Source organism: Vigna umbellata, chromosome 5 (assembly GCF_029865625.1).
Source record: "Vigna umbellata cultivar VRB3 chromosome 5, Vumbellata_1.0, whole genome shotgun sequence".
Taxonomy (NCBI): Eukaryota; Viridiplantae; Streptophyta; class Magnoliopsida; order Fabales; family Fabaceae; genus Vigna; species Vigna umbellata.
The window spans coordinates 24,903,652-24,958,485 of NC_142169.1; the positions used below are offsets into that span (position 1 = coordinate 24,903,652).

Here is a 54,834-nt window from a genome sequence, read left to right on the forward strand (position 1 = left end):
ACCATCGGCAAATTTCCTTCATGAAAATTATTAAGTTAAATAATACTGTATGTTGGACAGAATTGCTTACACACACAAACATAATTGCTTGAAAAAGTTATGTATGAAAAAAGTATATTAAATGGAGCCGATAATGGATTTTAATATAGCTCGTATATGATTTTTTAAAGTAATAAAACTTAAGCTTAATTCAATCCCACTAAATTAATTCATAAGATAAAGATTATGTTAATTTATACTATAAATCAATAGTTTATGTTGATGTGAAATTTCTAAAAACAATAATAACATATTTGAAATACTAATAACGCTATTAAATAAAAGTAAATATCATATAATACTTGATACACATAATTTTTTTTATATTCATTTATTACTATTCTTTCTTACTTTTTATTTTTTTCTTTTTTGAAAAATTATAAAAATTAAGAACATTTTACTCTTGTTTAGTATATTAAATAAACGTTAACATGTGTTATGTTACTCTTGTTGAACTTTATATGACATTATAAGGATTGAGAAAACGAAAGAAAAGAAGTTGTTTAAAGTGAAAGTGTTAATAATGTGGTGAAAAAATGTTAGCAATTAGGGTAGCTAGAAGACAAGAAGAGTTGAGACATAGTGATGAAGGAATAAGGTAAAGGAGTTAGGTAGAGTGTCACCACCCTACGTTGATGTTAATTATAATGCAGCCAAATATGGGGAGAAGGGGTCCCAAAAGCAACGTCAAAATGTACTCACTCTGCAAATCACCATAGTCAAAACCCTATACTCTTTCATCTTCCTTCTTATCACACCATGGATCTTATCACGTTCATGTCATTCTTCTATTTTCTCTGTTAAAACATCTATGCATGGTTTTCATCACGAAATTTACGTGACTCGGTTTTTTTGGATAAGGATGAAGTTTTTGCCAAACCTACGATAATTACTTCAATCTTTTGTGTGCGGCTATGTTTTAGATAAATGTCAAAGAAACACAGGACCACGTTGCCTGAACCATATAGCATTAGACACATTAGGGATGAGGATGATGTTATCCGGAACAACACAACACGTATTATTATTATTAATAATTTCATTTTCTATTTTTTTTTATTTAAATGTCATGTTGTCATGTTTACTAACATCATATGATCTAATTCGTTATTGAGATCGAGATTCTCTCGTTCTTTAACTAGCTTCGTATTAATACTCTTAAAATGCGTAATCTTTGAGATTTCGTATTTCATGTTGTCTACCGAAAACGATTTTATTAATTATTCATTAAAAGAGTTATAGTGAATATTTAGGTAAAAACATATTTTCTTCACTGTATAGATATACGTCTACATTATACATATGTATACGGCATTATATTTGGTAAAACTAGGAATCGTGTCCGTACACGCATCGTGAAATGTCATGCTTTTCTCTGCTTCGATTTCCATTGTTTCTCTCTTTCTCTTCCTGGAAAAGGTCAGAAAGCCACGTCAGTATCTACCAAACAATTTTTCAATGAAGTTGTTTCCCATTAACAAAATCATTATATCTCAGACTAGTTAATAATACAAGAAATGCATGGTGCACTTAATCCATGGCCTTTGGTGGTGGGTAATGATTGAGACTTAATCAATAAAACATTTTTTTAATTTATTTTTAACCCAATTATAACTTTAGTCTCTTAATTTTCTTCTATAATTTTGAGTTTTTATTTATTTTGGTCTTTAAGTTTTAAACATTCTATAATTCTAACATATTTCTAACATGCTGATGTGGGCGATTTTATTTAAAATTTTTATATAACGTTGCTTGTGTGTAGCGTAGTTTTTTATTTTATTATTTTGGTGAAACTATTAGTTTGTCTGATATTGATTGTAATAACAGCGCCAACTTGGTATGATGATGAGTTAAGAGGATGAAATGAGTGAAGTTGCTTTGTTGAGGCAATGGTTATTGAACTCATCAATTCAATCATTTCGGTTGTTATTAATATTTTCACCTCAATCGATGCTGACGTGTTGATGTATCATTGATATGATGAGATGGGCCCAAGACGCGTCATCCATGGAATGAACTCATTGACTACAGGAATAAACTCATTTTACCCCAAAAATAACAAAATAAAGATATTAATGGGAATGAAAATGTGATCATCACAATTTAAAAACTGTGGCGAAACTGTGATAAGGACAAGACACTATTCTGGACAAGTTTAAAAAGAAAACCTGTGTTGTTCAAGGACTTCTATAATTGGTTTTCTAAGTTATCTTCAGCATGTCTCTTGAGAATGTTAGGTCACTATACACTCAATACAAAAGAACAATGTATATACACAAAAATCTAATCTCTCTCCAATCCAAAAATAACTTTAAATTAGAACTGGGAAATTAAAATCAATTACCCAATTTCATTTCAATTAATAGTTAAAACATGTCATGTGTCTTCATTAGTTTTTCTTAAATTTAAAAATTATTAGGACTTTCAATATATATATATATATATATATATATATATATATATATATATATATATATATATATATATATATATATTGATGATCCATTACAAAAAAATATAATAATCCGTTACAGGTTTCGGAGTTGGTTTAGAGCTTTAACATGCATATTTCCTTACACGGTATAAATTACTCATATCTGTAATTAGTTTAAGATATATGACAAAGCAACATGGTTAAAATAAATATCAATGAAAATCGTGGATCATGGACTCTTAATGTTTATATTAGTCAAGTGTTATGAAATTGTGATCTTGGGGTCACAAGGGTGAGATATCTCTGTTAGTTTGTTTGAGGAATTCTACACCGTTCCACCATTCTAAGCAAAAGTAGTGAGATCTTTGTCTTAGGTTTGACGCAACAAATGCACATTCTCTTTGTATTTGCAAGGATTGAAGCAAATGATGAAAAACCTAAGAAATAATATAAATATTAAAGGCTATAAGCAGTTGAGAATCACTTAAGATTAATTATTATACATTATTTATCCATCTTGTAATCGAAAACCCATTTCGAGATTATAACAATTTTTTTCATCAAATGAATCCTCAACAAAGACAAATTTATAATTCAGTTATTCAAATTTCAATTGGCCACCCTTCATGCATTAATGATTATTTGTCTAGCAACTAATAAAAGGGAAGAAAACATTTAAAAAATAAGTTTTTTCTTTTATCAAAGTATGTTTTGTTAACGTTGTTGGATTATTTTACTAACTCGTTTTCTATAATAATAAAGGAATATATCCAAACCAAATTATAAATAATTTATTAATGTATTTTTAAATTTTAATTAAATCCATCAATTTAGATTAATTTCAAAAAATATATTTAAATGTGTCCTGTTTTTTCAACTCATCCACTAGTTGAGAGTCAAAGCGATCTATTGAATATGAAATTGCACGCAATTACCAGCGCATCAGCTCACGCTCTCTCACACGTGATTGCGAGGAACGAAACTTGCCTCGTGTTATCGTTATTTAGAAGAGCTGATAAATCATGGACTCCTGCTATAGATAATGTAACAGAGATGAACAAAAAGATACGATACGTTGAGAACAATGTTAGAATAACTTACAACAAAATTTATGGCAATCTGGTTTTAATATATCAGATGCACAGTTTATCAGAATAAATAGAATGGATCGTCAAGAATCTTCTATGGAAAATGGTGATCAAGGAGACCGTGCTAAACTGCTTCATATATAAATAAAAACAAAATGAAAAACAAAAATGCTAACCCTTCAGTTTTCTATCATTTCTGCATTTCTTCCTAGATTCTCTATTCTCTGAAGGGTATTGTTTTTTTATCAACAGCTGACCCATTGCTGTTTTGACAGCTTCAGCTGCTGCTAAAAAAGCATTGTCATCAACGGATGCAGTTCCTTGCAACGTTTCTAGCAGCTTTTCTCCCCCAGGTATGACATCATCTCCCATAACAACTGGTTCTTGTTCATCGTCTATACCAGAAATTACTTTTACACGAGCCAGCGCGGGATAATTGCAACCAGGTAAAGTAGAGACACCAGTAACCATCCACAATTTCCCTGCAGAGGGGCTGGCCAAGCATGTAGGGACAAAGGCCTCTCCAGCAATTGAAACTACCTGGAGTGTTCCCATCATTATAAATGCCCGTCATTAGAAACAGATATTTCCCTTCTTATGTATCAGCATTTAGGTTTGTTTTCTTAACAATAGTTAACACATGAGAACAAATCTAACTTCACATGTTAAAAATAGAAACAAACCCTAACTAAATATAACCAGAATGACACAAGTTAATAATGGTCACTTCAAGCATGTGTAAGAGCGATACCTTGGCAACAGAAAGAGTTTTTGCAGAAACATTGCAACTCAACAATATTATTCCTTGCAAACTACAGAGTTATTAAATAAAACTTGTCAGAAAACCAAAACAAAATTCTCCCAGTGAGAAATGAGAGAATGCTATAGTGATAAACTTGCCTCTGAATGGCCACCGCAACAAGCAAACCATCAAGGACAGTGCATAAATCAGTAACAGCATGGTCATGCTCCTCTGCTTTGTCATCAGACTCTAAAAGACCTGCCTTTGGAAACAGAGGATGCAGAATACGAAAGTAAAAACCAAGTTCAACAGCAAAAAAGAGGTCAAATCCACAACCTATATAAATAAATTTTATTTCATTTATGTGAAGAATTGGCAAGTCCAGTAATAATTTTCGGAATGCTTTCATAATGAAGAGAAAAAAAAAATTATACAACTTTGAGCCACCAAGAATTGAAGAAATACCTTTGCTGCAACCTCACACGTATCTAGAAGTGCTCCAGAGTCGATATTCCACAACCGAACCTGAAAAAATCAATTCACAGTTTCATATTGCTTTCATCTAAAAGAAAAATAGAAAGTATGCCTGAATCCTGAAGGGTTTAATGAATTACTAACTGTGGCATCACCACTGCCAGAGAGAAGAAGGCCTTGAGGGCATTCCTGAGCCTGAACGAAAGCAAGGCAGGAAACAAACCTGCAAAAAACAAGCAGCTTCATTCATTTGTGTAGTAGGAAAGTAAGCGTACGAGAAACAATCATTCTGAAAATATCTCTTATAAGATGACCTCAATAACTTAGGTGATCTCGGATGCTTGCAGGTTTCTAATACACTTTTTGTGAATTCAACTCATTAGTACCACGTATAACTAAAAAACTTTCCGTGATTTTCTCCTGTGCTAAAATTTAATTTGAGTTCCTAACCTATTTTAATGGATTCCAATTATGCATTATATTTTTAAATTTAATGCTTTCTCCCTCCATGTTGTTTTTCTGTTAATAACAGGTTCTTCTAGCCAACTCATCTTTCTTTAATATAATAATAGAAATAAGAATTGAGCATTTGAAATGCCCTTAATATTGTTTAACACTAGAATAAATTACGCAACCATACGCAGTATCCACAGTCATAAAAATTTGATAATGGCAGTCATTGAACGTCATCAAATTCAAGAATAATAGAAGCAATTCTTACTCTGTATGACCGAGACAGAAACTTTGTATCTGGTGAGCTCCATTTAAGGGATTCTTGGGAAAACATGTAACCTGCGATATGGATATAATTATTAGTGAAAAGAAAGCAATAGCAGAGACGAACTTTGAAATAATATAGCTCACACGAATTTTGAAATCACGATCAGCACTTAAAATGAAGCGACCATGAGGGGAAAATTCCTGCATAAGACAATGGCATAGGAACAATTAGAAGAAAGTTAAGTAAATTAAGGAAGAAAAAACACGTGACGTGACAGACCAAGCTAGTGATGATACTGCAATAGTGAGAAAGAAGAGGTGCCGGTTTCTTATCGCGTAACGGAGGATCGAGATCCACAATCCAAACAAGGCCAAATTTGTCGGCGAAGCAAACGTAGGTTCCGTCGTCGCTAATTGCAACTGCGGACACTCTCTTCTCGGAGGACCTAATATCATCAGCAAAAAAGGAAAAGACTCAATGATTGAATTGTACGAGTGCAGGTGAACCAACACAAAACGAGAGCGAGAGAGAGGTTGAAATTACACGCTGGTGAGGCAACGCCATGACTGTGTTGACCAGACCTTGACAGTTTTATCGTCACCCGCGGAGACGAATAGTTTTCCTTTGGCGCCGAAGCGAATGGCTCTGATGTTATCGGTGTGGGAGGGGGAGGCATCGGAGTCATCGGTTAAGGAAACTGCGGAACCGGCACTGCGGGTTTATCAGTATAACAAGTGAGTTGAAGTGAAATGAGAGAAATGAAGTTTTGCTTACAGGAGGTCGAATACGCGAAGGTGATGACCGACGGCGACGGCGACAGAGCATTGGTCAGGGTGAACGGCGATGAGTGCCGGAGCGACTTCTATGTCCTTCTTGGGTTCCGAATCCATGCTGCCAATGAGAAACCAACCTCCGTCTTAGGGTTTGGCGCTTCTCCGTTCCAAATATTGGGCTTTCTAATGTTTCTACAACCCACTAACAAAAACAAAACCTCCACGTTTAAATATGTTTTTTATTTTTTAAATTTAAAATAAACCATTTCCCCTTAATTTTATTTTTATAATTTGAAAAAAATATTCATTCTCTTCGATATATTAACAAATTTGTTTGCATGTCTCGTTAGTTACACTTAGTTTATTTGACTTTACGGTCAAAGATTTCATTTTTTTTTAAATAAGTTTATGTTATACATAGTTATTATATAAAAAATTTATTAAAAAATATGAGACTACATTAAATCTATGATAAAATTATAGCATATTTATAGACAAAAAAATACTTGTTATAAAAAATATCTATAATTTTCTTTATAAAAATTATTTGATATTTTGAATTTTATATATAATGTTCTCTTACTTATTTTTCTTTTAATATTTTTTTCTCCTCGAATATATTAGTCTATTTAAAAATTATTTTATAATTTATTTACTTTGTATGATGAATGATGAATTGGTATTGAACATAAAAATTAAAATTAATTTTAAATCATAAAATAAAAATTATTTTTTAAATTTGAAAAAAAACACAAATTAATTACAGTTTTTAAAAAATAATAATATTTCTAAATTGATATAATTTATAATACTTTGAAACTTGAAGTTTAATGGTAAACTATGAAAGCACATATGTTTTAACCATTAATCCAAAACTAAGATTATTAGTACTGTTTTTAGAGTATTTATTATAAAAGCAAATAAAATTATTATTTATGATTAGAGGATAATATGAGGTATATGTTCTTCAAATTATTACATGTGAAAACGACGAGGAAAACGATTACAAATCTACTCTTAAGACATACTACTTCTCAACGGTAGGAGGGAGTCATCGACACCCCTTTATGAATGACACCATTATACCTCCTTCCTATGCAGAGGAAGACTCTTACCTTGGATCAGTATAATGGTAGCATCGACTCAGATGAGCATATCGACGTTTATATCACTTAAGTTAGTTTGTACTTGATTGACGATGTTATCATGTGCAAAGCTTTTGCTACCATTCTAAAGGAGAAGCTCTAGAGTGGTTCACTCATCTTTCCCCATATTCCATTTATTGTTTCAACACGTTGGCGTTGTCCTTTACAACGCAATTCGCCACGAGGCACCATCACCACCTTACCTCCCTCGCATTCCTCTACGTTAGGCAAAAAAAAAAGAGAATCTTTGCAAACCTTTATTGAAAGATTCAATAAAGTGACCCTGAAGATAAAAAACATAAACCTCAAATTGGTTCTCTACTATATGGTCACGACATAGAGGTTATGTACCTTTGTGGATGACTTATGTATGACACCTCCTACAAGCATGGATAAACTAAGGTAGTGAGCCACTAAGTTCATGCAGACAGAGGAAGTAAGAGAGTATTAGAACAAGATAAGAGTTGAGACTATGCTAGTCGAAAGAAAAGGTGTTGAACAAGACTCTCATAAGAAGGGTAGATCCGTCAGAGAAAGCCCAAACTTGTTTGGTTCATATGTTACCACCTTTAAATGCTCCTAGGTCTCGTGTGTTGGAGGAAACATTGCAAGCAGATCTCATACCACCATCCAAGAAATCTCAAAACCTGCAAACACTAACAATGTCGAACGAGCGAGAGTAGCTGACATAATGATAGAAAGAGACAACCTCGACCCCAAAATATGCAATGATGCAAGGATAAAGCTTATGGAGGAAACCAAAATGTTTGCCTTACACGAAGACTAAGGTCTAAAGATAGAAGTAATAATTGGTGAAGAAGGAGAAAAAGTGATAGATAAAATCCTATTTGACAATGTTGATATATTGGCATGGACAACAACTGACCTCTTAAGGGTCAATCCAAGGGTATCCTCTCAGAGGTTATCCATATTCAGTGAGGCCAAACCAATTTTGTAGAAGAAAAGGAAGCTAAAAGAAGATAGAAGGTTGGCATTTAAGGCCGAGGTGAAGTTGTTATAGGTTGGGTTCATCAAGCAAGTGTGGTACACAACATGGATGACCAATGTTTTTTTAGTGAAGAAGGTCAATAAGAAATGATAAATGTGTGTGGCCACACAGTTCTTAACAAGGCATGCCCAAAAGATACCTACCCGCTACCCAATATTGATCGACTTGTGAGTGGGCGGTCGACCATAACATTTTAAGTTTTCTTAATGCCTACTCTAATTACAATCAGATTCCTATGGTTGAAGTTAACAAACTGAAGGTCGTGTTCATTATAAAGGGAGTGATAATGCTAATTCTTACCATTATCTAAGCATCATTTTAGTAGCAAACTCAGCTCCTTTCTAACTTGTAACTTGCTTAATCCTCTTCTTTTGTGTTGTTTTCTAAATAAATGTGTTTTAGGCTACATTGATGTAACTTCATCAATAATCCCATTTTTTTGTAGCTAAAACTATGCTTGGAAGAATCTCCAACAATGTAGAGAACTGAACCAGCCACAAAAGCAAGCAAATCTGCAGAAAAACTAGAAAAAAGAAGCAGTGTTGCTGAACCTAGCTAGGGCCCCCTGGCTCAAGGGCACTGGAGCGCCACTGCATCATGATTGTCGCGTGCTGGGGCGCCCCTCACACAGGGGGGCTGGAGCGCCATTTTTTGCCGACATGGGTGATTTGTCTATTTAACTCAGAAATGCGAAGGACTTTTGGTCTTTGGTTCTTTGGAGGCGCGATTTCACTGATGGAGCTCATGGAGGCTGTGAGGAGCTTGTGGAAACATCTCTTTCTCTTCCATTGGGTTTCCTTCTTCTTCCATCTTCCATTTTGTAAGCTTTAGGGTTCTCCATGGAAGTGGAGAACCAGATTCATCTTGTTAGGGATTGTTGTAGCCTATAAATTCTTGTGTAATGGATGATTGATTTGATTATATATATGCCTTTTCTATCAATTGCTAGTATTCTTATTTCCAATCTTAAAGCTTGCATGTAATAGGAATGTTCATGACTTGAATTTGGGGTTTCATGGATTATGGGAACGTAAGATGGAACCTTGAACTAAAACAAGAGTTCTTGTGGTCATTGATTCTAGGGATGGAAGATGATTCACATGTTGTCTTAAGATCCTAGCTATTTAATGCGGGTTTGCTTGTTAGATTTTCCAAGGAATTGGAGTTTAATAGGGAAAACCTAGGCTCTTCCACCTAAGAGATTAGGACTAGAGTGTTCTTGTGGATTGACTTTAGTAAATTGATGGATAGGAGATGAAATTGGGTAGGCACAAGAGTGAAATAGGTGAAAACTAACCTTAGCAATGTCATTTCATACCATTTCTAGTTTTGTCCATATCTAAGTGTCTTTAATGACCAAAGTCCAACCATTGTATATTTGTGAATTTATCTCTTTGCACATGCTTGTAAATGAATGTTGTTATATTGAGTCTAGATGAGTTGTTAATCACACAATTCTATAGTATTACGAGTCTCTTGGAAAAACGATACATGGTCTTACCATGGTTTATTACTTAAAGCGATTCGGTGCACTTACCGAAATCACCCAATAGGGAGTTTATTACTAAATGAGGTCATGTCTTTTGGCCTAAAAAATGTTAAAGCTACATACCAAATACATATGGACAAGATGTTTAAACACCTACTTAGTAAAGACTTATGGACATGGTGTTCAAATACTTACTTGGCAAGAAGTCCACCAAGTTGTCTAGAATGATCAATTCCAAGAAAAGTTCGAGTAGCTTAAGTAGGTTTTGACATCCCCACTCATCTTGTGTAAATCGGATACTACCAACCCATATTAGTCTACATAACGACTATTGGAGATGTCGTAAGTGTTATCCTTGTTCAAGAAATTGACAATGAACAAAGACCCATATATTTTATAAGTAAAACCTTTCAGGATGCTGAGACTAGGTATTAATTGATGAAAAAAGTGACTCTCTCTTTTCACTATAGCGAGAAGATTGTAACCTTATTTCCAAAGTCACCTTGTTGTGGTTAAAACCAATCCAAAAAATTTTTCAAAAGCCAGATCTTACAAGAAGAATGTCATTATGGAATGTGAAGTTATTAGAATTTTTATCAAGGGAACTTATAAAGACTCTGTGCTTAGCATATTTTACTAGTATTTACTAGTAAGTTACAAGATGATCGTGTACTTGACAATGAATGGTTAACGTTGTATGTAGATGACTCTTCCAATCCAAAAGAAGTCGGAGTCGACATAATCCTCAAAGGACCAAATGATGTGGAGATGATGCTGGGTTCCAATTTTAATACATCAAACAACCATATTGAGTATAACCATCATATTATACTATATATATTGCCAAAAGAGGCACTTTTGCATTTCGCACAAGAAAAAGAAAAGGAATATTATTATATTAGGTGCTCTATATGTACCAGGGAATAGGGCATCTCTAACTTTTGAGAAAATAAAAAAAAAATAGTTGTTAGATAAAAAAAATAATAAAATGTTTATATTCTTGAAACAAGTTACTAATTTACACTGTGTTTTGGTGTTAATATGACTATTATCATTTTTAATATATATATATATATATATATATATATATATATATATATATATATTATAGTGTTAGAATGATTATAGGATGTTTTTCATTTTTTTTGTGATTTTAAGTTTTTTTTTGTGATTTTTATTATATCGTAGTATTTTGAAAACCTTTTATATTTTATATTCTAAAACACCAGTTTTTTTAAAATGTTTTAAAAATAATATTTTATTTTATTTGATAAATTATATTTTAAAAAAATGGGAACATATTTTTCTTTTTTTGTAACTTATAACTTTATTTAAAATTTAGGATCTTAAATTTTATGTTATGTCAATATATTTTATTTTAAAAAATTATAAAATTGAAATTTTAAACCTATAATCTTATATGTCTATCCATAATTTTGTAATAGATATAATATAATATAGCATAGTAAAGGGAATTAAATGGATTGAGCATATATAAATGAGTGCATATATGCATCTGGAAACTCGGACGATGAAATTAACACAAAAAAGGGTGAGGAATTAACGAAATGGACTGTTTAAGGCATTTGTTGGAAAACTTCTAATTATTAAAATTATCCGATTCTAAATCATATGAATTTGACTCAGATATAGAATATATGATTAAACTAAATAGTGTATCAAGAATAAAATAATTCATATGAATTTAAAATATGTACTTGATTAAGACATAGTCAAGGTTGATGCAAATTATTTATTTTTAAAGTAGTCTCTCCGATTCCAAAGGATAATTTTCATTATTCCTGTGTTTGATCACGTTCTCCATATTTTATAAATTTTAATGAGCCGTTGGAATATGTTTCTCATATACAACTAACATTACATTTCCCAATTCAAGATATAATTAAAACACAAAAACGTACTTTGATATGCAATTGGAAATCCTAATGAAAATTATGAGATGATCAACATTTATCTGATCTTCAAATATAAAGTATCTTAGATTTTTTTTTTCTTTGCTTTCTTTTCAAATAGAATGAAAAAGAAAGAAATGAAAGGAATATGTATTTCCTCTACAAATTGTTTTTCCATAACTTTTGTCAATTAAATTTAAAATTGTAATATTTTTAATTTGTTCTCTCATTAAATTAAAAATATTATTTATGGTATCTACATAATTACTCTTTCCTAATGTCTTTAGCCATAACTTTTACATTAATTAGATCATTTTAATTTTGCAACCATAGCGAATAAAGTCTTTAGAGTTTGCTTGACACTACATCAAGAAACCACACCATCAACTAGAATGAAAATTTAACCTGAAGCAGATTTCAAACTATTTTGACATCTTGCAAAATTTGAGTCTAAATACCCAATGATCTCCAACTAGCCTTACCTCTTGTATGTGAGCATATATACTTCTTTGTAAATTCCTCATCACTATTTTTGCTGCTTTGTAATGGTCATTCCTAGATTGCTTAAATATTTGCTTAATACCCCCAACTATGTATGTTATATTTAGATGCATACATATTTAGACATTCGTCAAACTCCATTCCACTAATGCATAGGGAATCTTTTATGTTATGAATTTCTAAATTTTCTTTTGGACATTGATTGAGACTAAACTTGTCTCCATGAGCAACTATAGTATCCCCAAATTTACATTCCTGCATAAATTATTAGTGACAAGCAGTATGTCATTAACATACAATGACTTCCAACCGGTCTGACCTTCTGTATGCGAGTATAAAATCCTTTGTTCTCCATAAATATCTCATTGTTATTTTTGCTACTTTCCAATTATCCGTTCACGAATTGCTTAAAGATCTGTAATATATCAAACTCCCTACATCTAATGCATAAGGGATCTTCTACATTTCATGAATTTCCAATTTTTTTTTAGCATTGATTAAGACTGAACTTGTCTCCGTTAGCAACTACAAAATTCCCTATTTACATTCTTGCATGCCAAACTTTTTAAGCACCTTTTCAATATAGATTCTTTGTGACAATCCTAGAATACCGCGAGATTAATTTCGATGTATTTGAATTCCTAATACAAATGAGATGTCATCAATGTCTTTCATTTCAAAGTTTCTTGATAAAAATCTCTTGGTTTTGTGCAACATGCATAAATTATTAGTGGCAAGCAATATATCATCAACATATAAGACCAGGAAAATCTACTTGCTCCCACTGAAATTGTGACACAATCATTAATAACATTCATCTTGAAACCAAATGAGAGAATCACTTGATAAAATTTGTAGTACCACTGACGAGGTGTCTGTTTTAGCCTGTAAATGATTTTTTTCAATTTGCAAACTATATTTTTTAGGTCTCCTAACATAGTTTTATAGTTTCACATACAAATCATCTTATCAATGTTTCCATTTCGAAACACCATCTTAATATCCATTTGATGAATTTCTAAATCATAAGCACAACAAGAGTCATAATTGTCCTAGAGTCTTTCGATGAGACTAAAGAGAAAGTCTTTTTAAAGTGAATCCCTTCCTTTTGAGTATAGGCCTTCGCCATAAAACAAGTCTTATACCTTTCCATATTTCCTCTTGGTCTTAAATATTCACTTGCAACTAATAGGTTTCACACCTGATGGGGCAAGTTCCCAAACCTTATTGTATAGACTTATACTTCTCATTCATTACTTCAATTCATTTTTCTGAATTAGGATCTTACATAGCTTGATGAAATTTGACTGGGTCATCTTCAATCATATCATTGTTTTCCTCATTTTCTTAAAGAAATACCACATAATCATTTAGAATAACATTTCTCCTTTCTCTCATGGATCTTCATAAAGATCCTGACTCATGAAGTATAGGTTCTTGAGGGTTTTGAGTTTGTTCTTGTATAGGTTATGAATTTGCTTCATAAAAAACAATTGTATGAATCAAATATGGAATTTTCATTGATTCTTCCTCTAAGACAAAGTCTCTAAGCTTATTCTTCTCCCTAAACTCAATATCCTCATAGAATGTGTCAGTTCTCATCTCAAAAATTGTCTTTAATTTGAAATCATAGAATTTATAGCCATTGAATATTTCAAAATAGCTAATAAAGTAGTTTCTAATTGTTTCCAATTTCTTTTCATTAGGCTTATAAGGCCATGCTTTAGCTAAACATCCTCGTACACAAAGTGTTTTAGAATAAGCTTTCGCCTAACCCAAAGTTGATGAGGTGTTTTATGGCAGCTACCTGTTGTAAAAAGCTGACAGAACCAGACACAAAATTTTCTGAGGCGTGTAAAGTCACTGTCCTTAAGGACTTATCCGCGGTATGTTGCGCAAGTTCCCCAAGATACAACAAGAACTTCTTAGAAATATTTCTGAGAATCTCAGAACTAGCAAGAAAATCTGAATAGAGTATAAGAATAACCCAGAATAATTTTAGAAGAGGAAAAAAGGATGAAACTAAAAGAAAAGGAGAATGAGAAAAACTAGTTTTTGGTGTCTTGGAATGGAGGAAAAACTCTCTATTTATAGAGTTAAGGAAGAATCAATTAAATAAATGAAATTAAAAATCATAAAAGTCTTGACGTTGCAACAATTAAAATTTGAACGTTGCTACTTAAAATATTAACTTTGCAATCAATAAAATACTTTTGTTACCGTTGTCAACGTTAATGTTCTAAACGTTGAAATACATCAGTTTCATATTTTGCAATATAATAATAATATATTATAACACTACCTTGGTTGTCACTTTATTTAAAATATAAGTTGTAGTCTTTAGTGCCTCTGATAAGGTGGAATGACAAAGCATGCTCCTTACCATATCTTGAAGAGCCTGGTTTCTTCTTTCAACCACACAATTCATGTTAGGTGAACCCAACATAATGTATTGTGAGACGATTCCACATTTCTCTAGGTACTTAACAAAAGGCCTTGGATGTTGTTCACATGAACTGTCATATCTGTCATAATATTCACCACCACGATCAGACTTGACATTCTTAATCCTTTTGTTAAGTTGATTTTCAACTTTAGGCTTAAATGATTTGAATATGTCCAAAGATTGAGATTTTTCATGTATAAAATATAAGAATGCATATATGAAGTAGTCATCTATAAATGGTATAAAATATTGTTGACCATTCCATGAAGGTGTAGAGAATGACCCATAAATGTCCATATGTATCAATTCTAAGACGTTTGTAGTTCTATATGCACATAATCTCGTTGTTTTAGTTTATTTACCTTTAACACATTCAACACAAACATCAAGATTTGTGAAATCAATGGAATCCAAGATCTCATCTAACACAAGTCATTTAACTCTATTTTTATATATTTGACCCAGATGCCTATGTCATAATGCTCTTGAACTAGTATTGTCAATTTTATTCCTTTACCAACTGATTCTATATTTAAGAATTCATTGTAGAATCCTACAATGTCAAACATATATAGATTATCTTGAGTCAAAAGTGAACCAATTCCAACATTTTAATTAAAGACAAACTGAACACATTGTTTCCAAACAAACACAAATAACCCAATTTGTCCAAATAAGAAACGAAAACCAAATTTTATCTAAATGATGGCACAACAAAAGTGTCTTCCAAATCCAAATTAAAGCTGGTGCATAATAATGTAAAATGCCCTCTAGCTTCCACCTCCATTGATATGTCATCTCCAGCATACATCCATCTTTCATAATCAATTGACTTTGAGTAGCTTAGACAACCCTTTATGGAAACATTGATATTTGTAGTGACACCGGAATGTAACCACAAAGTGTTTCTAGGTATTAAAACTAAATTGAGCTAAGAATATACCAAAGTAAGACTGCGCTTAAGACTCATGCAATTTGAACAATCTCACTTCTCATAATTTTTCCTTTCTTCAAAAGTACTAGAGTCTGTAAGAGAAATGAATTTCTCAATCCATAATACAAGGTCAATATTCATGCAACCAAGGACAATTTTCATGTTCTTTTTCTAATCCTTAAAATTTGTTTCATTAAGAACTTAAACTGAATTCATATTAGTAGATAGTAAAACAATAAAAGGTGAGTTTAGAACCATACAAATAATATAATTAAGCTCACATAGTAAAACTAATAATAAAAAAATAATTATCAATATATTTAAATAATGGCATAATCTATCTCAAAACACCTAATGCACTATTAATATCAAGTCTTTGGATAACAATATTAATTATTAGAGATATCTTGTTGTAATGCTTAAACATTGATAATAAAACATGTCTAACAACATGCTTATATTTGGATTGATTTATCATTGAAAAACAAAACTTGATTATTATCCCACATTTACTATCATAAATACGGATCCAATACTATCAAATATTAATCATTGAATCAATCAATATTCATACGAATAAACATAAACGATAAAACACTTCTCATTCAACTTTGAAATAAAAGCAATTAATTTTAATTAACTTACTAGGATTGGTTTCCAATCCAAAACTTTCACGTAAAAGTGAAAATCTCTTTGCAATCTAAATATAAAAGAAACATGCGTAGAACAAAACAATCCGCAGCAAGGAAAGATTTTCCAAATTGTACCAAACAATAAAGTTTTTCAATTTGCAAATGAACAACGCAAAAACACTGTTCACTAAAACCAATCTCATGCATGAAAGCCATTGCACGAGTCCATTAAATTTCAATTCAATTCTAATTATTCACGTTCACATCAAAATGGGTTTCGATTTTTTCAATCAAACCACTTAATTCATTCATGTAACAGAGGATCGATTAATTCATTCATTCAATTGCAGTTTGATATAAACCATAAAGCAAAGCACCATGCTGCGTGAGGGAGTGCGATGCATTCATACAATGATGCAACAATTGTTCACCAATTCAATCATGCATTATCAAGGCATACACATTCTCATTACAGGAAAGCATCACACTAAATTCCAATTGCAATTCCACCCACATGCTCAAATAATATGATAAACCCAAAGCACAGGTTCCGTAGCATCACCCAATACAATTTCTTGAGCAATGGAAAACTGAATTTATTATAAGGTTCGGTAAAAGTAAAAACCCTAAAATTAATAATTAGGATCTTTCGAAAATTAGAAAAACAAAACATAATAATATAAAATAATCATAAATCTAACATGATATCAATTGTTGGAATATATTTTCCACATACAACCAATATTACATTTCCCAATTCAAGATAAACTTAGAATACAAAAGCACAATTGGATATGTCATTTAGAATAATAATAAAGGTTGTGAGATGAACAACATGTATGTTATCTTTCAAATATACAACACCTTATATATTTTTTTTACTTTCTCTTTGAAAATGAAAAGAAAACAATGTGTGAAAAGAACCTACTCTTGTTATTTATTAATCCTAAACATATCCTAGTATGAACATAGTTATTGGACCCACACTAATAAGAACTGAGTCTCCAAAATATGTTTGGCTATCATCAAGTGAATCATAATAGTTACTCATTTTTGACATAAACAAAATATTACAATTACTATAGTCCAAAGAAGTTATAGAAAAATTCTAACCATCTCAATTAATTTATGTTGCTTTTGAATTGTTTGGAGGATCTATCTAGTTCTTAGATTTTAAATTCAAATTTGAAACAAAACTTATTTGGATAGAATCTAACAAAAAATTAAAATTATTTTAACTCACTTGTGAATATAAAAGTCATGTTTAAATTTGAGCTTTTACAATATATTACAATTTTTGTTTTTACCTTTTTCATGTTTTTTTTTTGGAGATGATAAAATGAGTGAGATAACCCACTCGTTTTTGTTATGAAAAATCGTTTATGACAAAAAAGTTAAGTAAAAATGTTTAATGAAAATAGAATTAAAGTAAATATAATATATATTTTTTAATTTTTATCTCACAAGTAAACTCTTTATTTTCGCTCAAATATTTCTTGATTTAATGTAATTTTTATTTATTTTCATTTTTAAATTCTTTTTCTATCCAAACAAAGCAAATATTTCAATCTTTATTTCCTTTTTCTCTCAAAACTAACTTGAATCCATTGAATGAAATATAAGGCTTGAACTTCTTAAATTTTCCGCAAGAAGTATTAAGACATTTTTATCCTTTCCGATCATAATTAGGACCTAAGAGAATTGAATGTTTTCCCTTCTTTTATTTTAAGCCTCTTCTAACTCAGTATCAGAGACCCAAGATGGTAAGTTTCAATCCATGCATGAAACCCTACCTCCTGAAATGGTTACCCTTTTTCCTTCCTTGCTAGCATTTACTTTCAACCGGTTAACAGATTGTAAATCAGTGTTGTTTCCTCTTTTGTTTTGATATTGATAAACTAATATCATGTGAAAGAGTTCTCCTTCAATAGTATTCTCGAGTTTCATATAAAGTCAATTCTGAATTATCTTTACCTTCTTCAAATTATCTTCAGTCCAAAATTTTGTTAGTCAGAAATGGTTCACTTTTCTTAAAAGGAAGAAACAAAATCAAAACAATCAAACAAAAGAAAAAAGGTGAATAGCTAAATGAAGTTTATTTCTCCTAGTGAAGTGATGAATTTCAAGGTAGGAATATCAATAGAACCGATTTGTTGCCTTGTTAATGATGATCATTAACTGTTTTACTACAAACAGAACAGATACAGAAACACAACTCGTTACTGCATGTGATCAACATAAAAACAAGGACAAATATTATGGCTTACATACAAAACAGGGAAACCATTGAACGACTGATTCTTTGTCTACGAAGGTATCCAAATCCTGCGAGAACAAATAACACTACAACCTAGAATGCGAAAGCCTAAATTCTCAGCAGCGTACAACCAAGAATAGTACCATGACACCAAGTCATTGGAGCTGCTTGGCGCCAAGTTGGTCTCTCATTTCCAAGTGTGAGAACATCAACTTCGGATAATGGCCTAATGTCCCAATTCCATCTATCAGGACCAATGACGCCTCCAATCACGTATAACTCATCACCTAGTCCAGCCATTGCAAATCCAATTCTCTTTCGAAACTCAGATGCGAAACCCACAACTTTTCTCACTTCTTTGTCCTGTTTGAGGATTAATCCATGGCTCATCACATAGAGCGCATCACGGACGACTGCCATCGGACCCTGAAGCCATGCACATTCCTCAACAATCCACCCGGGCCCTGCATTGTCTAAAACTTGCACTGTTGACATATCCTTGTGCAGTACATGCACTTTTCCACCGATCACTACTCCTGAACAGGCCGAATTATGAGTGCGATGAAGATCGGGCATTGGAATCCAGACATCCTTCTCAGGATCATACATTTCTGCTTGAGATATTGATTTTCTGCAGCTAGTGAAGCCCCCGGCTACAACAATTTTCCCCTCCAAAACACAGCACGCAAACATAGAACGTGGGACAAGCATTGGTGCACGAGGGGCCCACTGTCGGACTACAGGGTCATATGACCAGACTTCATCGGTTGCGAAACAACCATCTTGGTCCCCAGTCAACGGATCAACAGCATCACTTCCACCACCAATCACAAACAACTTTCCAGCAGTGGAAACTGCACCAAAGTGGGAAAGGTGCCTGATCTTTGATGGAAGAACAGGAAGTCTGATCCAGAGATCTCGCAAAGGGTCATACAGCTGCCATAAGTTCTCTGGATCATAAGCACAGACACATAACAGATCCTCAGTTGAACCAACCTCCTGCCGAGCTCTAAATAGTTCAGAGCTTCGAACAGCTGCTTGCCAAGATCGAGAGACAAGCTCTAACACCGGGTGAAGGTAGAAAGGAACCCGTGCAAGGCACCTAATTGCAACAGCATCAGGAAGTCCTTCAATCAGTCCAGACATTATAAATTTATAACTGCTGTTTCATCTATTTCTGATAACCTTCCACTTCTGACTCTGTTACTATAAAAGGTGCACCTGCAATCACAGTATTTATTCATTAATGTATACCAATATAGTGATACTTTGGAAATTCAAATTGAGTGCTAATGTGAAGGCAAGAAGGATTTTAATGAAATACAAATTCAATTTAGAAGTTTGAATGAAAATTGTCAAGCCATGGTAGACTTTCTTGGATATCAGAACAAATTAAAAACAATAAACTTTCCTTTCTGTGAATAAAATATCAGCAGGAATAACAACGAAAACAGGTGCAGTAGCATATAATTTATGATAATTGTTAGAGATTTCACATTGATTATAGATATGACTAAGAATTAATACATAAATGGATGCAAACCTCATCTTACCAAATTGGTTTAATGAAGTTGAGTTAGGTTTAAAACTTATTTTCCTAAAATGGTATAAGAGTCATCTAGAGCTTATCTTTGTCAATTTTTTCAGGCCTATCGTGCTATCCGTTATCAAATCTCCAAGTCTCACACTAGAGATCTCTAGTTCTAGGTGTGAAGGTGTCAACTAGAGAGATATGGCTATGGAATAATATATAGGTGGGTGCAGATCTCTTTTAACTAAGCTAGTTGTGTAAAGTTGAATTAAACTTAAATTCCACTTTCTAAGAATAATTTTGGATCCCTTTATAAATGATTTTTTAAAAAATTGAATTACCTATATTTTAGGACTGGAGAAAAGATACAAATGATCAAGTGAGTCGCACACATAAACACACACTGACCCATAGGATTTCAGACCAGTGGTCTCTCCCTCTACCTAATGGTAAAAGTCCTGTTGACAATGTGGAGACCCACACATAAAAGTGAATTTCCTAAGAGTCAAACAAAGACAAGCTGCGGTTTAAGATTAAGCCAAAATAGCCTTCTAAGATGTCTCACAATTTCAGCCCCTTAGCCGCAGCAACTATCCCATGTTCTCTCAAGGTCTTTAAACTAATATGAATGCACATTTAACCAACCTCTTCAATCCTCTTGCAGAACAATTACATATATAAATACTGTTTCAAAGTCTACCCCCTCTGAAGAATTAAAAAGACTTCAAATTATTGCTTGATTATTCTCCTAGAAATATATGAGCCAGGCTGGCTATTAGAGTTTAACTCAAATTGACAGGCGTACAACTAGGGACGTTGGATCATCTCATTTTAGATAATTGGAGGATAAAATCTGATTTACAAAGGAGACAGGAAGGCACAAAAATGCAACCCAGCATCATCTAGTGTTGATTGCCAATATAAAAGGCACAAGAAGATAGACTGACCACTCAAATAAATAGGCACATCCCTTCATTCAATACAATCTCAAGGATTCTAATTTTCAACACAATTATGGAAATAGAAGGGTACAACAGATGCTATAATGATTAATTAACCAGCAGGAACTAATTCTCAAATCATTCCCAAATCCCGACGTTTACATTATGCATTCTATCCTTGGACCTATTATTGAAAGTCACAAAGACCACCTCTAAGCTGCATTAGCTTGCCACATCTAAGTTTCATGATACCTAAATACAGTAACATATATTCTGAAGGGTCAAGGAAGAGTAATTTAGTATTAAACTTCCACTAACAAAGGTCCAACCCCAACAATGGAAAAAAAAAAAAAACAAGTCAGTTATATACCCTCCTTATCCGTCTCGAAATAGAGCAAAATGTTTCTGTCATTTAAGAAAACCATGAACGACCCGATAAAATAAACCTTGGGATGCAGATGCTCCCAAGAAAAAAACGAAGGTAAAAATAATATCTACATGTAAAAGGACAAATCAATTTCACTGAATCACTGGACATTATACGCTATATAGCAAATATGTGAAGAAAAACTCACAAATTTCTTGTGAGCAAATTACCTCTCACTTGTATATATTATTTTGGTCATATTACTAGTCAATATAGAATCTACAACAAAAACCGCCCAATGCAGGGAGAGCCAAAAAGGGAAAGATGATCTAATATGACTACAATGCAATGCGTTCCTATCAGTATCAGAAAGTACATACATTCAAAAATGAAATTGACCGAAAAAAAAACTCTAATTCAGTTTCAGTTCATAACCCAAAACAAAAGAAACTGAAAGTTTCGAAAAATGTCTTCAATTGGAAGCAGCAACAAAGAGACCGAACTCAGTTCTACAAAGAATACAGCAATGAACAAAGTCAAATGGGAAAAACCAACAACGAAACTTGGCCCGGTAACGGATTGACGAACCACTTAGCGTACGCAAAACACACAATTCAAATAGGGATTCCAGCCCTAACATTTCTCACCACTCGGAAAAAAAAACAGTGCAATAACAAAAACAGGAACAAGCAAGTACGGTAATTGCGCCAAGTGGTAAAGCAAAATAGAGACGAAATTCGAAACTAACAGAGCAATGGGTATTGGATCAACTCCAAACACAGCCAAAATCAACGCAAATTAAGTATCATCCCTCACTCAATTAATTAAAAATTAAAAAAGAAAAAAGAAAAGACAAGAAAAGGGATAGAGGAAGGTGATTTACCTGGCAGCGAAGAGAAGCGAAGAAGAAAGGTAATTGGAGAGATTGCGAGGAGAGAGAGAGAGAGAGAGAGAGAGAGAGAGAGAGAGAGAGAGAGAGAGAGAGAGAGAAAGAGAGCGCGATGGAGATAAAGGAAGCTTAGGAAACGGCACGCTGAATTAAGAGTTAACAATGTGAATATGAATGTGAATGCTGTGCATTTCTGTTTGCGTTACTTCCCCTTCCCTAGGTTTTGTTTTTCAAATATGCATACTAGATAATACTCACAATATATCTTTTTATTTCTCACTACTATTAGGTTATCCTTGTGATTTTACATTTTATCAATCAAATTAATTATTAATTAATCATTATTAATATATTATACAATAATTTAATTTTAATTAATTTAGGTTTCCCTTTGCGTGCTCCAATTCACCACTCTCATTCGTTATGGTGCTGCTGCAGCAAACCAACGAATAACTCTCCGCATATTCTAAATTCCTTTTCATTTTTCTTCCCCACAACTTCTGGAATCTCTACTTATTTATTTATTATTTATTAATGTTTTTTTTTTCATTATCTTTTTGTTTTTATTTCCGTGCTTCAAACTATGATGAGAATTGTTCTATATTCCTATTCACGTTTGGTTGAAATGTGAATCGCGCGTGGACAACAAAAAATATAAAGACTAAATTCAACAACAACGATGTGTTCTTCTTTTTATTTTAGATTATAATGGATATTGACTCTTGATTTCGTATGGACCAGGTAATCCACCGCTTATTCTCTTTTTTGTTTTCAAATATCGGTTTACTTAACTTATAAAATAACAGTCAATAAAATATCACCATTTCTTTTTTATTTTTTAAATTATGATGTGATATTAAAAAATATTTCTATGTTGCGTGTATAGTGAGCACCCATTGTTTCTAGGCTTCCTGCTATCTAATTCGTAGTTGTCTCTGATGTTGATTAGACATTATAAAGTATACAAAAATTACAGAGTATTGATTCAATTAGGTAATACGTATTTTTTCCATATCTACCGATGTAATTTTCATTATCATATATGGTTTGATAGTTTAAGGTATTCGTCAAACTATCTAATAATTAGTTATTACATAAAATTGTATTATGTATTTAAGTATACTGGTGAGAGAAATAAAACAAAAAAAAAAAATCTTTAAAAATAGAGGATATTTGGGGTAATTATATTAAAAATAGGAGTATTATAATTCAAACTTAAAAACAAAGAAATATTAAACGTTGGTAAGATGAACCCTAGACTATTGCTTTACAGCGAACACAACAAAATAAAATTGCAATGAATAAGTGAATGGATTCATCGTCATTCTTAAAGTTAAAAGATAAGAGCACCCCTGTATTTTTAATGTAGCGATACGTATCATCCCCCGCATTTGAAAAATAATTTAATGAATAAAGCTTTATTACGCTGATAAATTACAGTAATAAAATAGGTTATTTGAAACTAGAGTTAACAAATATATATTTAGTAAATAAAAAAATTATTAAGAAAGGTAATTTGTTTAAAAATGTTACGTTATGTTAATTGAATAAATTTAGGTATTATTTAGACATTAAAAATATGTTTTTCTCTTAATTGATTATGTGATTATAAATGGATTGGAGGAAAATATGTTTATTAACACCCTACATGATTTAAACTCTGATATTTATACAAAAAATGGAATATATCTCTAGCTTTATATTTAGTGATTGTAGTGATTGTAATGATTGCAGAGTATAAGAAGAATACAACATAAAATAAGATCAAAAGTACTTTTGAAATGATTTTTGACGAGTAGCATGTGTAACTTTTGGATGTATTATCTGAGTTTAATAAATATGCGTTATCGGAAATGTTTAAATATGTCTCGTTAAAATCTTGTGACAAAAAGTTCAACTTAAAAATAAAAAATCTGAACTAAGAAAAATAATATACATCTCTTTCATGATAATTAACTATGAAATGCTTGTAAGAGTATTGGCATCCAAATATAATTGAATTAGTTTTTTTTTCTCAATTATGCATTGTGCAATAATACTAATAGTTGAGCATGTTACATGATTTTAGAAATAAGACAAAAAAACATGTGAATGATGAGACAAGATCAAAATGTTTTGAAGAATTTTGCTAAAAGACAAAGTTTAAAGAACAAAATGTCTTTATTTCCAAAAATAGTGAGACGAAAACAAATGAATAAAGTAAAATGTATTAAGAACGAAAAAATTTGTTCATGAAAATATCAAAAAAATATGAGAGAATTATCTTGACAAACTTTTCTTTGACCTAAGTTGTAATATATAACTAATAATTTCATAGTCAAAATCAAATATAATTTAAATATATTTTTTTATATGTCTTTCAAAATTAAAACTGTGATAAATAAAACTTTAAAATAGATAATACGTATAATGATTCACTTTAATAATATCATGGAATCGAATCATTAACTCTAACTATGATATCGATAAGAAAACATTTATTATATTTGATATCAACTCCTAAACTATATAAAATTATTAGATATAATAAGAACAATTATAAATTCAGAAAAAACAAATAAAATTGGGCTTAGGAGAAATAAAAGATGAATATGAAAGAATGAATAAATGTAAAGTTGATGGTACTTATTGTATTTCTATTGAAGTTTGAAAATGTAAAGGAAAACAGAGCATTATTTGATTCACTAACTTCCTTGTAAAATTTTGACATATTAGAAAAATGACAAATACAATGAAAAGATGAGCACTTTGATTATTATATTGAAAGTAAGAGAGATACTCTGAATTGTCTAAACTTCATAGAAATTACAAATTTTAGGATTGCGAATACTCAGTTTTATTAATAAACTATATTTATCTAGAATAATATTTCTGAATGTATTATATATAATTGGTTTAATGTCTCAATAGGTCCTTATTTTTGTTCAGAATTTGAAATAGGTCCCTTTATTTTTTGGCGTCTCAATTGGGTCCTTATTTTTGTTAATTTGATGCAAATAAATCATTTCCGTCAATTTCATCAAACGACGTTAATGAATGTGTGACGTGGCCTTACACGTGTCAATACTGTCCTCAGGCCACGTCACACATTCATTAACGCCGTTTGATAAAATTGACGGAAAGAATTTATTTGCATCAAATTAACAAAAATAAGGACCCAATTGAGACGCCAAAAAATAAAGGGACCTATTTCAAATTCTGAACAAAAATAGGGACCTACTGAGACATTAAACCTATATAATTCTAACATTTTGAATTTTAAAGCTGTAATTCTGTTAAAACTACAATAAGGGAGATTTGTGAATGTGTAGAGTTATATAATTCATATTCTTATTTCATCTTTTATTATATTTTTATTTTTTAGCATTTTAAGTTTTAGAACTATAATTCTTTTACATATGTAACAATAAGTGTATTACAAAAAAAATAATGGAAAACTTTTGCGAATATCATTCTTCGTTTCTGTTTTGTCTTTGATTATATTTTAAAAATTGTAATATTTTTGAATTTTAAAATCAAAAGTTTTGTTTTTTTTCTCTTTCATATAAAATTGTAATTTATAATGCCTTTTTCATATTACTTTTTATTAAAATTGTAGATTACATATCAAATATAAAAAATAACATATATTATTTATATAAATATCTAAAATTAAAATTAATAAAAGTAAATTGTTTACATGTTAAAATAATTTTTTTTTTAAAAGAAACAGATTCTACATTGAGCTCTTTAATGAATCGAAGAAATTAAGAAGAAAATTGTTATAATAGACTTTTACAAAAGAAAGTTGTTATTTTCATTTTACCAGTTATGTAATAACATATAATGAGACAACTACACCGATGTAAGATTACCAAATAAATTATACTAAAGCCTATTTTATAAGAATATGGTCAATTATGTGAAGATTTTGCAAATGGTATAGTTTCGAGATTCACTTTGAGAAAAGTATATACATTGCAATTTTACGAATAAATGAAAGAAAACCAACTTGAAGTAGAAGACAGAGTTAGAAGGAAAATAGAAATAATTAAAAGTAGAGAGGGGAAGCTAATCCTAACTTTGATAAGGCACAATGGACATTGTAATACAATATAAGTGGGGAAGCAGGAAGCTGTAAAGGATATATAATAAGAAGATTTAGAAGATGTTGAGCGATGTGGTACTCGTGAAGGTGAAAGTCAAAGTGGTTGCAAGGACAAACATCAGAAACCAAGAACATGATAATTTATAAGTGGAACTTGAATTTCCGTGAGATGAACCACCGACAATCGTACTGCTTCCGGTCGCTGATGAAACAGTGTTGGATCCAATCCCTGTGCCAAAAAGGTACTCTGTCAAATCAACTGTAGAAGTCATAAAGAAGAAAAAACGAAACTGAGAGAAAAAGAAACAAAGACTGTATTCTGTATTGCATTCATATCTGGTGTTGAAAAATCAAGTCTGTAGTAATTTGATTGAAGAAAATAACAAGATAAGCATGGGAATCTGTGTGTATGGAACCTGAAGGGGAGTTGGGAAAGTTTGAAACGGAAAAAGCTGGTGAGGAAGAGGCTGAGCCTGAAATGATGAGATAATAAGAAGGTGAGGTTTTGACATATATGTAATATACGTAATGAAAAAGGTGATGAAGTGGTACCAGTGCAGGTGGTAAGAGGAGGTGTCTGAATGTTGCAAGAAGTGGGGAGAGCCAAAGCCCGAGTCTGATTGATGTTGAAACTTGCAGCAATTGTTGAAGCAGCACCGCTAACAACCTCACACAGGCACAGTGGTTGAGAACTCACCACATAGGCAAGTTGAGAGCAGCAAGAAGAAGAAGGGTTTGAGGCATTTCCTGTTACATAGTCAAGGCAGGGAGCAAGACTTATGAAGACATTGGTGCAACTTGATTGAGATTGAGCCAATGTGCCACCCCAAAGAACCACCACAAGGCACAACCTTAGCAGCATCTTAATCCTTCTGGATGCCATTGGATGATGATATGATGAAATGGGTTTCTGAGGGGGGAAAGTAGGAAGGAAGAGAATGACTTATTGTGAGAAAAAGTGAGTTAAAGAGTGGCAGCTGGATAGCTTGTGCAGCAGGGAAATAACTTTTTTACTTTGCATAGGCAGCAGATTCTTTGTTAGTTTTCTGATTGGAACTTTACCATTTTTGATTTAATAAAGTTTCCCTATGTGTCGTTCAATGCTTCTTATCTTTCCTTTGTTGCCATGTCCCTTATTGATGATGGTTTTCTTTTGAGAATGATTTGTAGTGGAATTAGTGTGTGTGCTTTTGGTGCAATAATTGCTACTTAAAATCTTAAAGGGACATTGAATAACAACAAAAACCAATGCTTAGAAGAGAAGGCATGTTGTGGGCATGGGCGTCAAACATGGACTCTTTTGTCCAACAACTTTTCCATCTTTCTACTTCCAATCTATGATGCAAAGATGGTCACGCCAAGAATAGCTACAAAATAATTCAAACAAAAGAGAAGGCTTCATTGCGGGAGGAAAACAAATTACATTAGCCCAATGTAAGTGGAATCTAGATGATTTTTAATCCTTCTCTTTTGGGGAAGTAATCCCATCAAACAAAATGACCAACTTCTCCCTATATATTATTTTTTATACTTTTTTAACAGACAATCTATAATTTTATTTTTATTTTTTTAAAACAAATCATATCATAAAAACCCTATTTCTACGTGTAGAAAAATATTTGTGATTAGGAAAAATTAATATAAGTTTTTTGATGGCGGAATTGTATGGATTAATGAGCCGTTGAAGTAATTCATTGAAGAAATGATGATTGAACTATATGATTTAACTCGCCATGTTGTGGTTCATCTTATTATCCTTGCAAAACCAAGAGGACCACACTAACGAGAGGAAAAATAGTAGCATATCTTCTTTTTCCAAAAATTTAGAAAGTATATGCACTAAATTTTAAATTCAAAGTTATGAATTAGTTAGTTTTTTTAAGATTTTAATGTTTTTTAAAATAGTAATAATAAGTATATTTGTTATTATTGCAAGTGTAAACTTAATTTTTTTAATAATATTGAAAACTCTTTAGACTACACTATAATATATTTTAATTTTTTAATTAAATTTACCTATTTAAATTAATTTTATATAATAAATAGATTAATTTTTTAGTTTTTGACTAATTAGTGTATTTGCCTACCAACTCACTTTTACGTAAAGCAGAGCAAAATGTTCAATTTGCTTCATTTGATGAAACAACTTGACCGACTTTTTATTTTCAAATTAGAGACAGATTGGACTGATTATACAGTTTTATTATCCCTAATTTCTTGAAGAGTCTTGTCACTAATTGATTTTCTAACTAAAACTTTAGCATTTACATCTATCATTTTCTAAGAAAATAAACCTTCAATGCATACTAATATTTTACTTTTGCTTAAGCATTGAAGTTTTCTAATCACGATTGTTCCTAACTTGATTGATGACAAATTGTTTCGAAATTATTAGTTTTTATCTTTTTAGTTCCTATGGCCAATTTCAATTTAACTGTGTCCAACACTCAATCTTCATAAAAAAAAACTATGTACCTCCATTCTGTTCAACAGGACTCACATGACGTTCTAAAATGGAGATTTTTAGCATTTATATTCACCATTATAATTAATGATTTTTTAGTACCACATATGTAAGAACTTATTTTATAAGCTTACAAGAAAAAAAATTAAATTAAATAGAGAACAAATAATTCCTAATTTTGAAATTTCAAATATTTCATCTTTTTAAAATATTTAAGTTTCTTTTTAATATTTTTGAGATAGTTTCTTATCTTTTCTTTAATAGATGTTTAGAAGAGGATATAAAATATGATAATTATCGAATCCGATTATTTTTTTTAGTGTGTTTTTATTTTCTCTTAAATTTTTTTTTTGTCTTCTTTTTGTTTGTGCATGTACAAAGTTATAGTGATAACACGTGACATTGAGCAAAATTTATGTTAATAATATATGATACATTATATACAAATCTCGAATTTTATGTGAGGTTATTTTTCGTGATAAATACATTATTTGCGATTATGAAAGCAATAAGAAAAAAAGTATTAATAAATAATTATTGACAGTTTTGATCAGCTGTCATTATTTGTAGGATTTTTCAAAACCATCGTTATTTGTGAAGGTTTTACAAAATTATTACTATTTGTGAGATTTTTCAAAATTATTACTATTTGTGAGGTTTTTCAAAATTTTCGCTACTTGTTAGGATTTGTTAGAGTCGTTGTTAAAGTTCTCTAAAACAGTCATTCTGGAGTTTCCGAAACCCATGTTATTTATTAGGGTTTTTTTAAATCGTTGGAATTAAAAATCATTTTATTTTTTTATATTTTTAAAATTATTTGATTATCATAAAAATGATTTAATAATAAAATACTCAATCAAATAGTATGTGTGCATAATGCACACATGAACATTATCTAACTACTTATATTATATTTTAAATACGAGTTGAGACAAAAAAAATCATTTTAATTTTTTATTATTATTGAAATTATTTTATTATCATAAAAAGGTTTTAATAATAAAATACACAATCAAATATTTTGAAACTAAAACTAAATATTGTTATATAAAATAAAGTAAAATTAAATATAGTGATTTCCATCTTTACAATCCATCTTGAATCCAGACAAAATATCTTTTGTGACTAACTCATAAATCTACCCATCTTGTTCAAGATCAAACATGGATCCTGGCCCTTTTCTAACATAGTCTTTTCCAATTATTTTTTTTGTTTGTTTTTGTTCTTGGAGAATACATTGAAGATACCTTTTTCCTGATTCTTTTTTTGACTTGGACTTTCTTGAACCACCATAACAAAAACAATCATGATGACCTACATTCACAATGCATCTTTGGTCTTTTCTTAAGACACTAATGGATCATAATCGTACAATGTCTCCCTATTGAACACAGTTTCAATACCAACATATATTAGACCTTAAATCCTGTCAAGCACTTTCGCAATTATCTATAATGAAAGCAATATTGAATAGAAATCGTTCAAAATGAGCCAATAAGATGAAATTTGCACATATTTGTGAAATTAGTTTTTAGAAAAATGGTCTTACATCAAAGAACACAAAGTTGCGATTAGCATATCTATCATGGTGACCATCAAATCTTTGTAGAAATTGAACATAGCACAACTTCTTCCCAAGGTTGAGGTCCATTAAAAAGCACATAGTTTCTCTTATTACCTTGTTCACAATCCAAATTCAACATGAATGGTGCATTCATAAGCACAACAAAAATTCAAACCTTTAAAGGATACACAACAGAAGAAGAGTTCAAAAATAGTTTCTAATATTTCGATCTATTAGAACTAAACAATACAATATCAAATTTTTGTTCTTACCAAAGCATTCATGGTGTGGATATCCAGATTGTTTTTCACGTGAAATATACATAAGTTGTGGCAATTCCTTACCTTCAACATCTAGTGCACCAACACTTTCTAATCAGGAATATTGGGATACACTTGAAAGACTTATGAGATACCTAAGAGGTTCAATAGATTATGTCATTAAATATAGTGGATTTCTTGCAGTACTAAAAAGATATAGTGATGCTAACTAAATATCTGATTTTGATGAGACAAATTTCATTAATGGTTATGTATTCATACTTGGCGTGGTGCGAATACATGAAGATTCGACAGAAAAACATTATTGTAAGATCAACAGTAAAACATGTGTTTGTTGCTCTGGAAATGGTTGGTAGTGAAGCTGAGTGGTTGAAAAACTTCTTAGCAAACATTTTACTAGAAATGAAACCAACCCCATTTATGTCAATATATTATGATTGTTAATTGAAAATAGCTATAGCTAAAAAAAAGAATTACAGTGAAAATAATAGACATATACAATTGAAACATAGTGAAACAACTACTAAAGAGTGAAATTATTTCCATTAACTATGTGAAGTTATAACGAAATCTAGTAGCTTCTCTAACTAAATCCCTAAAAAGAAACATGATATATTAGAAACATTGAGGAGAATGAGACTTAAGTCACTTGAAACACGAACAAGTGATGATAACTCAACCTTTGTGTGTTAGGTTTCTCAATCTAGGACTGATTCATATAATTTAGTATACCATATCTGATGCATTACATTCTATATAAGGTCCATAATTTTCTTCTTTCATTCTTTCGTTTGATTTTATGATGTGTGGGGTTGTTATAAAAATAATAGGCTTAATTACCTCCTAATATAGGGACTAAGTAGGTAATTAAGCCAAAAAAAATATATCACAAAATAAAATATTACTACTCTACAATCTTCGGTTTTGTTACGGATTCAAATGGTCGTGTGATATTTTGTAGGACGTTAGATGCAAATTCTATACCCTCCTTCACAAGTTTCAATATGTTACATGCAAGAGTTTTCAATTGTTGGTTGATGGGTTTTGAACCCACCTCCTCTTTATTATAAATAGAACCTCATTCTCTTTCGAAAGAGAACACATACATCTAGTTCATTCTCTCTTTTTGTCTCATATTTGTTTTCTTCTTCTCTAATATCATAGGTTATTTATTATTATAGTTTCTAGCTAGTTTTATGATCTTCAAAATATTCGAGAAGTTTTTATTATATCCTATAAGATTTCCACAACACCTCAAATAAATATTTAATAGTAGGATCTCGTACGTTTCAAAAATCAATTGTGTTTTTGTGAGTTTTTACAACATCCATATTATCTTATTTTTTTACGTGTTAAAGAATCCTATCAAATTACTTAAATTGATTGACTTTGATACCCCTAATTTAAATATGTATTTGTTGTACAACTTATAATACATAAACAATATTATCATAAAAACATGTAAACGAAACATATGGAAGAATTGTGGAAACATTTAAATTTGATTTATTTTGTAAATAAAAATTCATGCAATATATTAAAAAAAAACATTGTGAGCAGTGTGTGAATGATGTTCTAATCCAAAATTCCTAAAATAAAATTTCCATGAAGCTTTGCAAATTCTTCTAGCCAACCACACCAAATTGCAAGCCTGTAACAAGTTGCGCAAATGACAGGAATATTCTTGAGAGAGTAAATGTTAGTCAAGTTAGTTGAACTCCTTTATCATTCTCACATCTACCTATGCTCCATTGTCGTGTGTGTGTGTATATATATATATATATATATATATATATATATATATATATATATATATATATATATATATATATATATATATACATACTGGTTTAATCAAACACAATCTCCTTCATCTAAGATATATTGATGCTCTCATCCCTCATGGCTTTTCAAATAGGAGTGATTCTGACAGCTCTCATAGTGGGTTCAGTAAATTCGGTTACCGGACAAGTTAGCAGTTCTTGCACAACCTCTATGATGAACAGTATCACACCATGCGCCAACATCATCACAGGAAGCACTAATAATAATGGTTTAAAGCCACCAAGTACGTGTTGTGATTCACTGAGGTCTTTGATGAACACCAACACCAACTGTGCTTGCTTTCTGCTCTCTGCCAATGCTCCATTTTTCCAACTACCCCTCACCCTTGCCCTCTCATTTTCACAAGCATGCAACATCAATGGACTTCCTTTGCAGTGCAAAGGTTTGCATCTGTTACACTCACAAGCTTTAGCTTTCCCATTTTCATTTCTCATTATCAAATTACATTCTAATACTCTTCTTTTCGCAGCTTCTGCTTCTCCTTTGCCAGCTCCAGGTATTTTGCATTTTCCCAGATTATCAAAATTTATACCTTCCTCGGTTTCTAAATATATATTATTTTTTGTTAGGTCCTGCAGTTCTTGGGTCGAACGCTCCAACCCTATCACCCTTAAGCCCACAAGGTTCGTGAAAATTGGCCTTAACAAAAGACATGAATATAATGCTACTGCTTTTTAAATTTGGAAAGTAACGAAAATTGGTTTGTACACTAATTTATAAGAGAAGTTTATAGCAGATTCAAAAATGGTTGAAGAAGAGAAATATCAGAAAGTTCAATTGTCGGCGGCGTCAGTTCCGGCGGAAGCAGAAGCACCCAGTAGAAGTAGAATTCCACAGATCAGACCAGTGTTGACTCCACTTCCTTCGCCATCTCGTTCATCTTTTCTCTCATCACCACCTTATGATTTTCTCGTAGGAATCGTGCTTTTGTGCCTCTATTCCTAATTTTTATTGTACAATGAATAACACCAAAACCCTAATCCAATCACTCTGCACAACCTGCTTTCTCTATGTTTCTGCTTATTCATACAAATAATAATGTTCTAGTAAATAGTAATGAAAGATTGAAACTTCACGGTCTCATTTCATGCATGGTTTCAATTTTGGATACTTTAAGCGACACAATGTCCGATTTCTTGATCGTTTCATCGTCTGCATGTTTATGTGACTCATCAATCTTAGCCAAATTACCACTGCTGCAACAAGTTTCAGAAATCGGATATGAACAAGGTATCGGATATGAACAAGGTATAGAGATGATTCAGGTGGTGTTTCGGACAGAATCTTAAGATTTTATAAAAAAATGAAATATTTAAATTTGAATTATTTTATTTAATGTTTTTATTTTTTTAAATATTTTGGTTGAGTTAATTAATTGATTTTTTATTTTAAATTTTAAATTTGGATTAGATAATTTGATTTGAAACAAATAAGTGTATATACATATAAAAAATAAAACTTGTTGTTTTAGGAAATTCTATTTAATGAAGGAATTTGTTAAGTAAGTACTCTTTATAAGACCAAACAAAATTTTCAATTAATATAAAATTTTAAATCATTAATGTTGAACAAAAAATGAGAGTCAAAAACCCATACGATTTCTCGTATAGTATAACAAAGACAAGAGCTTCAAAGGTGTTGAATGTTTTAATTTTTGGAAACTAAGCAAACAAAAGACATGTGCGTTTACAATTCTATATATGAATTTTCAGATTTTTTTTTACAAATATTTGATTAAAATTTATGATGGCCAAAAGAGATGCACAAAATGAAACATATAAGACAATTCTTATTTCAACTATAGAACGAAAGTTAATTAATATTGCTAACAGTGAAGGATTTGTTTAAATGATTTTTTTTATTTTAATTGTAAGTTTACAATTTTGTATAGGTTTAAACATTTTAGACAAAAATGATCTTATATATAAATTTAAACACTTTTGGGGGGATTTTTTCCTGCACCCCAAGTTTTTTTCTGCACCACCATAACTATAGTGAGATGACTTAAGTACCCTTCACTAAAAAATTATTTAAAACCCAAATATTTCACCTAATAGCTTTTGGGATTTTTCTCATTTTCTGCATTGATGAACCAAAAGGTTTACGGGGATGCCACAGAGTGAGGAGGAGAAAGAAAAGTTCGCTTTCCTCGGTGGATAGCTCTTGCTCACAATTTCGAAGCTTTAATTCAATAATTTTTCCGCGTTTCGAACCCCAAAACAGAGTAAGTAAGGATTGGTTTGCTCGCATTGGGTTATCATGTGTGTTTTGACTCTTGAGCACCAACTATTTGATAAAAGAATCCAACCATTTCTTTGAATTTAATGTTACTCTGTTTATATTCTCCGCAATGATTCTGACACTCTTCTCCTTCGTTACTCTCTGCTAAAGAGGGAAAGTCTCTTCATTGAAGATAGATAGATGTATTTCCACTGACAACGTTGTCAAGTAACGAAAATGCTGCTTCTTCAAACTGTTGTCTCGACGCTTTTCACCTGCTTCTTTAAAGTGAAATGGACCGAGTTACATTGACCCATAAAACTAAAACCCAAAGCAAGGGCGTTGATTGATTGATTCAGGGCTTAGCCTCCCTCCACGGTGGCAGATCGAAGCCGGGTACGGTGGTTTCATGGTTGGCTTTTGTGTGTTGATGGGCAGAGCAGAGCTGAGCAGTGAACAACAAACCAAGTGGTTGCTGGTCGCTGTTTTCTGTTTATCAAATGAAATGAAATCATGGGCATCAACAACTTACTCATATCCTGGTGAGACATTAATTCTTACATTTTCCCCACTTACTAGCGACCCACTTAGTTTATGAGATTATATTCACTTCTTTTATGATTTATAGTGATGACAGTACCAACTTTCAAACTTTTATCGGGTTTCTGCCGTTGTTCATGTCTGTCGACTCTTTTCTTTCTTTGTAATAACTTTGTAGTTTGTGAAAAGTGCTTAAGGAATGATGCCAAAGAAAGTTTTAATGTTTGTGTCACAAGTTTTAGACTTCCATTTTAACCTGTATAATTATATCGGTTTTCTGAAGATGTTTTATCTACTTACAATTGTAATAATTCTGAATTTTCAATTTTATTTTTGGCTGTTACAATGATGCACTTCTAAACCTGCTTTTGTTTTTGTTTTACTAGACTCCTCTTGTTGAAACTAAGTTTCAACAATACTCATTCCACCTTTTGAGCATAACTCTGATTTGTTTGTATTATTTAGTGTAACATTTATTATCCATTTTGTTTACCAACGGATACTGTGATTGTGCAGGTTTTTATTGATTTCGTTCTTAAATTCATCTTCCCAAAATTGCTTATAGTTGAAGATGCTTGGAGTGAGAAAGCTCAAAACAGGGCCTGATATCCCTTTGGTTTTAAGTGTCATGGTTGCTAATTGCAATTATAGAACAGCCCAAGTTTCCAGTGGCAAAAGTGTCAGGTATATTGTTAAGTCGGCTGTCTCTTGTTTAGTTAAATCAAGTTCATCAGCATTTCTACTGGGATCAGGGAATAAATTTTCTCTTCAAGGACTATATTTCTCTAGTGTGGCTGAAAGAATCCTGGTTCATGCTCAAGACCCTGCCAAAGTTAGTTTGGAGATACAAAATGCTATCGATTTGAATCAATTAGATTATTCGTGGAAATTATTGGAGCAGCATATGCACATGGAGGGGTTTCCCAGAAAATCAGTCATCAGTAAGCTTGTAACAAGCTATGTGGACAGCCTTGATACGAAATTGCTAGGAAAGGCTTATGAGTTGGTAGAACGTGCTATTGAGAAAGGTAGACAAGATTTGTTGGAAAAGGATGTACTTATCTACCTCAGCTTTGGCCTTGCAAAAGCCAGACTACCAGTTCCAGCATCAACCATTTTAAGAAAGATGATAGATATGGAGCATTTTCCCTCAGTCACTGCTTGGTCTGCAGTTTTAGCGCACATGTCACAAACAGCAGAAGGAAGTTACCTTGCTGCGGAGTTGATTCTTGAAATAGGTTATTTATTCCAGAACAATAGAATAGATCCGCGTAAAAAGAGCAATGCACCTTTGATAGCCATGAAGCCAAACAGTGCTGCTTTTAGCATTGCTTTGGCAGGGTGCCTCCTATTTGAGTCATCTAGGAAGGCAGAACAGCTTCTGGATATGATGCCTCGAATTGGTGTCAAAGCAGATGCACACTTACTGATAATAATGGCACGTGTATACGAGAGAAATGGGCGAAGGGAAGAGCTCAAGAAGCTGCAAAGGCACATAGAGGAAGCCCCAAATCTAACTGATTTACAGTTTCGACATTTCTATAATTGTTTATTGACATGCCATTTGAGATTTGGGGATCTAGATTCTGCATCAAACATGGTTTTGGAAATGCTTAGGAAAGCAAAGGAAGCAAGAAATTCTCTTGCAGCTGCCAAATTTATGATGAATGCCGATGGAATTGACCATAACCGTTCTCCGGAATTGGCTTCTGTCCATAGTTTGAACAAGATTAAAGATTTAGATAGTTTACAAAATAACAGGTCAAATTCAAGTGCTGTATTATCTTATGAGGAGTTCTCTAAAGATAGGAACTTCTCAAAGCTTGAGGCAGAGTCCAAAGCTATACTTGATTCTTTATTATCAAAGTTGCAGATGCGGGTGGACTTGATCACAACCAAGCATGGTATATTGCAGCCAACTGAAACAATTTATGTAAAATTAGTTAAAGCTATGCTAGAAGCTGGCAAGACCAAAGATTTAGCTGTATTTCTTCTCAAGGCAGAAAGAGAAGATTCTCCATTTTCCAATGACAATTCAGCTTTGGTTCATGTTATTAACGCGTGCATCTCACTTGGATGGCTGGACCAAGCACATGATCTCCTGGATGAAATGCGTCTAGCCGGAGTTAGAACTGGTTCATCTGTATACTCCTCTCTTTTGAAAGCATATTGCAGGGCGAATAGGGTGGCAGATGTCACATCGCTTCTGAGAGATGCTAAGATAGCTGGTATCCAGCTTGACTCAAGCTCTTATGAGGCAATGATCCAATCCAGAGTTCTCCAGCAAGACACACAGGGTGCACTCCAACTTTTTAAAGAGAGGAAAGAGGCTAGAATTCCAAGAGTCACTCAACAAAACTCTGGCATGATGGCTAAAGAGGGAGCGGATACTGAAGAAGCTGGGCTAATGACCAAGCTGTTACAGGAAATCAAGGAAGGGCAGAAAGTGGACTGTGGAGTGCATGACTGGAATAATGTAATCCACTTTTTTTGCAAGAAGAGACTGATGCAAGATGCAGAAAAGGCTCTAAAGAAAATGAGAAGCTTAGGCCACTTACCAAATGCTCAAACTTTCCATTCTATGGTCACAGGGTATGCTGCCACTGGAGGAAAATATCAAGAAGTGACAGAGCTGTGGGGTGAGATGAAAGGTCTTGCTTCTTCTGTCTCCATGACGTTTGATCAGGAACTTCTTGATTCTGTGTTGTATACGTTTGTAAGGGGTGGATTCTTCGTTCGAGCCAATGAAGTTGTGACCATGATGGAAAAAGGAAACATGTTTATTGACAAATACAAGTACCGAATGCTGTTCTTGAAATACCATAAATCACTTTACAAAGGGAAGGCTCCGAAATTTCAGACAGAATCCCAACTAAGCAAAAGGGAAGCAGTCCTGGCTTTTAAAAGGTGGATAGGCTTGACTTGATGAAAGTTTAAACCAAATCAAGGCACTAGCTCTTGCAAGTTTCAAAATCCAAACGATCAACTTCATAACTTGTGGCTGTATAATTTTTGTTCTATCTCCTCTCAGGTTTGAAGGTTTAACACTAATGTATTGCCAATGTGAATAAACCAACATCTTATTTTGTGTAGAAAATTTAAGTTACACATCTTCAGTTCCATTATTTTAAGGCAACAAATAGAAGATGGTGTGGCACATACTTTCATGCTTACATAACTGATGGCCATAAATATTTGTTGATGTATTTTGTCAATGGGACAAACACATGCTCCGCTGAGAACATTGTTATTTGTGAATTCTGATTTCTGACACAACACGGTTGTGACAAGCAATGAAATGAACAGAACTTGCGTGATTGTAATTTGTAGTACATGCTGGGCTCAGCTATACATCATAAACCGGATAATAACATTAATAACAGTAGCAGGATGGGGAAAACAAGAGGTTTTTCCTGCACTGCACGGGCAAGCATAAAAAAATGGGCCATAGGAAGACAATTCCTGAACAGAATGAACCACTATCTTACTCCAACAATGATATCACTTGCTGAAACATGCCACTGACATTTTTTCACAGCAAAATTGTAGAAAGACTAATACTATTTTAACATCAATTTTCTTCAATAACTTTTTACAATTTACGTTTTTCTCCATTTATATCAGTAACATGTACCCTATCTCAAGGTTTTTTATTCTTTTCATATATTTTTTCTTTGTAAAAAGTATTAAGAGGAGTATCTAATTAGAAAAAAAGAACTACACACACGTGTGTATATGTACTATAAATTACCGGAAAGTTCACTCTCAAACTATAAAAAACTGAGATACGGTCGTGCTTGAAATACAGTGAAATCAAACACTTATTTATGCAACAAACTCATCTCAATTAAGTTAGTTCAAAATTTATTAAGGTGAGGCAACACCTACTGCTAGAAAAAGGAAAAAAGTAGGGAGCCAAAACACTTTTTCTTTATCTTTTTTTAGTTGTTTCTTATTGAAGGTGTTGCCTCTTTAAACTGCAGTCATTAGGATGCTTTTGATGTGTTGATTTGACGAACAAAACAAACTAGCATTTGACAATGACGTAATCGAAATTTAATTAATATTAGCTGCAAAACAAAGTCCAATAATTGGGCAATTACCAAGAATAACGAACTTAACGTGTTTAGGAACAGTTGCTTTATATTCTTTTTTACTTCCATTGAATTGATTTAAGTGTTAGCATTATTTTAAATATAAAATAAATATTATAGCATTTTCAGTTCCTATTTTTAAGGAACATAAAGTGGTCCATTAAGCCATTATTTTTATGCTTTTAACTGCATAGAGGTTATAGAGCAGTTATTAATTTTTAAACGTAAAGCCCATTTATTTTGAAACCTGTGATGGCCAGACTTTATATAAGGGAATGGGTTACTCTCAGTTTTGATCACTAAGCCTACTCCTCTATTCAGAAAAACACACCATCGAGTTTGAGTGAGTCAAGGTTTAGAAAACAAAGCTGTCTTGTGTTTAGATTTACAAAATTGCAATGGCAGGAGGTACGCACATTATTCTTTCATTTTTTCTTCCGCTGTTTTTGATCTGAATGTGTTACTGTGATGTTAATATAACATGTTTAGGTCAATTTCATACTCTGCTATTTTATCATTAAGAGCCAAAAAAAACTCGTGATGAGGTTAACATGCTTGACCAATTTTTTTGTAACTAGTTATAATGCTAGTATAATAATATATAAAAATGCCAGGGATTTATAAAAAGCAAAACACATGTGTTGTCTAAAGAGACCCTTTTTCGATGAGGAAAATGCACAAACAACTGAAATGCGTGAATGCATTAACTTTATACAAGGGTATATGGGTTGAGCATCAGATTCATTGGTGGTTTTGTCCTATAAAACACTTGTTTACTTGAGCATTTATTAAGAAGGTTAGTGGAAGTTGCATTCATGATGGTGGTCCACATTTTAGATTTTGACAACTTAGACGTGAGTCATTATTGGGGTCAGAAAATTTCTTCTGTGAAAGGATCAATTAGTCAAGCAAAAGTACACTTTGCTACGTACATCCTTTTTCTCTTACATAGCTAAAATAATTTTGTCATTCTTTAAGGGATTAGCTTTTTTGATATTTATCACCAAAAAATTCTAAACCAGACGATCCAAGAAGGACCGCAAGCTTTTGTTTTTGGTGTAACAAATTATTTAGACAACATCATTCTTGTTAACATTATGCGAATTCAACTTATTCCTTTGAGAATAAACATTGACTGAAACTGAACAAATGTTGCTCAAAGAAACATGCCTAAATCAGAATGAAACAAAAGGAAAAAGAAGTTTAGCATTGGGTACAAATAATGAGTTACTGATAAAAGCCAATAAAGCAGTGAAAGTAGTGTAGTTCCTTTTTCCTTTTCGTTGCAACTTGTTGAGAAAAACAAAAACGTAGTTTTAGTCGTTAGCTTCAATGATTTTCATTAAAGCTTTCTATAAGCATACAGTAGGATGGTACAAATATTCCCATGGTTTATCACAGTTGTGCTAAAGAATAAGTCAAACGCCTAGTTAGAATCTTCAAAACCTGCATTAATAACAAGACAAGAAAATTAGAGAGGAAGTAAAACTAAACTACTACTTCATACTAAGTTATAGCATGAGTTAATTTTCTTTAAACTACTTTTCATGTTTATGGTGAACGTGGTTATCTTGTAACCAAAAGTCAGATACTAATTCTTGGAAATACTATATAAGAAACTGACCTCTCTTTCACAAGAAATGAGAATAGATGCGGTTTATTTTGCCCCACGTAGCCATTATTCTGCCAATATGGTTGTGAGCCGCAAATATCTATAGTTAGTGCATGGTCACAACCTCTGCAGCTGCAACAATGATGTATGAAGAAGGTTAGCAGTTGATAGAAAGAAAAAATGTAGAGAAACTAAGAAAAGGAAAGAGGGGCAAAGGACAACCTTGTTTGGGGGTGTGAGGGTAAATGTCTCGATCATCATTTTGGCTGGCAACTCCTCACAGTTTTGCTCACCTAAAAGTGTAGGGGCCCCCAAGTCAAGGATAGGATAAGGCTTGCATGACATCTCAACTAGAAACTTTATTAGGAAGAACGACATAGTCAAATCCATTGCTATCAAGAAATCTCTGAAATATTTCTACCATCAACTTCTGCACATTCAAATTAATAAGCATGAACTGACAATATAAGTACACATTCCTTGAAATGGATCTTGTGGTTAGAAATGTCTATTTGTGTGGTGAAATTAGGTGTGGTTATGTACCTAAACTATATGATCATTTAACAATTAACTAACTAATTTTCATTACAAAGACCAGTTAGAAGTACAGGTACTGAGCATATTGGACCTTGACCTTCATTAATGTTTGAAATTGTAGGAAATGCAATCAACAGAAATATTTATTGGAATTTTCTTGTTGAGGTGAATTACCTTGCTTGGTAGACCTTCTGTTCCCTCAAAATAGTCAAGTTGATCTAATGGAATAAGGATTATTGGCATTCATCAAAAGTAGTGCAAATCAGTGTAGTCATAACCATGTGAATTTGGAAACAACTCTTCTACATCAATCCTGGAACTGGAGCTTTTCTTTATTTGGTTGCAGCTAATAGACTCAACCTCTGCCAAGAATATGCTATAAACTGGCCTATGATCAGAAAATCTTGACTCTCCACGAACATATGATAATTGGTGAAGGCCCCTTCCATACCACAAGATACGATCACACCTTCATGAATATAGATTTGGTTTGTATGCATAAATAATGATACAATTTCACAATAATGATCCAGGACATTTCATTTGGCAATAGCATTGATTCACACAATTTATTTGCAAGAAAGAAGACTACCATGCTGGAGTTCTTCTCTTTTGTTTTGAGCGCCTGTCATCGCCTGCATATCGGTCTGAATTATTTGAATACTTATACGTTGGAGGGAAATATATTTTCCCTTCGTTCCATCCTTCAAAGATTCTACCTTGCCTCTGCTCTATACACAGCTGAAAGAAAAAAATATCATACGATCAGAGACATATCTAATATGGGAAAGGAGCAAAGATGAATCAGAATTACTTGTAAAGAGACAAAATAGTAACATGCCTGGTCATTCTCTAACAAAGTCTTCCAATCATGCATCTCAACAAGAGCTTTTGCTGCACGGTAAGAAAGGGCTATCCGGTAATTTAAATCCCCCAGCCAAATTATTCGACTACACCAGTTAAACAAAAAGTTTAGTTTTTAACTAGTACAAAAGTTAGCACTTAGTAGTGAATTTTATTTACATTTACAATGTCCAAGTATGAAATGCATTGTATAGATCATGAGTGGAGATGAGGGGCTTACTCATGTTCCAGAATTGTCTGAGGAGAATTCTCATCACCCATGTCGTGGACTGGGGGAAACCTTGTCTTTCTGAGAATCTCCATTACATCTGAATTTCTCCTTAACTCATCACCATCCTTTTGTCCAGAAGTCAAATGACTACAAATGAAGCAAAAGCTTGTTTGGTGCAATGACATACTAATTGATATTGATCCCTGGAAAATCCAAGACAATGAAATTGTTTCCTTCCCTAGTCCATTATAAACTCTGCTATTGAAATAGATGGTCAAATGTACCTTGTTTCCGAGATATCCCATTAACCCTCGGCCAACACAAGACACTTTCATGTTGTGAACATCATCTCTTATATCACTTTTCACCCAAACAGTTAGAAATACCCCAACCATTTGCTTGCTAGCAACCAAGCAGTATCTTGAGTGGCCTGTCTGTCTGTCACTATCCTCTGCAGAGAAACAACCACCGTATGACATCGGTGAATACTGTGCTGTAATTGGAGAGTCACCAGCGCCATTTTCTTCATCTGAGGAACCCCATCGATAATTGGGGTCATAGTCACTCGCTCTGTGACCAAATATCACTCTATCACAGACACTGAAACGACGATCAAGGCAAGCTTGTTGCATTAACATATCATTATCCATTCTCAAACTACGACTCAAGGATTGGAAGGATCTTCGTTGAAAGAAAGAGGTTGCCTTCTGCCTCACTGATCCCTCAAAATCAGCATCTAGCTCTACAATAGGATCAGGGAGGGGTGAAGGTGTGTGGCATCCTCCACTTGTTCCAGGAAGGTTGTTCAAGGTCCTCCTAATAAGGGCTAGCCATTTTCTTGCAGGACCATTGTCTTCTGTTCCCAAAACATTACCAGCATTAAGAGGTACAATTTCTTGAAATCTGAGCCAGGGAAATGCAAAATATTTCAGTATGTGAAATTTTGCGTAAGTAAAGGAGATCGAACATTATTATACAGTGAGTAATTTACCCAAGAACATAGATATCAGCTGGTGGAGAGGTGTGAAGCCAATCTTCAAGACTCAAATAACTTGGAGGTGACTTCCCTGCTACATTCCAAGTGGCAACAAAGATTCTGTATTCGAAAGGGGCGAAAAGAAGCTCAATAGGATAAAAATTCTTAAATTTCATTGCGATGGCAACAACCAGGATAATCAAGTTCTATACACAGTTGCATGAATCATACCTATAGTTATACACATCTGTAACCTGAGCTTTATCAAGGTCATTCTTACCTCTTCGCACTCTGTCCGAGTACCATCTGCTTGATCTCTCTACATATCAATAATGACATTAAACATCTGGAATTAGTAGGACGCGAAAAACTAGAAAAGAGAAAAAAAGAGAAAAAGGAAATAAATTTACAAATTACGGCTCAAAAATGTGGTATGAATAAATATCTTTTTATCCATATCTAGTAGAGGGATTTGGAATGGTGTGGTCCAAAGAGAAAAGAAGGTGAAGAAGGTATTGAACCTGATTTGCTTTTCCTGATGGTGCATGCCTCCCTCTCAGAGTAGTTGCTACTACACTCTTCATCAACCCCTGAAAAAGGAAAACCGTAAAGTTAACAAAGCTGTGCTTTTTTCAGTCATTTTAGCATCCACTCAATCAAACAAGGCAAAATAAAGCAGAATTATTTTTTATAGCAAAAGGGTGAATTAGAAACCATGGAAGCAGGAAAACAACAAAGGGTAGATCTTGTGCTGCAAGTAGCATGCGCATACCCATGGAAACAGACAAGAACAAAAATATTTTAAAATAATCGATTAGAAAACATAGAAAAATCAGTCGGACTAGAAGCAGAAGTGATGCCGTTTTTGGTTTTAAAACAAAATACTCCCATCACGAGAGCCCTAAAATGTGGATTAGATCAAAGTGGGAAAATTGATGAATCACCTTGGGAGAGAACATCATCTGCCTGAAAATCCTCAGCTTTGCTCTTGATATTAAACCACTTCTTGACCAATGTTTTTGGCCAAAAAAGCTTGAACAAGAAAAAAAGGGTAAGCAATGCCAATCCCAGAAATCAAATGCAAATGAATTTGAAGCGAGCTTGCATTTCTCAAACCTTGCTCTTCTTCGAGTTCTCATCTCTCATTGTTGGGACAAAACTCACAACTTCATGTAGCTTTCTCTGTCCAGAAACAAAGCCACTCAATTACAGTCACAAAATGTATTCCTTCTTTCAATCAACACTCCTCCTTTCTGAGGTTATGCTCACACACCAAAATGGAGATTGTGAAAGTCATAAGACAAGTCTATCCACGGGGACAGGACAACCTTAATTTCTGTTGACTTTCACCTTTTGGTATATGTTTCTCTATTCAAACAGATAAAAAAAAGGGAGGGAAAAATGTCTTGTGGTGATGATAGCAATGTGATGAAGTTAAAGAACGTGAAGAATGAAGAGATGATTAAGTGCTGCCCCAGTTGTGAAGTTTAAGGTTTTGAGGGGAGAGAGGAAGAAGAAGACAATGTAGAAGACATGAAGAAAGAGAGAGTTTTGGAGGAACCTCGTTGAGGTACAGAGAGGAAAGCAACAAAAAATTGAACAGAGAGTGAATGAAAGCAAGTTGGAGTCTCTGTTCAGGACTTTCACTTACCGCAAATACAAGGCTTACCTCACCCACCCAACAAAACACAACCTGCAACTACGTTTGCTTATATATTGCTAATGCTCACATTCCTTCATCGATCTTCTCAAATGATTCAATACTTCAATTCTTTTTAAAGATTTTTAAGAAGAAAAAATAAAATATAATTGAAATTAGTCTTTTTACAAGTTAAAATTATATATAAATATTTTAAATATTTATTTTTGTCTTGTTCATCTCATAGTGAAAATACTTCACAAATTTAGTTCAGGATTGAATAATGTTGAGTGGTGTTGTAATAACCTTTAATGAACACATTAAATATCATTAATTACTCTATTATAAATTTTAAAAATGTAAGCATGTGTAACTTAGTGATTGGTCATTTAATAATTTTTCATATTCCAATCTTGATTTGAGAATAAAGTCGCAATTCAAGATATAATGTAATGGACTTCATAAAAGGGAGATTAATTAAGGATATAATTTGAAAACTTTATATACTTGGAGATTATAGAAGAAGACAATCTGCATTGATTATGACTTGTATCTGTATGAAAAAAGTGTTTATTTGCATTAAAGAGAAATTAACACCTTAATGTCTTGTTAAATGGTATACTAACAATTCTAGGTAAGAAAATTGAAACAAATATTTCATTGGAATTTACATTAAAAGTTACTAGAAATCTCAATGTATCATTAAGGAATCAGGAAGTGTTAGATTTGAATTTCATGAACATGACATGGTTTGAAGACTAAGTTAAGAGATTAGATTAGAAGTGAAGAGTATAGTTTGAAATATACATGACTGGTAGTTGTGGCAGAGACAGTAAAGTTAGGTTTGATCTTAATATAACAAGTTGGTGATGTAGGAGAAAGCAGTTAAAGAGGAGAAAAGATAAAGAGGCATGTGTGGAGATTGTTTTCCTCTTCTTCTTCCTTCTTTAACTTCTCTCCATGTTTTCACATTGTCTTCAATATAAACGACAAAAATCAAATCTATCTTTCTCTGTCCAACCAATTTTTTCCTTATTATTTGGTTGGTAAAATTCCATGGGGGGTTTGAATCTACCTTGTTTGAGACAAAGTATGTTATATCTTGTAAACATAGTGTGTGTGTGAGGTGGCATAGTCCAAGAGAATGTTTCGTGTTTTACGGAAAAGTGTAGAACTACTTATGTTTCCAATGCCACACCATTTGTAATTTCATGAGTTTTGTTATGTTATCTCTTGGTGTGTGTTGGGGTTGGCAAATTCAAAGGACTCATTGGTTCTACAAGTTATATGTCTCCTCAAAAACTTCATTCCTTGCTTTTTGAAGGAAATATTATTAAGCAAATGAAACTTTGCCTTTTGTTTTTGTGTGAACCTCATCATGTCCAAGAAGACAAAAGCCAGTTTTCTCATTTTGCACAAGCACATGGATTAGTGTATTATGCTTTGCATGAGGTGACGCATCCTTCATCATGCTAAAATGCATGTTTATATCTTCTTATTCCTCGTTCAATTATAATATTTACTTTAAAACATATATATATCTAAAATGAACTTTAGTGAGTTAATATTTTTACCCTATAAAATACTATCTTGTTGGGCCATAGCGATTGAAGTCCCACATAAAAATGATGTTTCTACTAACCCACGTGAAAATATGCGATTTCCTTGACCTAAGTGAAACCATGTATCTAGAAAATCATAGTTTATGAGATCACTGTTTTCAATGAGCTTTTTGCATATTTTAATAAGAACTGGGTGGGAAGTTTTGATGTTAAAAACTTAAAATGAAGAATTTATTTAAGGGGAAAGATTGAGAGAAGGCCAAGTGAATGTTTGGGTTGGAATTTGAAATGAAGGCAACATAGTGACCCACTAGTTTGAGTGAAGGTTCCACTACCACCATATAAGCCTTACCCCCAATAGTGCATAGGTTGTCAAGACCAGTACATGTGGTTCTCCCAGAATACCCTGTTTTCCTAACTATACGTGTCGTGTCCTTTCACCTTATCATATCATATGATTACACTTTCGGACAAAAACAATACACTCAATATTATTTTCTTCACAAATATTCTCTCTATTTCATCTCTTTTTAAACCCAAACACTTAATATCTACACACTCTTTCACTTCTTTCTTCTAAAACACCTAACAAATGCTATAAGAATAACAAAAACTATACCCCTTTTCATTTGCTCAATATTTAACTATAGCTTATATACCTTTATACGGCTATCTAGTCAAAATATTCATATATTTGTGATTAAATTACAGAAAAAAAAAAAAGAGTTGCGTAGAAAAAGCACGCAACTTTTTCAATCATTAAGTATAACTTAGATTTGTTTCTCTTACTCTATACGAGGTTGTTTGTCGTAACAGTGTTAAAAGAAAATGGTTTTTTTTTTTGGTGTAAATTATCTGAGGAATCATTGACGGAGCATTAAGTTAGAAAGTCAAAAGTTTTGATTTGGGAAATGGGAGTTCTTAAGTGTTTGATAATGTTGACTAGGAATGATGATGTGTATAGGTGAATCCGACAGGTGAAAGGTCACCATTGCATATTTTCTCCTTTTTTTTTCAATGTTCCCTTCATAATAGTGGCAATGATGCTTACAAGAAAGGGCAGTATCAAAATTAAATATGAATGGGCCCAATTCATGGAATGCATAACTAAAGGGGATATGGTTTACCCTACAATTTGAATCTTCTAAATTGCCTAGGGAAAGGTTGCTGCCTAGTAGATACTACATTGTCAAAAAGATTGGGGCACCCTATTATTGGATTCAATAATGAAATATTAGTATATCTGTTATCATTCATTAGGCTTCTTCATTCCTTCCTTTTCTGATTTACACTTCACAACACCCATTGGATCCACCCCACTCACATTAAAATCAAATGCCTCTCAATCACTTCATTATGTTCATTAAAATACTAAAACAAAAACTATTTCCATTTTATTATGGGAAACTCCATCGTCAGTTCACTGCTTCTAATGTTTCTTTCTTAAAAAATAGAGATATGTTCATTCGAAAAAAAAAATTGATCTTATTGATAGATTTGCATACAAGTAACAAGATTCTATGAGTGATCTGAGAATTTTTGTTAGTTGGAATAGAATTTTTTTTTGTTTAAAAAAAATTCACTTATAAAAGACTTTTAACGATTAACTTAGTAAGAGAGTTTAGGATCTTTATGAATACAGTAGGTACGAAACATTATAAAGTAAGTAAGTAAGATAATGATAGCCTAAATAATAATCATAATATCAAAATGTCCAAATTAATTATGATATGTAGATATTGTCCCAATAGATATAGGTTTGGACGAATCCAAAATGAAAAAACTTAATGAATATGATTGAGTCGTACTCTTTAATAAGTCTATTGAACTTAATAAAAAAAAAATTAAATATTTTTTACAAATGAAAAAAGTTAAATATTGTTTTAACCTTTAAACTCGACATAAAATTAAAATTTATTATTATATTTTAAATTTTGATGCACTTTAGTTTCTAAACTTTAAAAATAAATACATATATTTTTTAAATGCTTTAATTGTGTTAAATCTCGTTAGTGTTTCATGTGTTTATACTATTTAATACATTTCAATTCATACGTAGATTTAGAAAATGATTGGATAGAAAGAAAACTTAATTTGGTTTATTAATCTAAGAAGAAGAAAACATATTTAAGTTTTGAAAAAATAATTAAAGTGTAGTAAGTTGATTAATAGATTGTGAGGAATGAGGTAAAAAAATGGTTGATAGAGAAACGAGGCAGTCAAAGAAGGATATTTAATCGTACTTTAACTAAAGCAAGTTAGATCTATAGGATAGGATGATGCCCTTTCTATTTCTTTTGCTTTTGCAGCTTTCAAAAATCTATTGTTATTATCGTACTTTCCTTTTCTCCATCATCCTCTTAGCCACTTCATATGAGAAGGTGTCAAATTAGGTTTTCAATTATTTATTTTTTCCCTTTTGTCCTTCACAATTTATTTTGCTGTCATTTTCTTAACAATCTGGCAAAGGAGAGATGTAACTGCTACTGTTGTACACTCGCACTTGGTCATATAGATGTAAACATCGTCGCTTTTACTTTCTCAACTATATTTTTATATATTCATATGTCCTTACAGTACAAAATATTAATCACCTTATGGACCATGGACCACCACAATACTTAATTCTTTCCCACTCCTAATTTTTTTTATTTAAAAAATATTTTTATAACATACTATCCAACAAAACGTGATTGGTAAGTATTCTGAATTTTTAACATACTGTCAGTAATTTTTTTCTTTCTATATTAAGTATATGGTAAGAATTAAATAACATAAGAAAGTTGTGATCTCATATATACAGGTTTACTCATCCAGTTAAATTATATATTAATTGTGTTAATTAATCGTAGGGATTTTGTTGTTAAAGATAAAATTCATTTTAACAATCTTATATATAAAAATAATAATTTTAACTGTATATTGAGAAGAGAATGTGTTGAAACGGGATTAAAAATATTTTATTGATTAAAAAAATAAGACATATTTCTCCAGCTATGAAGGTATTATTCCTCCTTCATAAATATTCTTTTATAGGTGAATCAAAATTTGGACTTATTATTGCTCAATCATGGGAATCATTACCTGAACCCATTTGTGTACATTTTTTCTTTCTTTAAATCTGAATCATTTATTTATCTGAATAATGGAAAACAGACTATACAGTTGCAAGGGACATTTTTTTTTGGCACTCTTTGTCAATTTAAGATTATTTATCTTTATTTAATTGTACTCAAAGGTATTGATTTCATAATGAATCAAATGGTAGGTGCATTTAATTTGTACGTGCACATATTTAGATGAATAATAATGAATCACAATATTTTGGAAGAGTGGCATCAATCAAGAGAGAGAAAAGGTTGAGACTGGTTTAAAAAATCTCTTAGATAAGAGAGAGTTTATGGTAGGTACATTATATAATACATAATTATGAGCTATTCAAAGTGGTTTGAGGGATATATAACAATATAATAATATATTAGTGATTTAAATTAATAAATAAAATTTAAATTTAAATATTCTATTTATTGGTGATATATATCACCATATTCAAAATAGGAAATAGTAATAGAAAAGAAAATAGGAAATGATGCCAGAGAGAATTCTTTATGGTTAGATGAATGAAGCGTTCAATTAATGAAATCTTTAAAGTTATATGATGAAAACAAATTGTTTAAATTGTATAAAGTTTGTAAAGTTGGATGATTTTCCAAGTAATAAGAATTTGAATTTCCTTAAACGAAATTTTGGGATTGAAGTTTATGAAAAAAAAAAGAATAAACACTAAAAAGAGATTATCTAAACTTTCTTTTTTCATTTTCAACTAATATTGTGACACCCGGACACTGACGAGGGCGGAGAGTGATCGCCGGTGCAAGAGACACGAAGTGCAAGGGACACAAACAAAGAGCGGCTCCTGGCAGGCTTCCAGTGGAAGGGACACGTGGATGAATCGAAGATACACCGGAATGAGAGGATCTAGAGACTCTATAGGTATGAGACTATACAGTTGAAGGATAGCTTAAAGGGATTGATTTGGCTACTCATATCATCAAAATCCATTTGTTTTTCGGTAGCCTAACCCATAAGAACTTCATGGTTAAGCGTCCTTAGCCAAGAGTAATTTAGGGATAGGTGACCTTTTGGAAAGTTTTCTCGGAAAGCCGAAAAGTGTGCGAGTGAGGACAAAGCACATTGGAAACCAAGCGGAGCTGATGGGCAGGCAGACTTCCCGTGAAATGGACACATGGATGAATCGAACATACACCGGAACGAGAGAGATCTAACATTTTTAATTTCGGGTTAAATGTTTTAAAAAAAAATTAAAAACTATAAGCCTGTTTGGTTCCAACCAAACTTAAATATTGTATGTTGGTTTCTAATACATTTTAATGTAATTTCTTTTCAAAGCTTCTCTGTAGAAATAAAAATGTATATAATTATAAGTATATTTTCTAAATCTTGTGTATTTGCGGTTTTAGTAAATTTATAGATGCTGTACAAGAATTTTATTTTAACTTTTCAAAGGAAAATAAATATAAAAAAAGAAAAATAGAAAATTAAATCCATGCTTCTTTAAAATCATATTTCCTTCCCTTTCATTTAGAAATATATAATTTCTTGAAAAAATATGTTGACACATATAAATTTTTTATGTTTCATTTGATATTATTTTTTCTTATCTTTTATTCTTTTTTTTTTCAAAATATAAAAACTCACTTCTTTATAATCGTCTTATTTTTATGCTATGTATAAATGAACGTAAAAATGTATTACCCTACCATTACTTATTTCCTTACTTAACACAATTAATGCTAAATATTTTCTTAAAGTTTTTTTTTTCAGTGTTCTAATTCTCTAACACGATTAATGGTTCTGAATAGTTATTAGCAGTTCCGTGATTTGGGAAATGAAATAAAAAAAAATTAGATAAAATTCCAGATTATAAAAATAGATTTAAATATGTTTAGGATCCCTTAAAAAATTTGCTAATTTTGTACTTAGATTTTAATAAAAAATTTCCTTATAAACGTAATACTGTTTCACAGGTGCATGGAAAAATTAACCTAGCAGCTGAACAAAAATTCCTTCCAAATAAAAGTTTCACAGCAAACCTCCTTTCATGAATAAATAGGTTTACCAGCAGGAATATAAACAAATTTATGTTAACCTTGAATTATAAACTTTACCAATCATAATTTATGAGAAGAGTAGTAATAATAACATTAGGAATAGCGAAAAGAAAAGTTGGTATTGAAAGAAGAAACAGCATTGTGCAGAGTTAATGGAATACCAGAACGGGCCCAGCATTATTCAAGTGATAAAGCAGAAGAATGCAGAGAAGCAAGCAGGGAAATCAGAAATGTATATTTTTTGTACCCTTCTCAACTTTGAGGTTAGTGCCTCAGATAAGAAAACCTCAGCAACAACATCATATGCTTTGTCAAACTCTCCTTGAGGAGTTTTGGTGCGGTTGCTGTTAGAGTTACATAAATGACTTGCAGTTTGTGTGAAAAGCTTAAACAAACCATTAAGGCTGTTGTGTTGACTTCCTAAGGCTGATATTGATGGTGATGCTGATGTTGATGTGAAGGTTTTTACCATTGGGTAGAAAAAATGAGAGGGTTTTCTACCTATACACAGTTACTGTTATTTATGGTTTGGAGTGTGCTGAGACCATTTCCTCGTTTTCATAGAACCAGACAAAAGATATTTTGTCATGCTTTTACTATATCATTTGCCAGGCCTTTTGCATCATCACTGTCTTTAATTCCTGCCAGACCAAACCCACGCATGCAACCCTTTTCTTGCATGTTGGATCATCACATCGTCACTGGTTAATTTATACTTGTTCAAGGTACAATTTGGAAACTGTGTACCCAACATGATGCTTGCTTGCTCCTATCAGAAAAATTCACAGATTAAATATATATTCTTTACTGTTCATAAAAATTATAATGACACATTGCAAGAGATACACAGTTTACACACCTAGTGGAGATAGGAAAAGGACATGGTATGCATGAGATGGAAACCCTGTGCCTGATTTGGAAACTGGGCTTCTAGGTAAAAATGTTTCACTTGCCCAAGATTACTCTAAAGAAGCCTTCTTTTATTTGTTTATTTTTTTTCTTTTTTTGGATCTTTGCTTTATCCTGGCATTCTACAGATAAAAGAATGCTCAATCATCGCATGCACAACAGTGCTCTCAGGTCTCAGGCTTATAGTTATCCATGATGTTCTTGACTGTTCATATTTAACTTGTTCAACATTTTTCCCTTTTTACTTTTTTCAGTGGTCACCATTTTAGTCCTATTCTCTGTGCATTATGCATATCATGTCTCCTAAAAATTGTTTGTGCCATAAACATATACTGATCTCGATCACTTAATAATATCTGCAACTGAAAGCTCATAATTTTGATATCATGTGTCATTTGTCTTTCTCTCCACAAATCTGTGTACAAAACCAGTTTCCTTCCATCATAGGCCATCACTGTTTATGGTGACAGTTAGCGCAGAAGTTAAGTTTATTGGGTGGCATATTCAATGTTTTAAATAGGCCACCGAGGAATTAGATGAGTGGGTTATGATTTTGGTGGAGAGTTTGTGCTTGATATGCTTCAGTGGAGAGTGATGAAATGGTTCCTAAATAGTAGTTGTCTATTCATCAGTGTTAATATGTAGTTATAGATAGTTGTACGTTGTACTGCAACTCATCTATATATATTCATTCATGGATTTTTTATTTTTCTTTCAAACTTTTTGTACCACAAATATACACATACAATAATGAATTACATTGATGACGATAGTATCTCTCTTTTCACTTCAATGTTACAAGGAAAATAATGATTTGAAAAAACTTCCAACAACTTCCCTCTTTCGTCCTCTTTCTCACACCACAAGTTGAGAAGTATGGAATTGATTAGAAATAATAATAATAATAATAATAATAATAATAATAATAATAATATCTTACATTTATATTTTTGGTTATTTTATATTTGATTCTATCTCTATATTTTTAAAATATTTAATTTATCTTCTAGTCTTGAAAAATTAAAGGCTTTCAATGTTGTCATTTGTTCTAATTAGATTAATGAAATCAGACAAAAGGGAATTATTAATATTAAAAAAAAACTGAGCACCAAATGGACAATTTAAAATGGAGAGTAAATTGGACAAAATAACTAATACATTTGTGTAATCTTTAAATTAGTATTTTTTTTATCTTAAATTGTTTTAGATAAAATTAAAAATAATAAATATTTTGGTACATTATAATTTTTTGTTTGTGGATTTTAAATTGATTCTTTATTAGTTAAGAGCGATCATGTATTTGATGGATTACTAATGATGTGTTCGTTTTGATGGAAGATATTATCGAATATGGATTTGTGATTAATTGCATGTTCACTTTAAACGATTTGTGAGATATTGGAAATACATATTTGCGAGAGAAAGGATTTTTTTAATCTTTCCTCACTTGTGCAGATTTGCAACAATGTATCATCCATTCTCAATTTTACCCTTGTTGCACATGTAATGGATTTATACAGGATGAATTAAAAAATAATAATAATAATAATAATAATAATAATATTATTATTATTAATAGTAATAATAATATTAATGATAAAAATAAAAAATGATATTAATAATAATTATTATTATTATTTCAATTTACTAAATTATCATTTTTATATTTTAATTTTTTTCTCCTTATAAACATTTTTTCAATTATATATAACACTAACAATTATTATTTTATATTACTTTTATAACTAGGAGTATTTTGGTAATATTTCATTTTTACTAATTAAATAATATTTTCTATTTGTCACATCAATCAAATCTTACACTAATTTTTATAAATTTTACTCAAGAAAATAACAAACAATTCACTATCAAATCCCCTCAAATTCATTCATTCACTCTCTCTCAACTCCCTCTTCTACAACAAACATAGCCTAAATGTATTCTCAATCAAATTGGTTTCACCAATTAGTGT

At 32.0% G+C, this 54,834-nt stretch overlaps 6 protein-coding genes across 10 annotated transcripts; 2 read left to right on the top strand and 4 right to left on the bottom strand.

Moving 5' to 3' along the window:
- Nucleotides 1-3,527: 3,527 nt before the first annotated feature.
- On the bottom strand, nucleotides 3,528-6,472 carry TRM82 (Transducin/WD40 repeat-like superfamily protein). 2 transcript variants are annotated; one of them, XM_047296209.2, is made up of 10 exons: nucleotides 6,273-6,472; nucleotides 6,042-6,209; nucleotides 5,778-5,943; nucleotides 5,642-5,698; nucleotides 5,499-5,569; nucleotides 4,922-5,000; nucleotides 4,769-4,828; nucleotides 4,462-4,565; nucleotides 4,313-4,373; nucleotides 3,528-4,101 (listed from the first exon to the last, which is right to left on the bottom strand). In XM_047296209.2, the coding sequence occupies exons 1-10, from the start codon at nucleotides 6,386-6,388 to the stop codon at nucleotides 3,733-3,735; spliced, it is 1,251 nt and encodes a 416-aa protein (XP_047152165.1). In that variant the 5' UTR covers nucleotides 6,389-6,472; the 3' UTR covers nucleotides 3,528-3,732. The 2 variants fall into 2 exon arrangements, with proteins under 2 accessions (XP_047152165.1, XP_087971516.1); XM_088115390.1 differs by having other exon boundaries at nucleotides 5,499-5,698.
- A 12,004-nt stretch (nucleotides 6,473-18,476) lies between these two features.
- LOC124823898 (Galactose oxidase/kelch repeat superfamily protein) lies at nucleotides 18,477-22,535 on the bottom strand. The gene is made up of 2 exons (XM_047296210.2): nucleotides 22,320-22,535; nucleotides 18,477-19,818 (listed from the first exon to the last, which is right to left on the bottom strand). Exon 2 carries the CDS (start codon nucleotides 19,741-19,743, stop codon nucleotides 18,706-18,708), a length of 1,038 nt encoding a protein of 345 aa, XP_047152166.1. The 5' UTR covers nucleotides 19,744-19,818; nucleotides 22,320-22,535; the 3' UTR covers nucleotides 18,477-18,705.
- A 3,799-nt stretch (nucleotides 22,536-26,334) lies between these two features.
- Nucleotides 26,335-27,453, bottom strand: LOC124823891 (non-specific lipid transfer protein GPI-anchored 5-like). The gene is made up of 3 exons (XM_047296200.2): nucleotides 26,965-27,453; nucleotides 26,829-26,885; nucleotides 26,335-26,641 (listed from the first exon to the last, which is right to left on the bottom strand). Exons 1-3 carry the CDS (start codon nucleotides 27,293-27,295, stop codon nucleotides 26,466-26,468), a joined length of 564 nt encoding a protein of 187 aa, XP_047152156.1. The 5' UTR covers nucleotides 27,296-27,453; the 3' UTR covers nucleotides 26,335-26,465.
- A 5,155-nt stretch (nucleotides 27,454-32,608) lies between these two features.
- Nucleotides 32,609-33,635, top strand: LOC124823892 (non-specific lipid transfer protein GPI-anchored 16-like). Its single transcript, XM_047296203.2, has 4 exons — nucleotides 32,609-32,948; nucleotides 33,036-33,062; nucleotides 33,136-33,189; nucleotides 33,303-33,635. The coding sequence occupies exons 1-4, from the start codon at nucleotides 32,609-32,611 to the stop codon at nucleotides 33,509-33,511; spliced, it is 630 nt and encodes a 209-aa protein (XP_047152159.2). The 3' UTR covers nucleotides 33,512-33,635.
- Nucleotides 33,636-34,646: 1,011 nt separating this feature from the next.
- LOC124823899 (Pentatricopeptide repeat (PPR) superfamily protein) lies at nucleotides 34,647-38,658 on the top strand. The gene is made up of 3 exons (XM_088092159.1): nucleotides 34,647-34,790; nucleotides 34,958-35,328; nucleotides 35,843-38,658. Exon 3 carries the CDS (start codon nucleotides 35,898-35,900, stop codon nucleotides 38,250-38,252), a length of 2,355 nt encoding a protein of 784 aa, XP_087948285.1. The 5' UTR covers nucleotides 34,647-34,790; nucleotides 34,958-35,328; nucleotides 35,843-35,897; the 3' UTR covers nucleotides 38,253-38,658.
- A 2,662-nt stretch (nucleotides 38,659-41,320) lies between these two features.
- LOC124823900 (type I inositol polyphosphate 5-phosphatase 4-like) lies at nucleotides 41,321-45,326 on the bottom strand. Of its 4 annotated transcripts, none has more exons than XM_088116785.1 (11): nucleotides 44,737-45,326; nucleotides 44,565-44,652; nucleotides 44,142-44,210; nucleotides 43,852-43,939; nucleotides 43,636-43,740; nucleotides 42,929-43,547; nucleotides 42,654-42,847; nucleotides 42,411-42,519; nucleotides 42,162-42,310; nucleotides 41,744-42,011; nucleotides 41,321-41,462 (listed from the first exon to the last, which is right to left on the bottom strand). In XM_088116785.1, exons 1-10 carry the CDS (start codon nucleotides 44,764-44,766, stop codon nucleotides 41,816-41,818), a joined length of 1,647 nt encoding a protein of 548 aa, XP_087972911.1. In that variant the 5' UTR covers nucleotides 44,767-45,326; the 3' UTR covers nucleotides 41,321-41,462; nucleotides 41,744-41,815. The 4 variants fall into 4 exon arrangements, with proteins under 4 accessions (XP_087972911.1, XP_047152174.1, XP_047152169.1 ...); XM_047296218.2 differs by having other exon boundaries at nucleotides 41,744-42,038; nucleotides 44,737-45,325; XM_047296213.2 differs by having other exon boundaries at nucleotides 41,744-42,038; nucleotides 42,654-43,547.
- Between the last annotated feature and the right edge of the window lie 9,508 nt (nucleotides 45,327-54,834).

What these genes read in the sequence shown, in the direction of transcription:
- TRM82 (XM_088115390.1), bottom strand. Translation starts at nt 6,388, where the DNA reads ATGGATTCGGAACCCAAGAAGGACATAGAAGTCGCTCCGGCACTCATC. An exon ending in CTTCGCGTATTCGACCTCCT is followed by an intron (nt 6,210 to 6,272) that starts GTAAGCAAAACT and finishes ATAAACCCGCAG; the next exon opens with TGCCGGTTCCGCAGTTTCCT. An exon ending in GTTGCGGTGGCCATTCAGAG is followed by an intron (nt 4,374 to 4,461) that starts GCAAGTTTATCA and finishes ATAACTCTGTAG; the next exon opens with TTTGCAAGGAATAATATTGT.
- LOC124823898 (XM_047296210.2), bottom strand. Translation starts at nt 19,743, where the DNA reads ATGTCTGGACTGATTGAAGGACTTCCTGATGCTGTTGCAATTAGGTGC.
- LOC124823891 (XM_047296200.2), bottom strand. Translation starts at nt 27,295, where the DNA reads ATGGCATCCAGAAGGATTAAGATGCTGCTAAGGTTGTGCCTTGTGGTG. An exon ending in TCCTCTTACCACCTGCACTG is followed by an intron (nt 26,886 to 26,964) that starts GTACCACTTCAT and finishes TCATCATTTCAG; the next exon opens with GCTCAGCCTCTTCCTCACCA. An exon ending in CTTTCCCAACTCCCCTTCAG is followed by an intron (nt 26,642 to 26,828) that starts GTTCCATACACA and finishes TTTTTGGCACAG; the next exon opens with GGATTGGATCCAACACTGTT.
- LOC124823892 (XM_047296203.2), top strand. Translation starts at nt 32,609, where the DNA reads ATGCTCTCATCCCTCATGGCTTTTCAAATAGGAGTGATTCTGACAGCT. An exon ending in ACTTCCTTTGCAGTGCAAAG is followed by an intron (nt 32,949 to 33,035) that starts GTTTGCATCTGT and finishes TTCTTTTCGCAG; the next exon opens with CTTCTGCTTCTCCTTTGCCA. An exon ending in ATCACCCTTAAGCCCACAAG is followed by an intron (nt 33,190 to 33,302) that starts GTTCGTGAAAAT and finishes AGTTTATAGCAG; the next exon opens with ATTCAAAAATGGTTGAAGAA.
- LOC124823899 (XM_088092159.1), top strand. Translation starts at nt 35,898, where the DNA reads ATGCTTGGAGTGAGAAAGCTCAAAACAGGGCCTGATATCCCTTTGGTT.
- LOC124823900 (XM_047296213.2), bottom strand. Translation starts at nt 44,766, where the DNA reads ATGAGAGATGAGAACTCGAAGAAGAGCAAG. An exon ending in AGATGATGTTCTCTCCCAAG is followed by an intron (nt 44,211 to 44,564) that starts GTGATTCATCAA and finishes TTCCTTTTTCAG; the next exon opens with GGGTTGATGAAGAGTGTAGT. An exon ending in CTTTGTTAGAGAATGACCAG is followed by an intron (nt 42,311 to 42,410) that starts GCATGTTACTAT and finishes TTTTTCTTTCAG; the next exon opens with CTGTGTATAGAGCAGAGGCA.